Raw genomic sequence first — 60948 nt, 5'->3', positions numbered from 1 at the left:
CCACAGCCCTGAGCCAAAAGTCCCCAGCCCAACGCACACCTAGTAGGGGAGGAGATGCTGTCTAACTCTCGATCCTTGTAGCTTCTTGCCCCTCTTACCAGGGGGCAGAGGACGGCGGGTTTTCTCGGAAGGTGCGTTTCCAGGCCCAGGCATCACAAAAGGGAGAGGCTATTTTTTTTTTTTTTTTTTGTAAAGTTGCGCGAAAAAAGGGTGAAGCAGGGAGCGCGGGGAAGCTGAACCTGGGCGGACCTCGGCGCGGCGCAGAGAGCTCCAGGCGCAGCGGCTGCGGCTCCAGCTCAGAGCCTGCGGCGTCCAAGTGGCCAGAGCTGCGCTGGGAGGGAGGCGGCAGGAGGAGGGAGGGGAGCCGAGGTGGAGGGGGGGGAGGGAGCGGCTAGTCCGGTCCAGGTTTTGCCGGCAGCCCCCGGGCAGCGTTCAGAGCTCCTGCCCGGGCGGGCGCGCGGCGGCGGCGGCGGCGGCGGCAGAGGCGGCGAAGCCTGAGCGGGGATGTAGAGGCGGCGGCACTGGCGGCAGCAGAGGCGGCGGTGGCGGCGAAAGCAGGCGTTTGAGCTGAGCAAGAAGAGCAGCGAAGCCACATAACCCAATAGTCCGACCCTGCGTCCCAGCCCTGCCCAGCCCGCGCCCAGCATGCGCGCCGCCTGCTGAGTCCGGGCGCTGCACGCTGAGCCCTCCGCCCGCCGCGCCGCGCTCCGCTCCGGGGTGATTAGTTGCTTTTTGTTGTTTTTTAATTTGGGCCGCGGGGAGGGGGAGGAGGGGCAGGTGCTGCGGGCTCCCCCCCCTCCCCGCCTCGGGCCAGCCGCGGCGGCGCGACTTCGGCTCCGGACCCAGGCGCAGCGGGCGGCTGGAGCAGAGCGCACCGCGGCGGCAGTGCCCAGAGAGGAGCGCAGCTCCCCGCCCCGCCCCTCCCCCTCGGCCTCGCGGCGACGGCGGTGGTGGCGGCTCGGACGACTCGGAGAGCCGGTAGGTGTCGGGCCATGGCCCTCCCCCGACCCCCCCACAGACCGGCCCCCTCCCCTTCCCCGCCTACCTCCCTCTCCTCCCCCGGGGCTCGGTGCGCGGCCGGGGCCGGAGTTCGCTGGAAGTCGGCGGAAAGTTTGGCTGCGCGGGTTCCCCCGAAGTTCAGGTGCGGAAAGCTAGGGACGGGGAAGGAGGGGTCCGTGTTTGGGAGGGGCGGGGGGCTCCCGCAACCTGAGCCGCGGAGCCGCGAAGCCTGGGAGACCTAGCGCCGGTGATCGTTTGGTGGCCGCTTCTATACCCAAGCCTCCCCAAGCTGCAGTATGCTCGGTCGCAGATCACTGAGTTCAGACAAAAAGAGGGGTTTTAGGGTCGGGGACGGCGGGCTGGGCGCCGTGGAGTGGGGTTGGGGTTTTTCCTGAGAGGTGCCGTCCCCTTCCCAATCACTCCAGATCGTGGGCGCTGGGGTGGCGGACGCCCCGGGGTCCTCACCTCTTGGTGTTAGGCGGGCGCTCCGCCTGCGGGGGTGACGGCTTGGAGATCTCTGGCGTGCACTCCCCGCAGCAGACCCCACTCACAACCCTGTGTTTGGGGGCGATGGTAACTGCCCTGAGCGGCTTCGACCATGCGTGGCTGAGCCTCCCCCTCCTCTTGGAAGAGGCGGCGGCCACTTCTGCATTTCCCCTCCAGCTCCTCGCCCCCGCTGCCCGCGGGGTGCCTGGCGGGCTGATCAAGTTTGACCTTTTTTTTTTTTTTTTTTTTTTTAATCGGTGAAAGTATCACCCCCACTTCCACCGTGCCCCGCAGCCTCTCCCTCCCACCACAGCGATGGGGAGCCTTTCGGGCTGCCTCCCAAGCCCCGCGTGGGCTAAATAGCGTGCAAAGCCAAGGAGGGAGAATGGGGGTTTTCCCCTAGCTGCAGGGCTGTTGGAGGGGGATGCGTCCCAGGCTCCTGCCGTGCAGCTCTGGCTCCGAATTTACCCCTGAAGTTCTGCCCGAGCCCCCCTCCCCTTCGCTTCCCCGGAGCGAAGGGCTGAACCGCCGCGAGAGGAATGTGTTAATTTTCTGACTGGGGGAAGTTGTCCTCGCCCGGAATGGGCTGTTTTCCGGCGGGGAGCGCGGGGTGCGCCTGGCTTTGTTTATTTGTAGGATCGACAGAAAGTGAGTGACCCCAGTTTTTAAATGGGGGGTCCATCTCGGGACCTGTCAGAAGAGCTGAAGCATCCAATGAGAGAGCAAGACCTCTCTTTTTTTCCTCTTCCCCGAGAATCAGAAGGGGTACACGGAGTTTGGGTTAGTGCCATGGGCTGCAAGGAGGCACCAGTGGATTTGGGGGGGTTCTGTAGTGACTCATCCGGAAAGACCTGCTCCCTCTAGTCTCCTGCGACGAGGGTCTGAGATTCAGCAGTTTCACCCTCTTTGCCCCCAGGATCCTGGGTGGTCCAAGAGTCGCATCTTTGGATTGGGGGCTGCAGAAAGGGGGGTCGTCGGACCATCCTCCCGATCCCCGCCTTTCCCTGCGCCGCAGGCGCTGTTTGCAGCCCTCGGTTTTGTAGTGGGCCCAGCCCCACCCCGCTCCTGGCGTTTGCTCTGGAAGCTCTGGGGAGGGGGGCGTGTGTGATCCCTCGGTCCTCGCCCCCGCCGGAGCCGCCCCAGGGCCGCCGGCAAACAGAGTCCCTTTCAAGTTTTCCGCTGGGGCCGCCTGGCGGGGGCTGCAAACACAGTCGCTGCGGACTTGTTTGGAGCGCGATTTGAACGCCCGGCGCCACCTCAGCTGCCCCTGGCCGCTGGGGTGGGGGGTTCGGTCCCTGAAATTAGGAGCATTTAAATGAGATATTTTGGAAATTTTACTTGCCTAAGATTGATTTGTCCTCCTCCCGAAAGACCCCCCCTCCAACTGCTGCTAGGAACCCAGAAACTAGAACCTGAAGCACCTTCCAATCCCGTTTTTTGAGATCCGTGAGGGGAGACATAGGGCGCTACCTCCCCGTAGCGGCGCGGTGTTGATTTAGCAGTTTCCCTAGATGAGAATCAAGCTGGAGCTTGTTGGGGGGGGGGGGGAGGCCCGCTCTGCAGCTGTCACCCCCCTCCCAGAACAAAATTGTTCTCTCCTTGGGGAGGAGGGAGAGGGGGTTGACAGTCTGATTTCCCCCCCCCCCCCCCCCCGTGGAAAGGGGTGGGAACAGCTGAGGGAGGTTGGCCTCTGCATTTTCAGTCAGCCCTGGGAGCTTGGTTGATATAGCCCACCTCCCCATCTTGGGAAGCCCCTAGCCAGCCTTGAGCCTCCCTCTCCCCCATGCCACTTTCCTTTCCAAGGTGGAGGCAGAGAGGTTCCTGTGCAGAAGACAGAGCCTTGACTGGCTGGCTGGCTGGCTGACTGACTGTTGGTGGCTTATTTATGTGTGTTTGGGCTCAGTTGTTTTCCCGGCTCAGCAGGTGACCCTGGCCTGGGCCTCCTATCTCTCCTGCAACAGAGCCTGTTGACTTATCCGAGGACCAGCGGCCTCCTCTTTATCACGTGAGGCCTGGAATGTCCACCCAGCCTGACTGGGTTAGGCTACGTGGGGGAAGGGGAGGGAACTGTTGGGAAGGGTTCTGCATTCAGGGCCCAGGATGGCACAAGCCTGTGTCCATGTGCTCCACCATGACCCTAAACTTTTTGCCTTTTTTCAGCTTTTTGCCTGTCTTTTACCCATTTGGCATGTGCGAAACTGAGGCTCATAGGAGTCTGGGGGCAGGGTTGCATCTGGATAAAGAACCACATCTGGGAATTTAGGACCCCACCTCCTATTTCATGGGAGGGTAGAATGGAGATGGGGGTATCCCTCAGAAAGAAGCGAATGATATATGTTGGGCAGAGGTCAGTTTACTTTTTAGGGTACAGAATGGGGTAGAGGTCTGGGGGAATATAGGTGAGCCAGACTCAGGCCTACTTCTAGAGCCCCGTGGTGACCAGTCAGAACTAGTTACTAACTATAATGCTCTGGAGCATACTTTAACTGGCTAGGGATAGGGCAGGCTCACTTATTGTTATTATTGCTCTCTGCTTATATGTAGTTAATTTATTCATTCATTAGCCTAATATGTAAATGTTATACATACTATGTATTTCTGGGGGTGCAGAATCACTGCCCCAACTCTGTAGGCATGTTTTGGGCAGAAGCTCCACCCCCTTTCCCGCCTCCTGGGGCCCTGATTGGGGCTTTCCCTTTTATTTTTTTCCCCTTGGGGCTCTCCCAATCCTGCCCCCACCTACTGGTCCCATCCTGGCCCTGTGTGTGTGGTTGTGTGTGTGTGTGTGAAGTGTTCTTGATTAAGTGTATTAATAGTTAAACTCTCACTCATAGCTGGAACTCACCAGACCACAAAAAGCCTCCCCCGTTACTCACGCGCTACTGCCCAACAAGAATATCCCACTAAAGTTTTTTTTCTGCTTCCCTTACTTCCCCCTCACTCTCTCTGACTCCCCCCAGTGCTGAGCCCACCCATCCAGGCTGAAGGCAGTGAGAAAGGACTGCCCCCTCAAAGACCCAGGAATCTCCAATCCTCCACCTGCCTGCGAAAGCCAGAGGCAATGTCAGCTGACAGATGAGGCTGTGTGGTACTAGTCAGTTGGTCTGCATTGTGGGACTGGATGGCCTGTGTGCTTATGACTCAGGATATGTGTGTTTCTAAGTTGTGTGTGTATGTCTAGAAATTGGTGTGTTGAATGTATGTCTCAGGAGTCTGAGCATGCATGGATCTGTGGATGCGGGCTTGTGTAGCTGCATTATGCATGTAAACCCAATGTATGTTTCTGAGTCTGAAATTGTAAATTGGAAAATTGGATGTGTCTCTGTGGATCTAGGAATGTATATTTTCTCCACGTGTGTGCCTGAAAATTTCAGAGAGTCTGGTTGTGGTTGTGTGTATTTGTATGTTTTGTATATGCTTATAAATCTGGGAGTAAGCCTATCTAAGCTGTATGGGTTGTGGTCTGGGCCTTCAGTAGCTGGTAGCTATGTGTTCCTTTCTCTTTTAGTATCTCTCTCTGCCCCTCTGTCTCTTCCTTCCTGGTTGTTTGAGGCCCTGAGAGAGAGAGAGAGAGTGTGTGTGTGTGTGTGTGTGTGTGTAGCATCAAACCTCTTCTACCCGGCTCCCCCCCTCCCAGTAACTGGGCAGCTTCCCCGTCTGCCTGCCTGCTGGGAGTTTTGGAAGCCATGGAGGGAGACAGGCTGGGGCCGGGGTGACAGCGCGTATCCACGGTGATGGCAGCCTGTGATTACGGGAATAAAAGGATTTTAAGGTCATGGGTGTTTTTTATGTTCCCCCCCTTTGGTGGAGTCAGTGGCTGCAAAGGGCCACAGCTGTGTGTGTGCAGGTTGGAAAGTCTGCCCCTGTGAAAGTGAACATGGTTATGTGGAGCTTACCTGGGAGCATGAACACATGCATGAGCAGAATCTGTGAGAGTGAGTGTACCTTCTGCCTGCTCCTCGTGTGAAGAGTCTGGGGGCTGCCATTTGTAGTAAAAGTTGCTCCTGGGAATCACATGAACCTGGAATTCTGCAGTCTTCTATATGCTGAGGAAGGCACTCAGGCCCCACCCACTGCTCACCTGCACCCCCTCCCTGAGTCCAGTGTCTCTAGCTGGATACTGCCTGGGCCCAGTTACCTGGGCAAGGCCACATCTCAGGGTGTCAGTGCCCCTGGCCCAGCTCCAGCCCCTGTAATTGCATTCTGCCGCCTAATCCCCCGCCAGCTCAATTAGATCACAAATTCTTCTTCATTTCCTGCCTCTGATGCTGGCCTCCCTCTGGGCTAGCAGTGACTAGAAGAGAGGAGGGATCTTAACCCCCACCCTCTACCAGCACTAGATGCTGGAGGGGGGGTGGTAATAAATTCCTGGTACATGGACCCTGGAGTCCAGGTTATATTTGAGAGACCAAAATGATGGGGCTCCATTGGCCCTTTTTAGACCAGCTTCAGTATCCCCATTCTGGGGAAGAAGGCTCATGTTACCTAATATAGGGGCTCTGAGTAGACCAGACAGGTCACTCTAGTCAAGTCCCTAGGCTACATCCTTTCCTGGTTTCCAGTAGGCCCTGCCTACCTCCTGATCCCAGAGCAGTTGCTGGCCACCCCTAAGCACAGCAGTTGTGACCTTGTTTTTGACCTTTTCATGTTGTCCATTCTAGGAGCCAGTAGGACCACTGAGCTCCCCTCCTACTTAGTTCTTCTAATCCCCTCCCTTGGCCCCACCCAGATAAGTGTGTATGAGCAGTAGCTCTGAAGTCCTTCAGACCTGGCTCCAAATCCTGGCCACACCAATGTCTCAGTGGATGTATGATATATTGGCAAGTTGCGTTATCTCTACGAATCTGAGTTTCTTTATCTCTGAAACAGGGTAGTTAAGAATGGCTGCCTCACAAGACCATTTTTGGTGAGCATAGGGAAGTTTGCATAGGTGCATTCCCAGTCAACATTCAATAAAATTTGGCTTTTATAGTGATGAGTACTTCATATATTTCAGTGAATGGGAAGGAGAAAAAGCACTTGGCTCACACTTAGCATTTCTTCTCCATTTTGCTAATTACAGGTGTGTACCTTAGTTCTATCACTTTGCCTGAGTTTCTCTCCCCCATCTGTAAAATGGGACTGACAGAGGGCTGACCTTAGAGGTCACATGAGAGGATTAAATGCTTGGCCCCAGCAAGTTCTCTGCCCTTTCTTTCCTCACACCAAGCCTGGGGTGGATAGGACTAGTGAAGATACGGGCTCTGGGACCAGGGGCTGACCAAGGTCATGAGGCTGGTAATGAGGCCCAGGGATGACCTGCTGGCTCAGCTGAGCTGTGAGGCACAGCCTTCCTTCCCTGCAGGTCTCTGAAAATTGGTGGCTTGGCTGATTATTTTCTGGGAAGGGGAAGCTGAACGTCTGCCCCTCCTTTCCCAGGAGGCGCCCATGGCAGTGGCTGTGCTGACAGGCCTCCTGGCTTTCTTGCTAGGGTGGCTGGCAGCTCTGTGGAAGGCTGGCTGTGCCCAGATCAGCCCAAGGGAAGGGAACTGCAAAGGTCTCCCTCCCATCACTGACCCCTGCAGCCCCTCCCATCCTCAGCCTGTCTTCTCTCAATGGAAAGACAGCAAGGAGAACTCATAGCAGGAGAGCTGGGGAGACTGGCTGTGATGGAGGTGGCAGGGCAGCCTTCTGCCTCAGGGTCCCCTAGCACTCCCTGGCTGGTCTCCTGCTTTCTGTGACCTCTGTCACTCACTAGCCTGGGCTTTTTAATATTTCATGGCCCTTCAAACCAGCCCCCTGCCCCAGCCCACATGGCCCCCTTTGTCTGCCTGCTGTCCCCCACTGCGTCTGCCCCTGCTGCATTCCCTGCCTTTCTCTATCAGTCTGTACCTCCATCTCTCATAGGATTCTCTCCCCTTCCCTGACATCTCTGACTATCCCTCTGCCCCTTTCCTCCATTTTCCTCTTTTGTCGGCTGCCTCCTTCCCACTGGAACAGAAACCTCGGCAACTGGTCTGCCTGCTACTGGTCTGCCTGCTTGTTCGCCCCCTGGGTCTACCCCTTCCTGCCCCCTCCCCCCAGCTGTGCTGGCCGCCCTGTGAGAGCTGGTTTTATTTATTTTTCTGTTTGTTTGGGAAGAGGGCAGTGGCAACTCTGAGCCCTGGCTGCTGCTCTGCTTGGAGCAGTGAGCAGACGGCTGCACTGGCCTCCCAGGAATGTGGCTGGGACGTCCCGCGCTATATTTACTCCCTTCCAGCTGCTGTCCCCAACAGGGCAGAGCCAGGCCTGCCTGGTGGCCCCCAGGGAGCCCTGGGCCCGCCCTCCTCTGTCTGGCAGACCCCACATAGCCCTTGGGCCCACTTCTCCCCCCTTGCCTGTGACCTCCTCTGACCTCCGATTTGCCTGGCCTGCCATCAGAAACTCATGTGGCCCATCCTGGTATGGGTATACAGTGAGGGCATGGAGTCCTGGCACCCAGTACTACCCCCCCACACTCCTGTGCACCCCTACTCAGGTGCCTAACCTAGGTCTGTAATCTGATGGCCAGAATTATGCAAAACATCTTTCCAGGCTTCTCTTCACCAGGCCTGGTCCCTACTCTTGCCACAGTCCCCTCAACTCAGCTGCAATCACTGGGGAAGGGGGAGATCTTGAGTGGCTGTGTCCTTGTGTCACTGGTCCCCTTGGTTCCTCACACAAGCACACATGGGTGCGCAGCTGAGTGCTTGCACATACATATGCAGAAAGACTCCCTTTCCCATGGACACACATGTTGGGTTATTCCTTCCTTGGAGGCAGGTCCTTGCCTCCTGTCATTGATTCCCTCATTCATCAGATGCTTACAGGGATATTTTGAGCCCGCTTCTTGCCAGCCTTGCAATGGGATGTGGCAGTGATTCCTTCCTGTACCCTCAGTGCCTGGCACCAAGTAAGTGCTGAAGATATTTCGCTGCTGCTGTACTGAGCTGCAGCCCCCAACTATTATCACTGTTAGGATCGGATATTGTAACAATGGCAGTGACAATGGCTGGCCCATCCTAAGCTCTTGCAGGGGCAGCCTCTGTGTTTCTGACCTTTGCCTCCTTTAGTCCTCCCAGTAGTCCAGTGTGTTGGGTGCTGTTAACATCTGTTTAGAGAAAGGAGGAAACTGAGGCTGGGAGAGTTTGTGACTGACAAGTGGGATTGAGTTCTGACAGAGCCCTTGACAGGGTACGAACACTATGAAGACAGCCAGCGTTGGTCTATATATGTGGTGTTTCCAGCATCTCCCTGGTACCTGGTTACATGGAACAGACTCCCTAAGTGCTTGTGAACACAAGCCTTGCTCTGCTTCCCCCTTGTGGCTCCCTAACCCCTGGCAGTGGGCCTGACATGAGGCAAGGAGATGGGCTGATTGGCTAGTTGGGTGAATAAAGGAATGAATTGATGAATGAGCAGACAACTCAATGTGAGGATGAGTATTCTCAAGAAAAATGGGCATGTGGGATGTGCTGGTGAACAGACTGCTGTGTGGACACCCATTGGCCCATACAGGATTCTGGGAAGTGAAGTAGGGTCAGGGCTGAATGATACAGCTAGACACCAACAGTCTGCTGAGCCAGTGAGGGAGGACCTATCTTCTCCATGGACCTCAATTTTTCATCTGTCAAGTGGGCTTGGGAGCCTTTGTTCTGGCTGACTGCCAGCTGGCATGGGAGGTGAGGGGACTGTGGCTGGAAGGAGGAAGTAGTGGGTGGTGAAGACAGGAAGGTGAAGCGTGGAGCTTGGCTTGGAACCTGAGAAGCAGGGAGATCAGCCCTGACCTGACCCATAGAGTCCTCTCTCTGAGCCACAGGGTGGGATTGCAGGCTGTCAAGCCCCCCTGCCTCCCATTCCTGCTATGGTGCAGGCTTGTTTCCTGACATCAGCGACATCAGTGGTTTTGTGTGCCAGGAGGAGGTGGCTTGTCCCTTGGCCTAGTCCAGCTCCTCCCCAGACCCAGACTCTCCCCGCCCCTCTGCAGCTTCTTGTTAGTTCCTGTTGACTCCATGGGAGAAACCCTGCCCCTCTCCTGCCTGACCCACCTCCCCAAAAGCTAGATGAGCAATTGGTTGACTGGACCTACAGCAGTAGGAGGGGTAGACATGGTCCTCTTTCTTCCTGGGGCTGTCTGATCTTGGTGGTTTAGAATTTTTAGTGACAAGAGACTGGAATCATAAACTCCTTGTAATGGAAGGATTTTCAAGTCATGACTCTTGTCATATTGGGATTCTAGAATTACAGAACCATGGGTTTTCCTGTGGGAAGGAAGTATGAATGTTCTGTCATGTTTCAGTCTTCTGTTTGACGGTAGGGACAGTAATGCTCTGTAGGGAGGAGCTTCCCTAAGGTCATAGAGCCTGGAGCCCTCAGGTGACACAAGCCTGGGACAAAACCTGAGACAAAAATGCCAGTTTTGCCTGCAGGGGTGGACTATGGGCCATCAGGCAGTGAGGGGATTCAGGGACGGCCTGGCCTGCAGGCACAGGAGGGGTCTTCCTTGCGGCCGCCTGCTGCCCACGCTTCCCGAGGCATCAGTGTGAGGAGGAAATGCGGGCTGTTTCTCCCAGCGACAGCCGGCAGGGCCGGGCGACTTCCCAGCTCCCCCTCTGACTCATGGCTGCCTGCAGCTCCCCTTCCCTGGGGGCCTCAGCAGCCCCATCTGTGCAATGGGGAGAGGTTTTGTCCCACAGCCTAGCGTTTTAGAAACAATAAGACTAGGATTCTTTTCCAGGGCCACTTTTAGGCGGTAGAGAGTCTAAAGAGTGGTCCAGAAGAGCCACAGAGCATTTGGCCCTCGTATACTGAGAAGTCCTGCTTGGAGTCACCCTAGTGCCCCAAGAAACCTGGGAGGGTCAACCTGGTTCCCTGGGCAGAAATTATGGGAAGCAAATGATAGAGGACCTAAATCATTCTTTTAGGAAGATCCCAGAATGTGAGGCTTAGAGCTCTCAGCGATCTCCCCTGACTTCAGTATACCCATCTGCAAAATGGAGGATATTGTTCCACTAGGTCAGTCATTTAGTGGCTGCGCTGTACCTGGATATGTGCCGGATGCTGGGGAATGGGGAATCCTTGACTCCAGAAATGGGATGGGATGTGATTGGGTGGAAGGGGTGACAGGAGAGGTAAGAAGCTGGCCAACGAGGGAGTGTCCAGCGGAAAATCCCAGCTGTTCTCAGGAAGCGTTTCCTCCTCTGGTCTCCTGGGAGAGGGACTAGGCAAGCAGGACAGAGAGCAGTGGGAGGCCCCTCACGGTCCACGTGGAGACATCCCAGGCCTGGCAGCTGGGCGGGTGTGCCCTTCACACTGCCGAGGGCTGGAACACACCTCCCGTGCTGTGTGATGGGGGGCCAGGGCTGCCAGGAGGGACCCGGCCATAGTCCAGATTTTAAAGCTTTCCCCTGGGGCCTCGTGGTACCCTCCACCCTGTCCTGAGCTGCCACCGCGGGGGTGGCAGATGCTGTTTCTTCGGCCTAGGCGAGTGGGAGGCCTCCGGAAGATCCTCCTGGGAGGTTCCGGGGGGCAGCGGGGGCGTTGGCAGCTGCTGCCCAGCCAGGGTTGGCTCACAGTGGCCTCCCAGGTCCCTCAGGCCCCCAGGCTTGAGGTGGTGCTTTGGAGTTGAGGCTGGTCCCTCCACCCCTTGCTTCCCTGCTGCTGCCCACCAAGCTTCTTGTCTCTGGCCCCCTCCCATCCATGGCTGCGACTGCAGAGCCCCCCCGGGAAGGCAGGGGAGGAGGCACAGCGGGCTCAGAACAGCGGGTGCCCGCGCAGCCAAGTATTTGCGTGAGCTGTCAGAGACAGACAGGCATGTGGGGAATTTGGTGCATGTGGGGCTGGGGGAAGCAGCCGGGTGGGCAGGCAGGCAGGCAGGAGGAGGGAAGCTGGGGCTGCCTGCAGGCCTGTTGAACCCTGCAGAGATACTGTTTCTACCCAGTCCTTTAGGCATCTTCTCCTGCCTGTGCCAAGGCAGTGAGGAGAGTGGGGACTATCCTGACTGGGGTCTGATGGTGGTGCTAACACCCGAAGGGGGCACCTTGTCAAGGGCCCAGAGCTCTCTGGTGGAGTGTGGAGTCAGGCAAGAATCCGGGTTGTACCCAACTGTGGCCTCCAGGAAATAGCAGCTGTCCTCTCTGCCCCCACCCCACCCCAAGCCTGGCACAACTTGTTTCCTGGCCAGGGTCCGGCTGGGGCAGATTGGAGGAGCCTGGTATTGCCCGGCTGGGTAAGGAACAAGCAGGATGGAGGGGGTCATGTTTATAAGCCTAAAAGCAGTTGGAGTGCTGTGGAGAGAGGACCTAAGCCCTTGTTATCCTTATGCAAAGACCCCAACTTAGTTGCCTTTGTGGTCTATTCCCAATAGATCCTATTAAACAGGACAGGGGCCCAGAGCTGAGTAATACTTGATTTTTCACAGCTGAGAGCCCAGAGGTGAATATACTGCCCTGAGGTCAAACAGTGGACTCCTAACCTTCCTTCCACCCTCATGTGGGTGGGGCCAATGGAAAGAGGTGAACATTGGGGTTTGCTGGGGTGGGGGCTATATTTAGTATTGCAGAGCTGAGGGGCCCCTCTAGGAGCAGCTGTTGGGGGGTGCACACACACAGGCCTGGAGCTTCATTTAGTCTGGACAGAAATATCCTCCCCCCCACCCACCACCCACTGGCTGGGCGGCCAGGCTGCGGGTTTGTCCCCTGAGGGGCAGCTTGCCTGGGCCTGGCGGCCGGCGGGACAGGCAAGATGACCCGATAGGCTTTTCCCAGCTCAGGTTTCGATGAAACAGGAACCCGAGCCGCAGCCTGGACTGTGGGGGCCAGGGCAGCCAGGAGCCTGGGGGGCCAGGGCTGCCTCCCCCGCTTCTCCCTCCCTCTGCTCTGTGATGCAGCCTCCCCTTCGCAAAGGCCTGGGGAAGCAGCAGGTTATTTATCAAGCCAGCCTCCCTGCCGCGTCTGCCCGCGCCTCCCCCCTCAACTCTTGCGCTGGCGGCCATGAGCCCAGCAGAGCAGGGTGAGCTGGGCAGGCGGGTGGCGGGATTAGCTCAGGAGACGTGAGTCACCCCATCCCCAGCAGCCCTGCAAGGCCCTGCGGCCTGGCAGGCAGAACACGCACTCACGCACCCCCACATGTGGCACACTTAGGGCCACACAGGACAGACATGGTCATACAGAGCACACTTAATTCTACATGGTGTGGCACAGACTTGGTCACATATGTTGTGGGCCCTTCAGAAGCATACTCACTGTTACAACCCTGGCCCCTGGTGTGTGCGTAACTGGCACAGACCTAGGGAAGCAGACATTCATGGTTACACAGGGGTGGGCTCCTTGGGAGGAGGCCACACTTTCCCTTTCAGACCCTGCACCAATAAGGCAGCTGTATGTCTACTTCATCCTGTCACAGCTCGGGCTAGTGGTCCTGAGGTCATAGTTCATACCCAGGTGAGACCATAGGGTTAGTTCAGGAGAACTGACAGCAGATCCTGGTGCACACACCTATACATGTTCCCACCTGATGTGGTTAGGGCTCCATTCCCCCGTAAAGGCTCACACAAAAGAGGCCTGACCCTCAGCCATGATGTCATCTGATTCTGTAAGGTTTGGATAGGGGCTTTTCCCTATCACCAGGCTGGTGTGGCCCTACTAGGGGACCTACTTACCCTCCAGTGGGGAGCTCTGGCCTGAGCAGAGTAAGTGTAGACGGGGCAGAGAGCAGAGAAGCTGATTTCCCCAGGAGTGCCCAGTGGCCAGTTGCTCTTCCCATTCAAGGTGTGGTCTGTGAGAAATGGGGGGGGTGGTGCCAGGGATTGGGAAAGGAACAACAGCCCCTGATCCAGTGAACTGTGTCCCAGGAGACTGTCCTCCCTGCTTACTCCACTTGGTTTTCTCTGTCCCCTTGGTTCCCAGGGCACCGATTATCTAGTGCCCCTCATCCCCACTTTTCAACCAGCACCCTGAGTCTTAGACTACATCCCTGTTTCTTAGTCTGTAGCCTTGCAAATTGGTGTGGAGCTGCCCCGAATAGGAGGAGATCCTGGGCTGCTGGGCTGGAGAGATACCCTCAGTGGGTCTCTAAGCCTTTGTCCCACCACTGAGGCTGGGACATGTTTTCCTTGGCCTGGACAAAACTGAAGGCAGGCCCATTTTCCATATATTGGAAACTAAGAGAGTATTGAGTCTAATGGAATGGCTTCATGATTGTTAAGGGCTTTGGACACTGTTTCCTAATACCCAGACTACAGATCATTCTGGGCCCAGGAAAACTTCCACCTTCTGACTTTAGAGGTCTCCTCCCTAATGGTCAAGGAGAGAAGAGAACCCAGGCATCCAAAGGAAAACAAGACTGGATGCCATCCTGAGCCCTGGACCCTGAATTAGACAGGCCTGAGTGCCTGGCTGTGTAATTATAACCAGCCTGCCAACCTTTCTGACCTCACTTTTGTCACCTATAAAATAGATATAAACCTCATCTGACTTAAAGCTGTAGGACCTAAAATAAATGGTGAGGATTAGGGGTGTAGCTCAGTGGTAGAGTGCACGCTTAGTATTTGTGAGGTCCTAGGTTCAATCCCCATCACCACAGAAACAACAAAAGTAGATGACGGGGTATATTCTCATCAGTACTTACTTGTCACACCTTCCAGGGAGTCCAACACCCTGTGCCTGAAATTTTTCTTGGCTTACTTAGAATATCTTAGCTTTCTCTAAGACTGTTGTCTGATAGGAATGCTCCATGTGCCTGATTGAGTGAGGAGGCTAAGCTGGGTGGGCATGGGTTGGGCCCAGGATAGAGGAGCCTATCTCTTGGATAAATTCCTGGAGACTTCACAATATGGGAGAAAAGGGAAAGAGCCAACCTTAGTTTCAAGGCTTTTTCTGTTCTCTAACCTAGCACACACAACAAGGCCATAACAAGTTGGACTTGAGCAGAAACTTCCAGGTTGCAAATGGGGCCTTAGCAGAATGTGAGGCGCTTGGCACCTGCCCATGTGGCAGGGCTGTTGGGACTGGAAGATCTAAGAAGTGCTAACTAGAGCAGGCATGGGTTGGGGGGCTGGGGAGGTAGGAGGAAAGGAGGTATAGGTGGGTTCTTCCTGTGGCCAGAAGAGGAAGTACAGGTACAGGTCTGGCCAGCTGGTATGAATCTCCTTATATGAAACAGTCAGACCCTACCATATGCTCATCAGCTCCCCAAGGGCCTGCAGGGCAGAGGGCTGGGAGTCCTTTGTATTGGGGCTGGGGAAGTAGTCATGAGGGGATTGGCTTTGAGCTTAAATTTGAACAGGGCTGCCACCTAGGTCATCTAATGTTCCAGGCCTGAGCTGTCCTTGACACTCATGCTGGCAGATGATGACAATAAAAATAACAACACAGCTGAGAACCTACTGCATGCGAGCCCAGAATCAAGAGTTTCGCATGTGTCTTCTCCAGGGCTTTGATGGGTTGGGACTGACATCTGCATTTCACTGCACAAGACATGAGTTCAGCAAGGTTCAGCAACTTGTCTGCAGTCACCTAGGCTGAAGACTGCAGAGCAAGGAAGGGAACCCTGACTCTTGGAGTCCAGATGGATCCTTCCATGGCTTCAGCCTGTGCCTCTGAGAAGAGGGGCTCCCCACCATGCGTGATCACACATGCTGAGTCATATTCATAGTTGGGCCAGCCCTTTTCCTTCCCCCGTTTTAACTGTCCTAGGACTCTCTGCTGTCTACTGGAGGTACTCCCTAAGTTGAACCCAAGGACTTTGGGACTGCTGGGGCCTTTAGTCCTTGGAAGGGTGAGCCCCTTTGGCTATGGCTTCAGCATGGGAAATGTCTCACTTGGGGGCTGAGGGTAGGGAATGCCCCTGAGAGCTGCTTCTTGCCCCTTGAGGTTGCAAGGATCTGCAAACAAGTTCTGGGAAACTCCATTGCTAGGCTTAGGAGAGCCACCTAGGGGTTTGCTCAGGGTCACACACCTCCCCCATCCCCACCTTGCTGGGGGCTCCTTGCTTCTCTTTGGGAAACCCTGCAGGCAGTTGTTGAGAAAGTTCCCTTCAGTGTATACTTCCTCTTCAGTACACAGGAGCAACCTGTGGATCCCCTCCACCCCCAAATCTTGTTGCTTAGCCAAAGATCGCCAGGCTCCATGTGGCCCTGGGGGACCCACTAAAGGTCCCCAAGCCAGGTTGACTTTGTAGGTTACTCCTCACCTCAGTCAGATCACTTCCCCTTTTTGGTCTCAGTCTCTTCATCTGTGAAATGACTGCGTCCACCCTACACATGCTCAGAGGCAGGGGTAAGTTCATTTCCCACTCACAGACCCATGACTGGCATTCACTCCCCAGGTCCCCCCAGGTCCTGAGCTTCTACTGTGGCACAGGAATATGGGAGCAGGGTGGACACTAGAGTTGGGCAACCTGCATTTCAGGCTCACCTTCATTGTCTACAACTTGGGTGTGACCTCAGCCAGTCACTGCCGCACTCAGTCTGAGCCTCAGCATCCTCATCTGTGAAATGGTGCCTACCTCTTTGGACTGCTCTGAGGGTGGAGCAAGATGGCCAGGACAGAGCACCTAGCCAGAGAGTGACAGTGGGGGCCCCTCCCCCACCCAGTTCTCCAGCTTCCTGTCCCTCCAGCCTTGGTCTTGAGAATTCTGGGAAGGAGACGGTGCCAGTCTGCTGGCTCAGCCGACTTGGCCACTGACCTTCAGAGCACCCAGGCTGTCAAGGCCGCCTGACTGCCTGCTGGGCGGGCAGGGGGGAGCGCCAGCCAGCTCTTCTGAAGCTGCCCGCCCCTGCTCCCCCTCTCCTCTCCCTCTCTGCGCCTGTGTGTGAGCTAATTAATCTCAGCCCCTTTGGGAAATTAGAACGCCGCAGCCGCGGCCTCCTCAGCCTCGCAATGCCTGTACTGCTACTGGGCCATGCCAAAATCCGTTGTGGTTTAGGGGCACTGGGGTGGAGGATGGGGGCAGCAGGATGAGCTGGGAAGGCCACAGGTCTCTGAGTCCCTCACCTTCTGGCTCACTGGCTGAGGGCTCTGTCCTCTTGACCCCCTCCCCATAAGGAAGCCAAGTAAACACACTGCCACAATGAAACCAAATCCCCGGTGGCCTCTCTAACCTGGTCCCAGTGCTAGCGTGGACACCCCTCATTCCATGTTCTACCTCATGTGGGGTCCTCTTGCCTGCCCAGCTTGGGCTGATGGAGACACATGTAATTATGGAATTTTGCTTGGGAAATTAATTTGAAAAAAGTTAATTAATTGGTGGTTCCGGAGGTGGCGGGCTCCACGCCCGGCTGGTCTTGTTGACGTCAGTGCTGACCCACAGGAGACATGTGGCTTCCTGGGCAGGCTGGGGAGGGGGACCCCAGTGACCCAGCTGGGCAGCCCTGAGACAGGTAGATGGACAGTGAGGAGCAAAGAGCAGACCAGTGTCCTGGCCCAGAGTGGGCACACAGACAGGGTTTATTGACTAGACTCACTGAAGGTGAATCTCAGCCACTTGTTTGTGTGTCCGGCAAGCCATTGTCAGCTTCCACTGTACGTGGATCCCAGTGTCTCAAGTACCCCCAGCCAACATAGACCAATGAATGTTTTGTCCATTTTTTTTCAAACTTTTTTCAAGAAAAACTGCTAAGCCTATTCTTAAAGCTTTTTGCAAAGGACCGGAAGGACACTACCGTGCCCATTATGTAAATGCCCAGGTTGTTGTACCTGTCCTCTAGCAGCATCAGGTAGGAGGGGCATGAAGCTTAGTCTTCTTCCCAAGGGATGAACACCCCAGCTCTTTGGAACCCATAAGTAGCCCCCTTCAAAGAGTGGGTGATAGAGCCCTTAAAATTCACTGTTCCCTAAGGAGGGGGTCATGGAACATAGCCAGCCCCCTCCAACCCATCACCCCAGCAGTATTTATTTTGTATCCTCCTCCCACTGTCCTCCCACACCAACATATTTGTTGTCCTTTGTGTATACAGGTAGGGGCTTCCCACACCCAATCCTCAGCAAGACCCAGCTGGGATGAGACTGGAGGCAACATACCTCAAGGGTTTGGGGTACATGTGGACCCCCACTTCCTCTGGACTCCCCACAGGACCATTGACCACAAGCTTCAGCTGAACCAAGTCCCTATTTCTGGAGGAGTGTGGGCAGACCTTCTCCAGGTAGGGGAAGGGCTGGGACAAGAGGTAGGCAGGCCTGGGACAGGTCAGGGTCCTAAATCCCTAGGAGGCCACCTAGGTGAGAAACAAGGGGTTCTCCAGATTGTTGGTCCGGGTTCCCCAAGCTGTGTGACCTTGGGCAGTTCCTTTCATTGAGGCTCATTTCTTCATCTAAGAAGTAGAGGTGATCACATAGCCATTCAGAAGCCATGGTGGGGTACAGGGAGGCATAACCACTTGAAGTGTTTGGCCCTGGCACCAGGCTTTTTCACTGCGTGGTGGAGGTGGGCTGGGTGGGAGAGCAGGGAGCCAACCATGTGGGACCGAGCTGTCAATGGGGCCTGAGAGGCCAGTGGGTTTGGGAGGGGAACTCAATGGGTGGGGTTGGGACCAAGGAACTGAAGAATCTGAGAGGAGGTGATGTTTGCGAAGCATCCAAGAACAAACAACTAGCAGGCCTAGGTGGAGGGTGTCAGTTATCTAGCATCCACCCTCAGGGGAAAAAAGTACCCTTTAGGGGCAGGCAGATCTGGGAACTTCATATCTCACATCTGTCTGGTGTGTCCATAGTTCTGGGTTTCTTCAAGGCCTGACCCCAATCTTTGTGGCCATACCCACACCCTGACCATCCTGTGTGGGCCGAGTATGGGGTAATAGGGAAATTCCTTTGCTCACTTCGCCTCCTCCAAGAAGCTCTCCCTTCTATGTCCCCATCCTTCCCCATCCCGTTAGTTCCCGGGCTGAATATTCAAGGTTCTCTGCACAAATTGTTAAATTCTTCTGTGTATGTCCCTGAGGTGAGTTCCATGAAATTTCTTCTCTGTCTCTGTGCCCAGCACAGGGTTAGCACTTGACAGACCCATTGGTCATAGGACTTCTGTGTGTTTCCATCTTACATATGGGTCACATGAAGACATTGTTCAGCCAAGGTCATGCAGCCTATTTGAGGGGCAGAGCTAAGTTGGCTTAGGTGGTTGCAGGGCCACTTGGTGCCCTCTGGGCCTTCCCTGAAGAAATAATTACATTCCTAGATTTCCTGGGGGCCCTGGCCCACCTCACAGGCTATGTTCCTAATACCAGACTTTCATCCTGTGTCCCTGACCTTGGGGAGTGAGGAATTCTGACATCAGGCAGGGGTCAAAGGGCAGAACTTGGGCTGGGGTTGTGGCTCAGTGATAGGGTGCTCTCCCTGCTCGCCTAGCACAGGTGAGGCACGGGGTTTGATGCTCAGCATCACATAAAAATAAAGGTAATTGTGTCCATTACAACTAAAAAATATTTTTTAAAGGCGGGAGTGGGGGGGGACCTTAAATCTTTCTGAGCCTGAGTTTCTTCATCTGTAAAACAGGGATTTAAGTACCTCTTCGTTTGTGCTGGGAGGTGGGGGACTGAAGAGATAATGCCTATGTTCTTAGCTGGTGCCTGGACCTAGTAAAAGCTCTGAGTGTTTGCCACCGTTATTATTACTTCCGACGTTATTTTGTTGTCATTGCGTTATTGTTCATGTTCCCAGGGCCCAGCAGCTGTGGTAGCTGGTCCTGGGCACAGCTCTTGGTCTGCAGAGAAGTTGCAGTGTCTAATTAGCTGTAAAAAGGCCTGGGTTTTTATTTTTGCTGCAGGGTCCCACCTGCCCAAGGCTTCCCCAGTCCCTCTCATCCACTGGGCTGGAGCCATGCCCCTCCCCAACCAGGTAGGGGGGCTGGCCCCAGGCGAAATCCTCCCCAAATTTCCCCTGCCACTCCCTCCGCCTCCCAGACCTCCGGGGCCATGAATCATTTATGAGGCAAAAATGAAACCAATTAAGGACAAACTTTGAAAGCCTCTAATTGCTGCGCCTGGTGGCACCGGAGAGTGAGGGGAGGCAGGCCTGCGCGCTGCGGAATCTCCTTGGCCCAGGCCTTCCCAGGCCGCCTGCCCCGCCGCGTCTCAGGGCGCCACAGCCTCCCGGCTCCCGCCGCCTCCCGGCCGGCCGCGGACGTGCCTATGCGGCTCGGCCGCAGCGTCTGCTGCCCGGCGCCCGCCGGGTCCCAGGCCGACTAATTAGGCCCAGCTCCCTCCCCGCGCCGCCCGCTGCCCGCTCCAGGCCTGAGGTGATGGCGGCTGTTCCTGCCCTTCTGGGGCCTGTGCCCCAGAGCTGGCCGCCTTTCTCGGGCAGGAGCCAGCTCTGCTTGCCTGGCTTAACCCAGATGAGCCCAGGACGCCCTGTGTCTGAACTGGAGCCTGGGATCCAGCACACCCCCCACGGTGGAGCACAGCTCCTGAGGTGCTGGGGTGCACGGGTCCCCTTCAGAGTCAGGGAGAGATGCTTATCAGCAGCCAGAGCAGAAGGGGCTGCGGGTGGCTGATGAGAAGGAAGCTGGGCCACAGGAGAAGGGCAGTGCTGAGCTCTTGGGTATTGCATTGGTCCATGGCATCCACTGCCTGCTCAGCTTTGCCTCAATCCGTGACCTTATTCAGATTCCTTAGTCTCAGTTTCCCCATTTGTAAACTATCAAGACCCACCAGTTTCCTCCTGGATTTGGGACTTGGGGAGCTGGGCTTTATATGTCACCCCAGCCACTTTCCTCTCCTCTCTGGAGGTGCTGAGGTGTGGAGGTCAGAATCTGGACCCAACAGGGCCTGCCTCCCTGCTGTGAGCCCTGGATACCAATGACAGCCTGCTAGCTATATGGGGGGCCAGGCAGGCCCTGGACATTCAGGCCCGTTGTTTGCTGAAACCGAATTTCAGTGCTAGTGTTTTTCCATAATTATATTAGCAGGTGGGATTTTTCCTCGGGGAAGCAGTTGAGGGGGAGCGCCATGGCTGTGTCCCCGCCCGTTCCAAGCGTGAGCTCACACTCGGCTCTGCCCGCCTGCCTTCCGTAATGATTTTTTAATTATGCAGCCAGTGCTCGGAATTGCTAATCCACCTCCAGCCCAGCATCCCTTCCTGCAGCTCACACCCTGGCCCCTTGCTGTCATCCCCAGAGTGGCGTGCCCAGCCCTGTGCCTGTTACTGAGTGTGGACACATCTACCACAGTGGGAGAGAGGGTAGGCTAGGAAGGGTGGTAGGGTACCTCTCCTCCATCTGCAAATGACAGGACTTGGGGGCTGTTATGGCTCTCTTTGTCCTCCCCCCACCCCTAGCACAAGTGTGGTTTGCACCCTCCAGGACAGCTATAGCTCTGGAAGGGGGTGGGGTAGTGATCACTGACCACCCCTGAGTGATGTGTCCACACCCACTTTAGGAACATTAGCCTGTCCCTCTAGTTCTGTGTGACCCCAAGGACAGATGCACACAGCACAATCTTTGTCTCTGTCACATCCACACTCACACTTTGCTTCCCTTCTCCACACGTACTTGGCAGCACAGCCAAGCTACACAAGCACAATGACAAGCTCTGTGGGTTTCTCACACACACAGCCACACCTGAGGGCTAGGGCACCCTCGGGAGACCTCATTCCCGCCTCACTATTGCCTCCAGACCCTCTCTCTCCCTCTCCACCTGGCTTCTGGGAGGCACACTGAGGTCTCCTTGCTCACGCCTGGTAGGGAGCTGCCAGTGGCTGGCCTGCCTGAGCCTCCATCGACCCTGGCCTAGGGGAGGTGGGGGGGTCTGCTGTACAGTGGCGGCGGGTGGCGGCAGCTCCTCTCCAGGCGCCCAGCTGTGGCATCTGTCAAGGTCAGATAGCGACTCCGGAACCAGCCGGCTCGGCCCCATGGCCCCTCTCGCCTCATTATTTTTGTGTTCCGGGGCTGCAGCGACACCTCCCTCCCTCCCTCCCTCTTTTCCTCCCCTTCTTGCTGCCTCCCCCATGCCTCTGCAGGGACAGCCTGCGGTCTGGGGGCTTTGTTTTCCAGTTTTTTTTTTTTTTTTTTTTCCTGTGCTCAGACCAGAGCTGTTGGACCTTGAACAGCAGACAAGACAGGTGCCTCCCTCATGGCCCAGACAGGTTCTCTGCTAGTAGAACCATGGGTTTCTCACAGGGACAGACTGAACCTGGGTAGAGCCCAGCCCCCACCACAGCACAGGTGCACCTGTGGGCAGCTTCCTGTTTCCATAGGGGCCCTAGCAGCTGACACTAGTTCCTGTCCTTACCATCCTCATCCCAGTCAGGCTGCAGCCTCACATCTGTCCCAGTGCCCCTGACAGCTCAGTGTGCACACACTGGTGTTCCCGTGGTGCAGGCAGGTTGATCTGCACAGACATCCTCCTGCCATATAAACTGATCTACTTGTACACTACACAATTCTGCACACATTCACAGGTGTGGACAGTACACACCTCTATCTTACACACAGGGAGGTCACACAGACACCTCCACCTGTGCTGGCATGTAAAACTTGTGAGAACAGCAGTGCACTCCAGTCCACCAAGGGTGACATCTGAAACTACACATTCACCTGGGCACAGCCACAGTCCACCAAACACACACATAGCATGCAGTTGTCTGGCATATCTTCCAGTACACGTTTAAATATACTCATTCCGGGCATGGTGGCACATACCTGGAATCCCAGCGGCTCAGGAGGCTGAGGCAGGAGGATCATGAGTTCCAAGCCAGCCTTAGCAACTTAGCAAGACCCTAAACAACTCAGCGAGACCCTGTCTCTAAATAAAATAGAAAAGAGGGCTCAGTGGTTAAGCCCTATGGTACCGGTTCAATCCCTAGTGCCAAATAAATACAGACAGACACACCATACACTCATACACACATACATAGTGCTGCTTCTCACAATACACACTCTGCCCCTGTGCCCTTGTTTCTTATGCAGTTATATACACAAGGGATTTTTATCTCCTGAAATTTGGGACATGAACTTGAGGACTCTGCTTGATGTGCCTCTGTGTCCTGAAAGTGGGAAATGGTGGCGGGACAGATGTACATCCCCCTGCACCTGGCCAGTCTCTTCATGTGCACTGCTCTGACCCAAGAGCAGTGGGATGGAGGGGTGGGTCCAAGTGGGTCATGATGGGTTTGGTGGCTGCCACCAGGTTCAGGGGGGTGACTGCTTGGGTCCTATCACCCCCGATTAAGATATGTGAATGTTGGGGAAATGGGATGTGGGCAGACCCCAGGTCCCCAAGGTCTCTGGGCAGCCCTGTCCATCCACTCACTTCCTCCTCCAGCTGTGGACTGCTGTGACTGCCCCCAAGAGGGGGAGGTAGCTGGAGGCTTAGTGGTGGCTGGGCCCCCACCCCCCAGGAAACTCAAAACCCTGGGCCAGCCGCTGGTGGCGGGTTGGGGCAGGCACAAAGAGGGCCTCTGTGCAGCCGGCTGGGCTGCCCACAGGATTGTGGGGGAGGCGGCAGGAGCCGGTTTCCGTCCCGTTCTGCTTCCTGCGGAGGCCGCCGGAATGCCCGGAGCTCTGGCCCAGCCTGGCCTGTCCGGCCCACCCAGAGCCCCTTCCCCTGTCTTCCTGGGCCTTGAGGTACAGCTGAGGACTTTGCCGCAACAGTGCCCTAAGGTGATTTGCCCAAAGCCTGAGAACCACCCCGAAGACCCATGGGGAACTTCGGGGTAACCCCAGGCTGAGAGCTGAACTGGGCCTCATATTCCAGCTGACATCCCTCTCACCATTTTCCTTGGAGTCCTTGGAGAGCCAGGCCCTGGAACAACACAGACCTGGGTTTAAGTCCTGGCTCTGCCACCTATTGACCTCGTGACCTTAAGTAACTTTATCTCCCTAAGCCTCAGTTGCCTCATCTATAAAATGAGAATGATGACAGTCAAATAAAGGGATATAGAGAGAATCCAGTGGTAAAATGCATAGGACCTGGCAGAGAGTGAGTGCTCATTCTTAGCGGACCTGCCATTGTCATGTCCTTTGGAGAAGCACTTACTTGCCCCAGTAAGCTATGCATCATCTGGGACTTATTCTAAACCATGTGACTTGCTCAAAACCCTTCTCTTCAGGTCTGCCTCCCTACCTGCAAGTCATATCATTGATTCAGGCCTTCTGAGACTCGGAGGGTAGATGGGGAGTCACTAATTGGAATCTTTCTCCCGGCCCGCCCCGTATCTCTCTCCTTCCCCATGGGACCCTGTGGGGTCATGATTCCTGCAGTTTGGGCTGAGGAACAAGAACCATTCTACCAGGTTTGGTGACACAAGCTTGGGAGGCTGAGGCAGGAGGATGGTGAGTTCAAACCCAACCTCGGCAACAGCAAGGAGCTAAGCAACTCAGTGAGACCGTGTCTCTAATAAAACACAAAATAGGGCTAGGGATGTGGCTCAGTGGTTGAGTGCCCCTTAGTTCAATCCCCTTTATCCCTACCCCCACCCCGGGCCCAGGAAAGAACCATTTTTCATATTTTTCAGATAAGAAAGGGCAGGGCCACAAACCCACACCTCTCCAGTTCCTACCCACTCCTGTTGAAAGGTGCCACCCACCCTGCAGACAAACATACACCTCACACAGGAACTCCAAAGGACAGAGCACTCCCCAAGATCCAGGGGTCACCAGTAGGCAGGGTAGCATTTTATGTACATCACAACTGCTCATCAAATTGCCTGCCCTAAACAGGGCAGTCCACTTCTTCCTTCAGAGGGTGGGTGTGAGGTAAAGCATACATGATGTCTGGCACAGAGGAAGGAGTGTGTTAGTTGTGACCCTTGTGGTCCTATGTGACATGGGGAAACAGGGTTCAAAGGTGTATGCCAAAGTCACAAAATAAGGCAAGACTTGCCCGATCCTTTAAAGCCTTCAGAATCCGGCCTGAAGGAGGTGTTAGTTGAGGAGAGTTCTGTCTTTCAGAGGCATCCTAGGCTCCTCATCGTCCCACTCCCTAGAACCCAGGTCAGAGCACATCTGCTGCCTGGGGCTTTAGGGTGCTACTCCATGAATAGGCTGAGCCTCTCCGCCCACTGTTTTGGGGAGCTCTAGAAGAACAGAGACCCACGTGGTCCTGTGGTTTTTCTGGAAACTTGTGTCTCAGCCTGTTTCAGCCTAAGTAAGGGGTGGCACCTGCCCTAGGAGAAGGGGTTTAAGAGGAAGGCCAGATGTCAGGGTAGAGTCCAGGAAGTGCGACCACAGTGCCCTTTCTGTCCTTGACGGTTGGTCTTGGGGTACTAGTTCTGGGGAGTCCCTAGTGGTGTGGAAGACATGCCTCATCCCAGGCCACCTGCTTGGTGCTCACACTGGCTGGTGTGTCTGAATATGTCTGTCCTTCTGTAGCTGGATGTGAGCCCTATGGTATCAACTGGGGCTGTGTTTCTTTCTCCAAGATCACTGTCACAGGGTGTTTCTCCTGGGCTTGAGTGGGACTTTTTCCCCTCTGGAAACTCCCCAGACTGAATCATGGAGATCAGAGTGAGAGCGCGTGCGCGCGCACACACACACACACACACACACCATTGCTTAGTTCACCCACCGTAGCCTGTGGTCTGCACTTCCTGCCACCACAGGTCTGAATGCCATCTGTCTGTCCATCTTGCCTTGGAGACCAAGGAGACCACTTCACCAAAGAGGGTGGAGGGCTGTGATGGGGCTCTCAGCAACTGTAGAAATGGACTTGTGCCAGGGCGTGTGGGTTTGCAGAGCCCACCTACTATCATCCAGGTGGCCAGTGCCTTGGGGTCCCCAGATGCAGTCTCCTCCAGAAAGCCTTTCATCTGCAGGCAGGAAAGACCTGGAAGACTGGTACAGCTAGCAAGGAATCAAGGAGGGTAGGTGTCTTGGACAAACCCTGTACTTGAAAGGGGTGACTATTGCACAGTAAAAAGTGTCCTCAAAATCATATTTATAAGGGTGTATTGAATTATACCCTTAAAAATGGGCAGATTTTAAAGTATGTAAGCTACACTGGAATAAAGCTGTTTTTAAAAATCATGCCCTTGGTCTCAAGGCCCTGTTCAGTTGAGACCCATTCAAGCTCATGACCACACCTCACACCTGCCTCCCTGCTTCTTAGTGATGCTTTCAGGCGGCATCCTCTCTGGTAACCTCTGTGGCAGCCCCTTCCTCCAGGAAGGCCTCCTGCCCTTCTCTGTCCCATTCCAGCTCTTGCTTCCCACTGGCTCATGTGGCCACCAGTCCAACTCCCGTGCACTCCTGGGGGCAAGACCGGAGTCTGTGTTCTTTTGTCCCTCAAGTATCACAGGGCAAGGGCTGCCACTGGAACAGGTAGGTGGTAGAGGGTCTGTGTGCAGCCAAGCATCTGGAACATCCAGCTGTGGACCACCTGTGTACATGTATGTCTGGGCACACAGTGCCATCCCATCCCATCTCAGGATATGACCTCCTCCCCCGCGCTGCCCAGCCTGTAGGGTTCAGAACCCAGCCCTACAGGAGTAAAGGGAAGCTCTTCTGGGGCTGAGGGTGGAGCGAGGGTACCACTACTACCTCCAGTGACCTCATTGCCTGCTGGCATTATGACGTCACTGGTCTAGCATTCTGAGTTCCTACCTGTGCATCTCCAAGCCCCCAGGTGGGGGCACTCCCCTGGGGTCTGTGACAGCTCGCCCCTGACCACAGAGAGGTGACAGGCATGGTAACAGTTCTGGGGTGGGGGGGTGTTGGGTAACTGGGTCACCTTGCCCTGGGCCATTCTTGTTAATTGCCCAAATAGAACAAAGGCAGTCACAAAGCAGGGTGACTAATACTTGGGCTCCAGGCTCAAGCTCTGCCCCTACTGGGCACCAGCTCTTTGACCTTGAGCAGACTGCTTGAACTTCAGTGAGCCTTAGTTTTCTCATCTCTGAAATTGGTTAATAGTTCTCTCCTTGGGTTCCATTAACATGTGAAGCATAAGAACACTGGGACACAGTAGGTCCTCAATAAATGCAAGCTGATAGGATTAGTTAAGCGAACCAGAGTGTCAACTTTGGTTGACACTGGATCTGGGAGTAGAGGGTCTGTGCCTTCTAGGGTAGAGGCAGGGAGTGGTCCCCTGTAGCAGGGTGACCCTATTCAGACTTTCTCCTCCCAGTGTAGCCACAAAAGGTGTTGGCCCCATGGCCAGGTCCTGTGGCCAAGAACTTACTGCCCTCTATCCTCCTCTCTCCTTCTCTTCTCCCCAAGCCTTGTGGATCTCAGCTGGTCTCCTTCTGCAGACTTGTCCAACTGCTTCTCTTGGTCCTTGTGCCCCTGGGGTCTAGGAATCTCAGGGCTGTGGATCTCTCAGACCCTCAAGACCTGAGCCCAGACTGGGTACCTTGGGGGTCCCTAGATCTCTCTGAGCCCCATCACCCCAGTTTCTGGTCCCCTATCTGCCCTTTGTCCTCTAACTTTGACCCTTGCCCCCTCCTTACCAGGTCCCTTGTTCTCAAACCTACCTCTGTCTCCATTCTCTATCCCTACCACCTGTCTCTGTTCTTCTGCCGCTATGTCCTCCTGTGTTCCCATCTCTCCATGACTTGTTCCCCTGCCCCCTAGGCTCTGTCCCCACCCGTCAGCCCCTGGTCCCAGCTCTCGCCCGCCCGGCTCCTGCATGGACAAAGGGGTCCTTTGTGGGCTGACCGCGGCTGGCGGGGCGGCGGGGCGCTGGCTCCGCATTGCTGATGAAACGGAGCCCTTTGTTGTCCCTCCTCAGGCGCAGTATTTCTTTTTGGGGGCTGGATGCGTTCCTGGCAGGGCCGATGATGGATGCGCCCGCCGCCGCCCGCCTGCCCGCCAGCTTTCCCTCCCGCTCATTCCCGCTCCGCTTCAACGCAGCCCCAGCTCCTCCCCTGCTTGCCTGGGCACTGCCAGGCCCTTCCTGGCCTGGGAGAGGTTGCTGTGTGCCCTGTAGTAGAAGGCTGGGTCCTAAGAGAATGTCGCTTCCATGTCCTCCCCTTCTGTGAGTAGGGCAGATGGGGTCTGTGATCAGGGGTCCACTGGGACCAGGGCATCAGCTTTTCCCAAGGTCTGAAGGAGATGAGCAGGTTCAGGGGCAAATTTGGAACAAGCTTAAGGAAGAGGCCATGAAAACTAAATGCAGTTGTCTGCCCTTTTTGGGGTTTTGAGGACAATTAACCCCCTGGGGCCAGTCCCCCTTGTGTATCCTCCCCTACCTTCAGCTTCTGGAGCTAGCTGACACACCAATGTTCTTCCTGCAGCACCTGTTTAGTAACATCACATTCTCTGTCCCAAGCTCATGATCATGTTCCAGGAACTGGGGAGCTAGGGCCAGGTGGTCCCTGAGGAAGGACAGTAAAGTAGAGAGTCAGAGAAATTCTAAGAGGGGGCCAGCAATGAACAGAATGGGAGGTTTGTACCCACCAAGAGAGACTCAGGATGGAGACAAAAGCAGGGGCTCAGCCAGAGCGCCAGCCCTGAACCAACGTGGGCCGGCTGTTGGAGGGAGCTGACTTCTAATTGACCTGCCCGCCCTGCACGCAGAGCCAGATTCTGGAGCTGCGAGGAGGGAGGGAGCCGACGAGCAGAGCAAGAGCAGCGTTAATGCAGCTATTGATTTCTGCCACCAGCCAGCAGGCCACAGAAGTGGGGGACGCACGCAGGGGCCGGGGTGCAGAATGCTCCCCGCCCTACCTCTATAGCATGAAGACCCTGCCTTCTCCTGCCTTTTCCCTTCCGCTGTATCTGGAGCTGCTGGGGTGTGGTCCAGGGCATGTTGGCCTTTCAGATAAGCAGGAGCTAGGAGAAGTGACTCGGTGGTGACCACCCTCATCTCCACTAGCCCTGGTCTGCTACCCCTAACCAGGGTCTCTGATGCCTGAAGGCTCACCAGTCTTTGAGCTGAAAAATTGATCCTTGGACATAATGTGGTCCTTTTGCTCTCACTGCATCTCTGACCTCTGACCCCTTAGCCCCTCCAGAACACTGCCAGGCCCTCCTGGGTCTGTCTTGGACTCTGCCAGCTTGCCAGGCTCTTCCTCCTCAGGCATCTGCCTTCACTAGGGAGGAGTCTTGGTGGGCTCATGTCGCTAGGGAGGGCCAGGGAACTTGCGGCTCTTGATGCCAGCGTTGCCTCACCCTGGAGCTTTTTCCTTGACCATGTTCGCCCCTCTTTGTGGTCACTTGTTGGCAGTCTTGGGGCAGGCTCTGCCTGCTCAGGGTCTCCATTTCCCTCTCTATAATGCCAAGGACTAGATGATCTTCTGGGACAGGCTGAGTGTCGGGGGCAGCTGGACTGGGGGATGATAGGGTTGTCTGGGGACAAAGATCCAATGTGTTCCCTCCTTCAAGCCCAGGGCAGGACGGGGTTCACCAGATGTGTGCCTCCCCCCTGAGCCACCAGCTGCTGGGCCCTGTCCTCCCACCCCTCTTCTGACAGGTGGTGACTTAGAAGCAGGCAGAGAAGGGACACTAGAGAGCCAGAACTGATGAGGAAACTGCCACCCTGCTCCATGTGGGCCAGTTCCTTCCAGCTGTGGAGGCTGGCTGCTCAGATGCCTTAGCCTTGAAGCCCGCATACAGAGGCCTTCTCTTGGGAAGGGGCACATGTGGAAGCGGCTGAAGGACACGCTTTTACATGGCTTCACTTCTCTAGGGTCACAGCTGCCCTTGGTTCCTGCCTGCCCCAGCCAGGGGCCCCTCCTGCCTGCAGTCCATCCCTGGGTTCTCATGTGGACCTCACCCAGGCCAGACTCTTGACAGATCTTGTGAGGCCTCTGCCCCTAGCGTATCTGGGAGCCAGGCCAGAGCACAGCAGAGGCCCAAGTAGACATGAGAATAGGGTCTGAGATGATAATGACTGTGGTTTGGGAGTTGAGGAAGAAGTATATGCATAGGCATGTTGTCCCCCTCTCGGGAAGGCTTGTCCTCTGGTCCAGTGCTGTCTGCTCTCTAGTAGGAAGTTAGATGTTCCTTGAAATAAGGATTCTAAACCTGGCCTATGTCCTCCCACCAACTTAGGAGGCTGAGGCAGGAGGATTGCAAGTTCAAGGCCAATCTTAGCACCTTAGCAAGACCCTTAACAACTTTGTAAGACCCTGTCTCGAATGAAAATAAAAAGTGGCCGGGTACAGTGGCTCATGCCTTATAGTCCCAGCAGCTTAGGAGACTGAGGCAGGAGGACAACAAGTTCAAAACCAATCTCAGCAATTTACCAAGACCTTGTCTCAAAATTTTAAAAAAAATAGAAAAGGGTTGGGGATATGGCTCAGTGGTTAAGCACCCTTGGGTTCAATCCCTGTTACCTAAAAATAAAAAAGTGCTGAGGATGTAGCTCAGTGTAGAACACTCGTGATTTCACACGCGTGCGCCACACATGAAGGAAGGAAAGAAAAGGAAGGTTTCTATACTCTGTTGGCAGACTCTGGGGACTCTGGTTTATACATAGCAACCAGGTTTCTTTTCCTCTAGTACTTGTCAGAGCCTTGAAATAGCAGATGTATATTAGAAATCTCCAAATGAAAATCCAAGAGCAGCTTCCCAGACTTTTTGGTATATACCTTTAAGGACTCCTCTCCCTAGGAAGGTCCAGGGAAGGAAGGTTAGAAAGTAGAAGTGACCCTGATCCTCCAAGGTTAATAAGTATCTCCAGCTCTTTTCCACCCCAGCAAGGAAGGAGTGCCTGTCTCTACGAGGTCTTCTAAAACAAAGTAGGACAAATCCATGTCTTGGAGCTGTGGTCTGAGCCTGCACTGTGCCACCTGAGACCCATGTGTCCATGGGCTAGTAATTTCTTTTTTTCTTTTTTTATTTTTCCTTTTTCAGCGCTAGGGATGGAGCCCAGGGTCCCATGCATGCTAGGCAAGCACTCTGCCATTGAGCCCCATCCGTAGCCTGGGCTAGTAATACTCTTAGACCTTGTTTTCCGCATCTGTGAAATAGAGGATTACCAGCCACTACTTTGCAGGGTTCTTCTGAGTCTTAACTGAGGTAGTACAAATAAAAAATTCCCTAACCAAGGTGGGCTTGGCACTTAATAAATGCCTCATCAGTCTGGTGGTTGTTACCGTGGTGATGGTGGGGAAGTTGAAGGAGGAGGGATTTGCTGCTGTTCTTACCCTGTATCCTCTTGTCCCAACAGAGTAAAGACTCTTCCACGGGGACACTTGACCATGTGCCGGCCCTGAGCAGCAAGGCCCACCAGGCACCTCCTTTGTGGGCAGCAGGGCCGAACACTTGCCTCTGAACCCCAGCAGTTGGCAGCCTCCCTCTGCAGCAGGGTCCGGGCCTTGGCCCCACCATGTCGAGCCTCAGCGGTGGCTCCCAAGAGGCCGGCGGCAGTAGCAGCAGCAGTAGCAGCAGCAGCAACAACAGTACCACCACCACCAGCAGCAGCAGTGGCAGCAGTGGTAGTGGCCCAAAGGCAGGAGCAACTGAAAAGGGTGCAGCAGTGGCAACTGCTGCGTCAGCCTCAGTGGCAGATGACACACCACCCCCAGAGCGTCGGAACAAGAGTGGCATCATCAGCGAACCCCTAAACAAGAGTCTGCGACGTTCCCGCCCCCTCTCCCACTACTCTTCCTTTGGTGGCAGTGGTGGCAGTGGCAGCCTGATGGGCGGGGAGTCTGCTGACAAGGCAGCGGCGGCTGCGGCCGCGGCCTCCCTCTTGGCCAATGGTCACGACCTGGCGGCAGCCATGGCGGTGGACAAAAGCAACCCTACCTCAAAGCACAAAAGTGGTGCTGTGGCCAGCCTGCTGAGCAAGGCAGAGCGGGCCTCGGAGCTGGCAGCTGAGGGACAGCTGACGCTGCAGCAGTTCGCGCAGTCCACGGAGATGCTGAAGCGCGTGGTGCAGGAGCACCTACCACTGATGAGCGAGGCGGGCGCTGGCCTGCCCGACATGGAGGCCGTGGCAGGCGCCGAGGCCCTCAATGGCCAGTCCGACTTCCCCTACCTGGGCGCTTTCCCCATCAACCCGGGCCTCTTCATCATGACCCCCGCAGGTGTGTTCCTGGCCGAGAGCGCGCTGCACATGGCCGGCCTGGCCGAGTACCCCATGCAGGGAGAGCTAGCCTCTGCCATCAGCTCGGGCAAGAAGAAGCGGAAACGCTGCGGCATGTGTGCGCCCTGCCGGCGGCGCATCAACTGTGAGCAGTGCAGCAGTTGTAGGAACCGAAAGACTGGCCATCAGATTTGCAAATTCAGAAAATGTGAGGAACTCAAAAAGAAGCCTTCCGCTGCTCTGGAGGTAACGGCTCCTTAGAGGGAGGTGTGTGGGCTCTTGATCCGTCTGGCAGTCCAAACCCATCCCCCAATCCCGGAGCCCAAATTTCCTACCTGGGCGAGTGTCTGGGGGAAGGCCTGGCCAGTCCTGGGGCCTGGGGGTCTGGCTTCAAGACACCAACCAGTTCACTGCCCTAAAAGTCAGAGCCACATCCTGAAACCTGAACAGGCTGTAGTTTGCAAGGCACTGGGATGCCGATGCCCCACCTGGGCTCTGGGTCAAGGATTGAGATTACCATATAGGTCCTACAGCATCCAGTCCGTGATCTGAGATTCTGGAACTGTCCCCTGTCCCATGTACCCATAGAGCTCAGCCTTTCCCCCAAGGTCTCCCAAGGGTAGAGCAACTCCAGTCTAGTCTGCCCTACGCTGAGGCCTGGAAGATTCCTGAATCTGCACCTAGTTCACGGATTTGGGGGCCTGGGCTGGGGTGGCCATGAGCCTGGATACAGTACAGGCAAGTCAGCAAAGGCCTGTCTACCATGGGGTGGATTTAGAGAAGGCATAGAAGTTCCCATGCTGCTTTCTCTCCACCCTGTGGCAGGGCCTGTCTCTGTGCCCCCAGACGTGACAACCTAGCTGGAGTGCCAGGCCTGGGTACAAAGCATCTTTTCAGCTTGCTCTGTCCCCTGCCCCTGGCACCGCCCCTCTACCAGTGGGCTTGACGCAAATCTCCAGAATGGTTGGAAAACAACAATGGTATCCTGGCCATGGCCCCTGGCCACCCTCTCCAGCCCCAGACCTCATGGGTGTGTTTGCCTATGTGCAAACAAAGGCACCCACTTTCCTCCGGTGTAGAGAAGCACGCACACCTGCCTGGTCCTCATATCTCATTATAGACACAGCTGCTTGTTGACCACCAGTTACCCTCCTTCCCCACACCGCTCCACGCGCACCGCACAGTCTAGCAGAGTGCGACAGACACCCCCTGTACATAGCCAGTGCACATGCTGATTTGACAGAAACATGGACACAGCCCCCAGATTTCGGCATGGCCACCGGGTGCTCTGTGCCTTTGGGCCAGGGGAAGGGGTTTTCCTATGGAAAGAGGGTTCCTGGGCACAGTGGCTCTGGAGGCCTCAGGGTGCTCTGGGCCCTCCAGCGGTCACAGCTCCTTCTCTGGCCTGGCCTGGCCAGGATAGCAGGAACTCTGCGGGGTGGCTGCCTTTACTCCAGGCCCACCCCTCCGCCATGAGGCCGTCCACGGGGAGCATCTTGCGCCTGGCCCACCTGGACCCTGACTGAACTCTCTCCTTGTTTTTGTCTCCCGCCCCGCCAGAAGGTGATGCTTCCGACGGGAGCCGCCTTCCGGTGGTTTCAGTGACGGCGGCGGGAACCCAAAGCTGCCCTCTCCGTGCAATGTCACTGCTCGCGTGGTCTCCGGCAAGGGATTCGGGCGAAGACAAACGGATGCACCCGTCTTTAGAACCAAAAATATTCTCTCACAGATTTCATTCCTGTTTTTATATATATATTTTTTGTTGTCGTTTTAACATCTCCACGTCCCTAGTATAAAAAAGAAAAAAAAAAAAGAAAAGAAAAAAAATTTAACTGCTTTTTTGGAAGAACAACAGCAACAACAAAGAGGTAAAGACGAATCTATAAAGTACCGAGACTTCCTGGGCAAAGAATGGACAATCAGTCTCCTTCCTGTGTCGATGTCGATGTTGTCTGTGCAGGAGATGCCGTTTTTGTGTAGAGAATGTAAATTTTCTGTAACCTTTTGAAATCTAGTTACTAATAAGCACTACTGTAATTTAGCACAGTTTAACTCCACCCTCATTTAAACTTCCTTTGATTCTTTCCGATCATGAAATAGTGCATAGTTTGCCTGGAGAATCCACTCACGTTTATAAAGAGATTGTTGATGGCGCGCCGTGTAGAAGCCCCTTCTGTATCCATCCACGTGTGCAGAGCTGTCGGTGGGAGCTCGCTGTGGGGAGGGGGCACCCCCCACCCCCAGGCCCAGGCCAGCCATGCTACACCCACTGTCCCTGACCGGGATCCCCCCACCCCAACCGTGATGATTTTGGAAAGATGAAAGTTCTGTATATCCACTGAGATCTGGGGGGGCCGTGTTTTGATATTTCCAATCCTGGCTACTTTCCCTTAGAGAAAATAAGTCCTTTTTTCAGCTTCGCTAATAGCAGCAGAAGAAAGGGCTTCTTTGCGTGGTCCCCTGCCGGTGGGGGTGGGTGCCTAGGGGGCCCCCTGCGGCCTGGGGCCCCCTGCCCATGGCCAGCTTCCTGCTGATGAACATGCTGTTTGTATTGTTTTAGGAAACCAGGCTGTTTTGTGAATAAAACGAATGCATGTTTGTGTCACTGAAGCACCACTGGCTTCTTGCTCTCTGGTTTTGGGGGACTGGTTTGGGGCTTTCTGGGACCATCTTGAGGGGGGAGAAGGGTGGCCCAAGGAGATTTAGAGCGGGGTCTCTTGGTAAGAGAGGCCTTCTGGATCCATCAAGGAGCAGCCTGGAGAGAGGATAGAAATGGCCTCCACTTGGAAAGGGCTTATACTGAAGCGCCCCACCTGCCTGCTCACACCCCGGAACCTCAGAACCTGGGCTGCCAGGATCCGCCCTCACCTGGAGCCATGTTCTCTTTTCCCCTGGATGAATCAGGCCTCATGGTGCAAAGCAACCTGCAGTCTTGGGGAGGGGTCTGGGCAGCCTCTTGGGATCTCATTCCTTTCTTGTGCCATGGCAGGGATCTAGTACTTCCCCAGCCACTGTTCTGTTCCCCATGGAGCAGCCTGAGCCCCGGTTCAAGATGGCCAGGTTGTATCCAAGCACACAGAGACCCCTCCCTCCATTCTTCAGGCCTCAGAGTTGCTAGACTTGACTTCTGGGGAAGTCATCACACACAGCCACAGGGTCTAGGAAGCCACATGCTCTAGCCTGAACAGGAAGGAGTGGCAGTTGTGCCCCTCTCTACATATCACAGAGGCCAGCCTGAAAGATATTTCCTACCCATCTACTGGGGGAAGCATTATTTTCACCCAGCTGCTTTTGAGCCTGGCAGAGATGGAGGCTAGACTTAAGGAAGGACTTCCTGACAATGTTAAAACCCTGCTTCAGGTGGGTGAGGGATTTCAGAACAAAGGAAGGGGCAACTTCTAAAGCTGAGTGGGTGGTGAGGTGGGGGAAATGGGCTGTCTCTGCCATTGTTCCGGGAAGGAGAAAGCAGGGGGGTGGGGTGCTGACCCCCAACCCTTTCCCGGGTGTCGCAGGCTCCCTTGGAGCACCAGGGGCTCAGCAGCCTGGCCTGGCACAGCGGGGGCAGGCGGGGGCGGGGAGGCAGCTTTCAACTGCATCTCTGCCTGGGAAAATTCCCTTTCATGTGGCTGCCTGTGATCTCTCCAGGCGGCTCTGCCTAAGGGGGGTGTCCAGCAGGGAGTAGGGGGAGGTGTTGGCAGCTGGGGGGCACCCTCACCCCTAGCACAGGCAGACTGCAGCACCTCCAGAATCTCAAGGGGGTGGGGAGGACCCCCGGGGCTGTGGGAGGGGGAGCCCGGCCAGCAGGGGGCACCGGGCTGGCTGGAGGCCCCGCCTGCCTCCACCAGGGCTGGCAGCACACTGGCTGCAGATGGCCTCGGCTGGCCCTCATTGGCACGCCTGCAGGTGTGGGGTGGATGGCTCTGGTGCCAGTCCCGATGGGGGGGGTGCTGTGACTCAGCCGGCCTTGCTTTTAGTGTGCCAGCCCATGGCCCAGTTGAGTCGCATGGACCCACCTCCCAGCCCGGTCACCCCAAGTTCAAAGTCCCTCACCTCTCCCACCTCTTGCCTCCTGGGTCTGGAGGAAGCCAGGGGGAGGACATAGCTGTGAGGCTGAACATGTGATGAGGACTCATTTACCTCATCCGGGAAAGGGGACAATAATCATCTCTCCCACAGAAAGTGGCCTGAGGGGAAACTGAGATCACTGAACCACTCGAACCACTCAGAACTCAGGCAATGGCAGCTGCTCATACTACTTAAACCTCTCCGAAAATGTCTCCCACTTCTGCCCAGACTCTGCATCCCTGCCGCCCTAGCCAGCCAGGCCGCCCACCTCCATGGTGTGGCCAGCAGCAAGCCTTTCCTCCCCAGCCCCAGCCCCAGCCCGCCGAGCTCGCCTTACTTCCTTTGCCTCTGTCTCTGGCTGGCTGTCTGCAGCTCCAACTTGATGGTCTCTGGCTCCATGTGTCATGAGTATCTTCATCTTTTGACACCTCTGACCTCTGTGTGGCACTCATCTCTCCTGGCTCCACACCTCTCTATAGCTGGCAATTCCGTCCCCATCTTGCAGGCCTACAAACCCCACCGGCTGCTCTCCTGCCTCACAAGGCACTTAGAGGCAGACTTCCCTGGGGGTAGTGTGCCCTTTTCCATCCCCTCCAGGGTTCCTCAACACCCCTTTGCTGCAGCTGGGAGCCTGAACTCCTAGTGACCTTTTTCTTTTCTTTTTTTTTTTTTTTTTTTTTGGGGGGGGGGGGTCTGGGACACTAGAGCATGTCACATCCCCAGGCCTATTTTTGTATTTTATTCAGAGACAGGGTCTCAATGAGTTGCTTAGCAGCTCACATTGCTGAGGTTGGCTTTGAACTCACAATACTCCTACTCCTGTCTTAGCCTCCCCAGCTGCTGGGTCCACAGGCATGCACCACCGTGCCCAGCAAAATGGGGGTTTGAGAGGCTGGATGTATGGATGTTCTGAACCCAAGTCCAGCTCCTGCGAGGACCCTGTGTGTGTGTAAGAGATGGAGACATACTACGAAGCCCTGAAAAGCCCCTGAGGTCTTACACAGCAACGTGGCTATACTTGGCATCAAGTGTGATGTGAAAATGGGTGTGTGACTGTGTGGAAGACTATGATATGGGACCTCCTGTGACCACAGGTTAGTATATGACACCAGTGGCCACATTTTGGGATGTTCTGTGACATTGCTTGTGTGATCCTTTGACGCAATCCTATAAGAGACCCAGTGTGTTACCGGGGTGGACAACTAAATGTGTGACATTGATTACAGCATTATTGTTGTATGGCGTTGTGTGGCCCTGTGACAAAACTGGGTGATTATATGAATGTGTAACACTGTGTCCGTAAGACCATTCATGGATGTGGCCCTGAAACTGACATGGATTCTCTGTGTCAGTGTGACCTCAGTTTGACCATGTGATACTACCTAAATAATGCTGGGTGTGTGCCATGACACCATGTCAGTGTGCACCTGTGATCCTCAGTGATGGGGACACTGTTGCCATGTCTTGGCTTCCTTGTCTTTCCTGGGTCTCTGCCCTGACAGCCTGCAACTCTAGAGGGAGAGCAGGGCTCTGGCGGTCTCTCTTATCCCCAGCCTGCCCCCTCGCCTGGTCCTGAGGCGCAGTCTACATGGGGGAGCTGGCGTGGGGGCAGCAGGCACAGTTCCCACGGCTGCTGCGGCCCCTCTCCCAGACCCATCACCGCCTGCTTCAGCTACACAGAATCCTGGCAACCCCAACCTCTTTGTTCTCTGTGAACGCCAAAGGCCTCTCTCAACCTGGCCTGCCCATCGCCTGGCAGCACCCCCTCCCCATTACCCCACCACAGCAGCCAGGCCTGGCCTGACCTAGTCTCTAGTCACCCTTATCAGAGACCTCTGGGGCCTGATTCAGGATTCCAGACAGGGCCTTTGGACCTCTGCTCTGAGCTTGCTATGGTTGATCTCTGCAGGAAAAAGGAAGCAGGACAGCTTCTGTGGCTGCACTGGGTAATTGTGGGCTCTGAACTGGGCTCTTTGTCAGGGTACTTCCCCTTGGCCCAAGGCTTGTTGGAGGCACAGACTTTAGTCTGGGACAGTTTCAGTTTACTAAATAAATTTACTTCATTGATTCCAAGAAGTCATCAGTACCGGGATTATTACCCATTTTATAGATGAGAAACTGAAGTCCAAGAAATTAAGTGACTGGCCCATAAGCAAGATGGTGTCAGAGACCTAATTAGAACCCAGGCTCCCGGCTCCTAGGGGAGGAGGAGCAGCTCCCTCCAGGAGAATGCAGAGGGGGCATGGGAGTCTGGACATGGGTTCCCCCTCATTTCTTGGTCATCGTGTCAACACTGCATTTGTGCATGTGTGTTTGGTGTGTGTGTCTTTGCTGGATGATCTTGGCCAAATGCCCTTGCCTCTGTGTTCTCAGGAAAGAGGGACAACATAGCCAGGGGGTGTAGAAGAGAGCCCTTGCCAGCATGTTTTGCAGAGCAACAAGATCACCTCAGTTAGTGCGAAGACCCACATCTTTCCCAGCAGGGACATGAGGCTGGTGGGCCTGGGGGACCGTGGTTTGAGGGTCCAGTCTCCATTCCTAGATTCAGCGCAGCTCACATTGCCACAAAGGAGATGGTGATGGCCACGGCTTGAATGTAGTCAAGTCCATTTGCATCTGACTCGATTGTAGCCCCAGCTTCCCACCCCTCAAGGTGCCAGAGATGGATAGATGGAGGTCACTGCACAGCCCCCCACCCCAGCCCCTCATTGCCCGCCCACAGCCCTGGGCTGACAAGCCACTGCTGGCGGCAGCCAAGGTTGGGGGAGGAACAGGCAGCCACCAGCATGGTGATAATACAGACCTTGACCCAAATGCCCTGCAGACAGGGAATCAGTGGGGCACAGAGAGAACTTGCTGTCCCCCAAGGTCACACAGCCTCGCAGCGAGTCCTGTCCCTGGAGGCCCACACCTGCCTTGAGGGTTCTTCTTGCTGGGGAGGATAGTGGGGGCATAAGAGGGTCCCCTGAGGCTGGCCAGGCTGCCAGAGCGGACACTTTCATCTCTCTCCGCCTGTCGACCTGCCATCTCTGAGCGGCATTAAATTCCGCTCCTGCCGGAGAACAAGGGCTGCCTCAGATTCCAGGCAGCAGGGCGTGAAGACGAGGCGGCCCAGGGGAGGTGAGCCAGGTCCTCCAGGGCTCAAGCCTGGGTGCAAAGCCACTGGGCCGGTGGGACCTCATCTGGGGGCTCAGGTGGCCATTACCCCAGCCTCCAATGCTCAATGAGATGCACGTCTGTTTCCTGTCCCCATCTCGTCCTTATGGATGCCTTCCTCCCACTTCAGGTAGCACGGAGAGACCTTCCTAACCCCTGCTGTGTCAGGTTTCCCTGAACCCCCCTTGCCATCACAGGGCTGACCATCGAGGGCACCACCTTGGTAACCCATGGTCCTGCGGCTCAGTAAAGGAAGTGTTGGCAGCTCACACACAGAAGGGGTGGAAAGCCTCTGTCGGCTAAATAAACATCGTCTCCTCTTTCTGGGCCTTTTCCCCCCTGTGCATTTCTGACTCTAATTGGGGTGCTGATGACAGGTGAGAGAAACTTAGTAAATAGAGACTCCTTGGGCTGAGGCTTGGGCTCTGTGGTAGAGCACTTGGTAGCATGAGTAGGGCTCCTTGCTTGTTCCCCAGCCCCCCCAACAAGCCTCCCTTCCCAACCCATGGAACCTCCAGGAGTGCTTGGTTAGAGGAGCTGATCATATCCTGCCTCCCAGGGCGTAGAACTTATGGCTGTGGGCCAAAAATGGGGTTAATCTGTTGAGTTCACACATGCCCAACAACCTTGTGAGGAGGGCATTGATCAGTTATGCCCATTTTATAGATGAGACAGTTGAGGCTCAGAGGTAGAGAGACCCATGCAAGGTCACTTAGCTAGGATCCTCTGCTTTTCAAAGCTAGCCTTTAACACCGAGTTATGCTTTGGGGGTGGGCTGCAGGGACTCCCCCACCCCACCTGACATGCTACCTATGTCCCTGCCCTTACACTTTTCTGCATTTTCTGAATTTTGGGGTCTCCCCCTTTTCTTGTATATTGTTTTTCAAATCAGAATGCTCAATAAATTTTTTTTTTTTTTTTGCAGTCAGTCCTGGGAATTAATTGAACCCAGGGGCACTACTCATGAATTGTCCCCAGACACCTTCATTTTGAGACAGGGTCTCACTAAATTGCATAGTCTGGCCTCGAATTTGTAATCCTGAGTCCCTGGGATTACAGGCATGCGGCCACCAGGCTTGGCCCCAATAAATTCTTTAAGCAAACGTTCTCTAGTCCAGAAAGGTCTGGAAACAAAGAGCACTGTGTGGCAGAAGGGTAGGAGATGAGGAAGTAGACAGGGTTTGAGTATTCTGGGGGCCCGCGGTGAGCGCAGCCTACGTCTACACAAGCTCCTGCCCTTCCACCTCCCTGGAGCCCCGCACGCTGGCTCACAACCCCTCACCCAGCCTGCCCGGAGCTGCAGCCCTGGGGCTGAGGTTTGGCTCTGCAGCAGTAGGATCCACAAGCAGCTGCTGGGGCCCTGGGGGAGTGGCTGCGAGGGCGAGGGCAAGTGCAGTGCCCGCTGCGCGTTGGTAAGGTGACGGAGCCCTCAGGAACAGGGACGCAGTGAAGCCATGGAAACATGGCTGAGGTGTGAAGCTGGCTCAGCCACTTCCCCCAGGTGGCCACCTCCCAAGCCTGGCAGGGGGCCCAGCAAGACAAGTCCAGCCACTGGCCGTCTGACTCTGCCCTCCTGGGAGCTAGGCTAGCAGCTGGGCAGGCTTAGTGTCATCCCAGGGCCAGGCTGAGGTCAGCCTTTGGGTCTGAGTAGGGAGGACAGAGAACAGGCAGGGGTGCCCCCCAAAGTCCCCTTAACCCATTCAGTTCCTCCCCTTCTACCATTCCCTCCTTCCTTATAAATATGTGTGTATTATTTACCTTAAGCGTTTTGATAAATCATAATAGCAGAGACATCTGCTGTCAAAACTGCAAACTGCATTTGGGGCTCAGCTGGTGGACTACCAGAGCTGGAGGCCAGGGGTGCAAGGGTTCTGATGGTTTGAGGGGGGTAATATGGATGCCCCCCACCTCTCCTCTAGGGCTGGACCTTAAAAGAGACCCAGGTCCCACCCTTTGGGACCCCTCTTCACCAGCTGCTGATAACAAAACCTTCCCAAGGAACCTACTCACCGCCACCCCCCAACCACGTTCCCTCCTTCCTGCCTCCCTCTGCCTCAGAATTAATGCAGCAGTGACAGCGGCTGAGAAGTCCCCCGAGCGGAGATTAACTCCTGGGGCAGTGCGGGCGGGGTTGGCCATGGGAGGCTGAGGGGGTGCTGTCGCGCAGCCCTCACAAGATTAATCGCCCTGCAGTCGGCCTCATCACGAGGGCGCCCAGGGCTCAACACCCCCATCCCCAGGAGGGGCTCTGGGTCCCGTGTCAGGAACCTGCCCTGCTCCCATGGCCCCCAGTCTAACTCGTGGGAGGAATTTGGGGGCCCAGACAGAGTTTCTTTCTCATTTTCTCTTCCCTTCCTGGTGGCCCTGAGGGACCCTAAGGAGCAAGCAGCAATCCTGTGGTTTCTTTCCCTCCCCCTGTTCCAATCTGGCTTAACAGCCCTGGGAGGGGGAGGGCCTGACCCTGGCCTGCCTGCCAACATTTTGAGGACCCTGGTGGCCCTGGGTCTCCCATGGCTCTACTGGCCCCAAAGCAGAGCTAGGGCTGGGGGCTGCTGCAGGAAACCTTCTGGATCCAAAGTGTTTATATGGGGGGGCTCAGAGAGGCATAATGGACCTGATGGTTTTGCTGTTCCGCTAGCCCCCTCTGCCCATCCTGGGGGCCCTGGGGAAATAATAGAGAGAGGGGGTTCTGGGCAGAAATAGTGAGGGTGCTGGCTGCTACAGCCACGGGGTCCAGGGCCTGGAGACAAGCCTTTCTCGGCCACTTATCCCCTTATAAGTCTTTATGGGTTGTAGCAAGTGGGATGGAGGACAAGGCAGACAGGACCTAAGGGAGGCGGAGTCTGTCTTGATGGTAAATCTGGGCCTACAGGCCTTCTGTGTACCCAGTGCCCTAGGGGCCCCCTCACAGCCCTGTTGGAACCCCACTGGGTGAACTCATCTGTTTGCTTGCTGACTTCCCAGCCAGGAGGACTGGGGGAAGGGACCTGCCTGGCTGGCAAGCGTCAGGTGCTCAACCATGTTGAATAAGTAGATGCACAGAGGGAGGAGGCCAGCGCCTGTTGCACTGGAGAAAGAACTGTTCCTTCTGAGCTTGAGGATCTGAGGAACAGTGCCACAGGCCGGAGCTTCCAAGTGGAAGTCGAGGGGGTGCCCCAAGAAGGGTCAGAAGAAAAGAGGGTCTAGAGCCAGGCATCACTCACCAGTTATATGAACTTCTGCAAGAGGCTGCCCTCCCCCGCAGTCAGTTCACTCATAGGTCAGTGATGTCACTTCTCAGAGACACAATGAGGCTGGAACAAGAGGTCCTGTGTGAAAGATCTTGTGAACTCTCTAGGCTCTTACTCCATGGTAAGTAAGCAAGAGACTGACTGGGTGGGAAGACCCAAGGAGCTTCCTAGAGGAGGAAGGACCATGCCACTTTCCTAGAAAGCTTGGGGACTGGTACTTCTGAGGCAGTGACACCACACTGGAGAAAGCTCAGAGGACCACAGGCCTCAATGTCAAGGTCTAGGATAAGTGGGTGTATTTTATCTTGGGGACAGTGGAAACCAATGATGGTTCTCAAACTGGACAGCTTTGGAGGGGCTAAAATTTGGAAGGAAGCCTTGTCAACCAGGGTTGTGGGGCAACTTCCCAATCCCACTCTGGGCCCCTGGGGCTGAAGTGGGGAGTCAGCCAGAGGCCATGACCCAAGCCATATCTCTTTGGAGGGGAACCAAAACATTCCGGAAGTTGGGGACTAGACTTAACAGGAAATGACCTGTCTGTTTGGGGGCCTTGACCACTCATTATAGGATGGGGAATCCAAGTTACAGAATGCCCAGGCTGGTTGGAGGACTTCAGGACCCTTTCAGTTCCTGGAGGTGGAGATGAGGGTCTAGGAGCTTGAACTAGAAGAAGAAGAATATGGGCTGGAAGGCAGGGGAACTAGGATTTCCATTTTCTAGAAGTCCTTGGAATTCTCTGGTCCTTGGTTTCCTTTTTGTATAATAAGGGAGCTACATGGAAGAGGGGAAGCTGAGAAAGATGGGGAGAACCCAGCTGCTCCATCTCTAAGCCCCACCCCTAGCTGGCTTCATGAGCTCATGACCAAAAGCATAGCCAGCCCTTCCGCGCCCAGCTTTCCTAATCAGGGCCTGCAGTACCTTGTAGCATCAATCAGGCGCGGTTCTAGGACTCTCCTGGGGGTTCATGCCTCAGGAGGGGGCTATCATTTAGGGGTCCTTCATTCTAGCTCTTCCTCCACCCTCATGCTGGGCCACCTCTCTTTTCCTGCTCCTCCACCCACACCCCCTCACCCCTGACCTAGTGGCCAGAAGCCTCTGCTGCTGTCATCCGTTGTCATGGGAACCTTGCAGCTCTGACCTGGTGCAGAGGAGAGCTGGCCTGGAGCTCCTAGCAGGGAAGCTGATGGTAGCCAGGCAGATGGGAGCGCCTGTTTCTGCCAGTTTGGATTCCCCCTCGGGAAGGGGCCATTGGAAGGATGACCTAAATGGGGTGGGCTAGGGTGCAAGGGGTCAGGGCCTGCCAGTCCCCAGTCCCTAGGGTCCCTTTCCATTTCCAGGCCCACTCTCTCTCAACCCAGCTACAGGCTGATGGGGGGAGGGAGAGTGGTGGGGACCTTCCCATTTCCCTCACTGCTGATGGGAGCTTAGAGCCCTGAGCTCAGCTCATTCTAAAAATACCAGGGAGGCGGTGGCAGCAGCTCTCCCGACACCCTGCCTACCACCACCCCCCAAGCAACAGACACACACACACATACACACACATGCCCAGGCTCACACTGGACCAGACTGCGCCACTTAACCTCACAATGCTTTGGTCTATGGAGGTTCCCAAAGTTCCTCTTCTATGTCACTTTAAGAGATCTAGGCTCCACTTTCACCTTTGACCCCGGTTTGCTGTGTGCTCTTGGGGTAGTCCTTTGACTTCTCTGGTCCTTTGTTTCCTTTTTGTATAATAAAGAAGGTACAGGAAAGAGGGGAGACTGAGGAAGATTAAGAATCCAGAATCCTGCTACCCCATCACCTTTCATTATCACATCAGTGTGACCGCTCCTTGAGTCAGAATCTCCTTTTTCCAGATGAGCACAATGAGGCTGGAGAGAAAGGTAAGGGGGCTCAAGGGATGATAATCCAAGCCTTTGGGTTCCACGGAGGCCCTCTGGCCCAGAAGAGGTTTCCTATTTCTGAAACCTCTAAGCATTTGTTGAAAAGTAGATTTGTGTGGACTGGGTTTGTGGCTCAGCGGCAGAGCGCCCGCCTAGCATGTGCGAGGCCCTGGGTTCGATCCTCAGCACCACATAAAAATAAATAAAATAAAGATATTATGTCTAAATAAAAAAAAAAAGAAAGAAAAAAAGAAAAGTAGATTTGTGTCAATAGTGGGAGAGGGGCCTAGTTGATGACATCTCAGTTGAGTTCTGGGTTCTGCCAGCATGACTGAGAATGTGGTGGGGAGTCCACGGTGACTTCTACCAGGGTCTGGTTGAGGCTCATCCACTCTTCCTATCTGCCAGGGGCTTTGCCTAGGCCCAGGTGAAGGTTCACAGTCCCACTTCATCAGGGAGTCTGAGGCTCACCGTCCATTTAGGCAAGGCTTGGCCAAGGCACAGAATGAATATCTGTATTGCCCAACTGCCTGGGCTGGACCAAGGCTGGGGTGCCTGTGCATTCTGCCTGTCTGCCTGGTCCTGGCTGAGGTTGGGTTGAGGGTTCACCCTGTGCCTTTGGAGCTGTGGTCAAGGGGAATCTACACTATTGCCCTGGGTCTAAGCCTTTTTACTACCAGCCCTGGGCTCAGGATTTCAGTTTGGATTTCAAATCCTCTCTTCCTTCTTGGAAAGCTGTTCATTGTCTCTGCTTTAAAGGAGACCTAGCTTCATTTTGGTGACAGTGGAGGAAAGCTGGAGCACACACAACTTCTGGGACTCTCCTGGGAGTACCAGGGAAAATCTACCATGGAAGTCACATTGGTCACTGGGAATATGGAAGTCTGGGGAGCTACCACTGTGGAACCCTAGTCACTGGGTTCCTATACTTCTTTCTACCAGCCCAGGGACATCTTGACATCTTTTTTTTTTTTTTTTTTTTTTTTTTTTTACTAGGGATTGAACTCAGGGGTACAATATCACTAAGCTATATCTCCAGCTCCCTGCCCCCCACCCCCCGCCTTTTTTGAGATAGGGTCTCACTAAGTAGTTTAGGTTCTCACTAAATTGCTGAGGCTGGCCTCCAATTTGCAATCTTCTTGCCTCAGCCTCCCAGGTCACCTGGATTACAGTATGTGCCACCATGCCCATAGATATCTTTTTCTTTTCCCTAGACATCTTGAAAACCACAGGGCACCCTTGTTCACAGACCCAATGTCTCAAAGTTTGGATTTGGTACTGGCAAGACCAGTATGTGGACTTTCTGAAGAGGTTACTCAATCCTGCAGGACAGATTGGGCTTTGAGTCATACTCCCTAGTCACATCTATGAAACAGGTGTTTAATAGTATTTGTCAGGCTGGGAATGTAGCTCAGTGTACAGAAGTTGCCTAGCATGTTTGAGGTCCTAGTTCAATTACCAGCACTTAGGGGGGAAATACCTGTCTCTAGGGATAGGTTCTAGAATAGGTATAAGAAGTGAACGTGATATTCCCATAAAATGTCTGGCAGGGTAATCGTTATTTCTGAAGGCTGGCAGGAAAGAAGCATTCTCTGAGAGAATTCTGGAACATTTGTTTATTAATTATTATAGTGCTGAGAACTGTGTTGGCTGCTGGATTTAGGGGCCTGAGACTCCAGATGGGGTCCCCTACTCTGAACTAGGGGCCTCCAAAAATGTTCATTAGTTTTGTGAACATATTTTCAGTCCATTAATGGATGGTCTTAGGTAAAACATTAATAAACTGCATCACATTGGTGGGGAAAATTAAATGTAAATTAGATAATTAAAAATGAAGCTGATGCCCGCTGCTTGGTGCTATTACCTCGTATTAAAAGTTATGAGACCTGGGCGCGGTGGTGCAGACCTGTAATCCCAGTGACTCGGGAGGCTGAGGTGGAAGATCGTGAGTTCAAAGCCAGCCTCAGCAAAAGCAAGGCTTTATGCAACTCAGTGAGACCCTGTCTCTAAATAAAATACAAAATAGGGCTGGGGATGTGGCTCAGTGATCAAGTGCCCCTGAGTTCAATTCCTGGTACCACTCCCTGCAAAAAAAAACCTTATGAGAGGTGGCCCTGGGTGGAGGCTGCATGAAGGACTTTTGGTGAGGGTGAGGGCTGCAACCGGCTGCCCACTGGAGCCCAGTTTTGTCTGCTGGGTGTGGATGTAGCATTCTGGAGTGAGACAGATCAACAGAAGGGATGCTCCTGTATGGGCACTGGAGAGCTGGGGGGAGACAGTGGGGAGATCAGTGTGGGCATAAATTCTGCCTCTTGTGGGGTTCCCTGGGATAGCACCTTTCTCTTCTTTTTTTTTTTTTTTTTTTGGTACCCAGGGGCACCTAACCTCTGAGCCACATGCCCAGCCCTTTTTATTTTATGATTTTTTAAATTGTTTTTTAGTTATAGAAGGACACAATGCCTTACTTTGTTTATTTATTTTTATGTGGTGCTGAGGGTTGAACCCAGTGCCTCCCACGTACTAGGTAAGTGCTGTACACTGAACCACAATTCCAACCCTATTTTATTATTTTTTAAAATATTTTTTTTTAGGGCTAGGGATGTAGCTCAGTTGGTAGAGTGCTTGCCTCACATGCACAAGGCCCTGGGTTTGATTCCCAGCACCACCACCAAAATAAAAAAAATAAACAAACAAACAAATAAATAAATAAATAAGTAAATTTAGTTGTAGATGGACACAATACTTTTATTTTATCTATTTTTATGTTCTGAGGATTGAACCCAGCGCCTCACACATGTTTGCCAAGCACTCTACCACTGAGGTACAACTCTAACCCCCCCTTTTATTTTTTATTTAGAGACAGGATCTCTCACTAAATTGCTTAGGACCTCACTAAATTGCTGAGCCTAGCTTTAAACTTGTGATCCTCTTGCCTCAGCCTCCAGAGCTGCTGGGATTATAGGCATGTGCCCCAGTTCCTGGTTCCCAGCCCTTTTTATTTTCTGTTTTTTTTTTTTTTTTTAATTTTGAGGTCAGGTCTTGCTGAGTTGCCCAAGCTGACCTCTAACTGGTGAACCCCCTGCCTCAGATTCTAGAGTAGTATCTGGGATTACAGGTGAGTGCCACCATGCCCAGTTGCCTCTATGTTTCTTCATCTTTAAGAGGGATCATAGCAGAACCTATCTCATAGGACTGGGGTAGGAATTAGATGAGATAATGTCTAGAAAGCACCCAGCCAGGGGCATGACACATAGTAGGTATTCATTAAACAGCCAAGATTACTATTAATATTATAACCACCTTCATCCAGTTGAATCACTGAAAGCAGAAGGCTCTGAGTTTAGAACTGTGTAGACAGAGATCCCTGCAGAGGCTGTCCATGTTAACACGTGGGTGGGTCCTGTCTTCTCATTCTGTGGGATGAGGAAAGCAAGGTCGGACTTGGACTATAAGGGTCCAAGGTCACAGGCCCTGTGAGGTGGCATTCCTTTATTATTCAAAGAGGAAGAGCTCTGGGAACAGCAGTCCCCCACAAAGCTCTGCTTCCTAACCAGACTCCCTTCTCCCCTACCCCACCGGCCCTCTGCTGGGTGTGGATGTAGCATTCTGGAGTGAGACAGATCAACAGTTAAGTCCCAAAGGGGAGATTTTTGTTGTTGTTTGGTACTGGGGATTGAATCCAGGTGTACTTTATGAGGGAGCTTCATCCCTACCCACTTCCGCGCCCCCCCCCCCTGGCCTTTTCTGACTGGGTCTGTTTTTTAAATTTTGAGACAGGGTCTCGCTAAATTGCCCAGGCTGGCCTCGAACCTAGGATCCTCCTGCCTCAGTCTCTGGCTTCGCAGGGATTATAGTCGTGAGCCCCCCCAACCGGTTCCTAAGGAGTGTTCTAATCAGAGCGAGTCCAGAGAATAGACAGGCCTGTAGTGGTGGTGGGGGTGGGGGCGCGTGTCTCAGGACTCCCCCTGTGCACCTCCTGTGCAATCTGGCTCAGTATTCGAAGACGCTGGGAGAATGGAGGATGGGCAAGGAAGGTAGCAGGGCGAGCAGAAGCAAAGGCAGAGAGGCTGGGAAGCCCCGGCCAGGCCTGTGGTGGGCTGTGGAGGGTGCACGACAAGGGGGTGGGAACACGGAGCGGGTGAGTCACCGTTTCTGGGCCAGGCAGGCGGCGGCTGCGGAGCGGGGGGCGCATTCCTGGCTGGCAGGGCGGCCGGCACTAATGTCTTTCCCACATGGCCCCGAATTCCCTGCTCGGCACGATCACACCGGCAAGACGCTCCCGCGGCCACCCCCGCCCCAGCTGCCTCCTTCCCACAGAGCAGGGAAGGCGGTGGGGTGGGGAAGAGTCGGGGAGGCGGGCGAACGGGGCCCTCGGGGGCAAGCCGAGGGTCCTCGCACCGGCTAGGGCCGCGCCCACGGGGCCGGGCACACGGTCAGTTCTGCACCCGGCAGTAAATAAGAGCAGGGTCCGCGTGTGAAGCGGGAGAAGGAAGAAGGCCCGGGACGGCCATGGATCCCTGGCCACATCTCTGCTTCTTTGATCTCTCTTCATCTGCCCCCGCCCAGGGCTTCGCGCAGGGTTAGCAGGAGCAGCCAGGGCCGATGGGCGGCGGGATCACCGGCAACCGAGGCCTCCTTGGATCCAAGACAGTTTGCCTCCTCCCCTCCTTTGAGATGCCTGGGCCCTGGGTGGGGCGGGGGACTATCTGAGACTGTGGTGCATCCGGTGGGGGCCTGGGGAGGGTGGTTCCTGGAAGAGGCCACACCCTGTCCCTCATTCCATGGGGTGGAGGACAGCCCTTGCTAAGGCCTAGGGGACTGAGTGCTCCTCTCCCACGCAGCCCCTGTCCCTGGGCCAGGCCCCTAGGGGGAAACTGAGGCTTCCAGGCCGGCCCACCCAGAGCTCCCTGTCTGCTGGGGGAAGTTGGCAGTTGTCCCTCCAGCTGGGCTCAGAGGCGCTAATGAGAGTTAAATGTAGGGCGTGAGTCACCTCAGAGAGCGGGCTGGGACCACCCCCAGATGTGGAGGGTGGAAGGGAGGTTTGTCCAGACTGTTCAGCTTTTCCCCACTCCCCTGCACCTCACTCCTCCCCTTGGCCATGTTGTCACCCTGGGCCAACCTCCCCCAAATGTCTGGCTGCCTCAGGGCGGGGGACTGAGGGACCACAAGGGGACTCCAGATTCTCAGAATGGGGCCCAGAGTACCCTGAGGACTTGGAGACTAACACCTGAGATCTCTAGGGCTGTGAGCTCTGGGGTATGCCATGTGTCTTGGGGTGTGGGGGCTGGGCAAAGGCTCAGGCCACCCCGAAGATCTCTCTACCGCCTACTGCCTATCTGGCCTTGCTTAGGCCACCAGGCTCTGACCACACAGGGTGCCTGTCCCACTTCCCCAACTCTCATCCTCTCTGACCTCCAGCCAGTACAGGACTTCAGTATGCAGTCCTCATGACGGGGCAGGCAGTGTGTGTGTGTGTGTGTGTGTGTGTGCGCGCGCGCGCGCTTGCAAGTGCACACTCTGCACACACATACTCCTGTGACTGGGTATGTTTGTCTCACTTTGTGTATTTATGACTGATTGTGCACTTGTGTGTGTTACGTGTGACCTGCTGTCTCTGAGTGGGTCTTAGTGTTACAGGCCGCTTGGGAGGGCATGTGTTTCTTCATGTTTATATCTGTTTGTTGTTCTTATGTCTCTCTGTGGGTCTTTCTGTGTGACTGTGAGTGCCTGTGTTGGCCTTGCCCTGTCCACGGGGTCCTTGGCTCCTCCTTGAGCACCTACTGTCACCTGGAGCCTCCCATTTAGGGAAGTGAGTCTGGGAGGGGGAGTAGAGGGAAGAAGAGCTTCTTTCCCCAAATGGAATAAATAGAATGGCCTGGCTGGGTGGGCAACACCAGGGGGTGGGCGTGGGCAGCCACAGGAGAGAAAAAGTGGCGGGGCCAGGAAGGAGGCCCTGCTCTGCAGTCCCCTCCCTGCTCCCTCTGCTCCCAGCCCAGCGCCTCCTGGCAAGAGCTTATTTGCATGGTATTTACATTTCATTTGCATCGCGTTCAATTAAAAACCTGACCAGCTCCCGCCTGCCTGGCGCTGCCTGCCCAGCCTGGTGAAAATGTTGGTTGGGCACTGCCGCCTTCCTACCCCCTACCCCCCCATGGACTGACCCACGTGGGAGGGGTCCTCCCCTCAGTGAAATCATCCAAGTCACCCACTCTAGGAGTGAGAGGGCTGGAAGTTCAAATGGAGAAACTGAGGTCCAGAAAGGATTGACTTGAGCCCCATACAAAGGGCCAATCTTAGAGCTAGAAGAATATTAGTAGTAAAACAGCTGTCCCTTTATGGAAGAGTCACTGTGCCAAGAGTGTGGCCAGCACCTGGTTTGCAATATCTCATGGGAACATTACTACCCTTCAAGGTCAGGACTTCCCTGCATTTTTTCCCAGTTTACAGATGAGAAAACCAAGGCTGGAGAGGGCAAGCCTTAAGTTTAGCCACCTGACCTAGAACTCAGATCTCTGTCAATATGACTACCAAGTTCATGCTCCAAACCCCAGAGGAAAGGCCATTGCCTCTCCCCTCCTGGTGAAGTGAGCTTATTACCTCCAAGGTCACTAGTTGCAGGATACACTGCACCAACTCTCACCCTGATTTGGCAGCTGGGCCTAATAGTAACTGTTCTCTTGCTTCATAAGACTGACAGCTATACCTTTTCCTGTCTAGAGGGTGGGATGTTCTCCTTGTGAAAGTCCTTCCTGGCACCAGGCCATAGTCTTTCCTGTTGCAAGACTGCCCTTCTTGGGCTCCAATCAAAGCTTGCAACTTTATAAAAGGTAAGTAAAGATGCTGATACTCTAGGGGAAACAGCCAAGCTAAGGGTGAAGAGTGGGTGGAGAGGAGATCAGACAGGTCCATGGAGACAACCAAGGCATCCGAGCCAACTGGGCAGAAGAAACCCTCAAGACACCTCCTGTCCTGGATTGGGAGCCTTACTGGACCTCCCCCTTCAGCTAGCAAGAGCTGAGCTGCAGGATATCATCAGCACAGGTGGGAAATATGACAAGTGCAGAATGAGTAGAGGTCCTTAGGTTGCCCATGGAAAGATCACCCAGGGTCCAGAATCCAGTCCTGGGACTAGGGCACCCAGTCCCCACTGCCTTTTGGAAGGACTACTTTCCCCTCCTCCCCAGCCTTAGGGATATAGGGGGTCTCCTCCCACTACCTCTAGTTTGGATGGAGGGAAAACCTGGCCAATCAGCAGACCCAGCCTCCCTGACCACTCTGATTGTTAAGAGAATTTCAGGCATGTGATTTAGGCCTGACCAAACAGGCTGAATCCTAAGGGTTTGGTTATTGAGAAGAAGCAAGTGATGTCTGATCTTGTAGTATGGGAATTTGGGGCCCCTATCTTCTGAGGAGAGCGTCCCATGAAGCCAACAAAGGGAAATTGATCTCCTTGTACTTGAAGCCAAGCACTCTTTTTTTTTTTTTTTTTTTTTTTTGTATCAGGGATTGAACTCAAGGGCACTGGACCACTGAGCCAATCCCCAGCCCCATTTTGTATTTGATTTAGAGACAGGGTCTCAGTGAGTTACCTAGCACCTTGCTGTTGCTGAGGCTGGCTTTGAACTCAGATCCGATCCTCTTGTCTCAGCCTCCTGATCCACTGGAAGCCAAACACTCTTGTATTCTTGAGCCTCAGAATAAGTCAGTAGGTTCCACTTTTGCTTAAGCCTTTGTGGCTTCTGTCCCAGGCCTTGCCCACTTCTGTCTGCAAGCTTGTGGCCATGCACTGCTCCTCTGCCTTCCTATTGTCCTCTACTCACCAGCAGTGCCTGTTTAGAGGCCCAGCTCATTTCACCCCCTCCAGAAGGCTTTCTCCTTCTCTCCTCCCTCCATTCTCCAGAGAGTTACCTGGAACTTCTGACCCCCCAGCTTGGGGCTTAGTGTCTATGCCTACAACTGCTGTGTTAATTTTCCGGGCTTGCTTCTCAGAGCCCTAGGGTGGACTGTAAATTCCTAAATAGTATGAGCTGAGTCCCCTCCTATAAAAAAGAATGATCCATGTATGTAATCCCAGCAATTTGGGAGGCTAAGGCAGGAGGATTGCAAGTTCAAGGCCAGCCTCAGTAATTGAGCTGAGGCCTTAAGCAATTTAGCAAGACCCTGTCTCAAAATAAAAAATAAAAAAGGGCTGCAGATGTGGTTCTGGGGAAAAGCACCTCTGGGTTCAATCCCTAGTATAAAAAAAAAAAAAAAAAAAGAAGAATAAGAATGGTGGTTAGAAGTTTGGCCTCTATTGGCATCAGGCAACCTCAGTTCAAATTCTAGCCCATCTGTGTGACTGATCTTTGAACCAGTCCCTCCTCCTCTGAGTTTCCCCTTCTTTAAAATTGGGAGGGTACAGCCAGGCGCATTATGGCATACACATAAGAGTGGTAGCTACTCAGGAGGATGAGGTGGGGAGATCCCTTGAGCCCAATTGTTCAAGACCAGTTGGGCAACTTTGCAAGACTCTATCTCTAATTAAAAAAAAAAAAAAAAGTTTCCATGTATAAAATAGGGATATTAGGGCTGGGGCTGTAGCTCAGTGGCAGAGCGCTTCCCTCACATGTGTGAGGCACTGGTTTGAATCCTTAGAACCACATTAAAAAAAAAAAGAAAGGAAGAAAAGAAACAAATAAAGACATTCTCTCTGTCTACAACTAACAAAAAAATTAAAAAATTAAAAAAAATAGGGATATTAACCAGGTGATGGTGCATCTGTAGCCTCAAACACTCAGGAGGATCACTTGAGTTCAAGACCAGCCTGGTCAACAGAGTGAGACCTGTCTCAAAACAGAGACTGGGGCTGTAGCTCAGTGGCAGAGCGCTTGCCTCTGAAGCACTGGGTTTGATCCTCAGCACCATATAAAAATAAATAAATAAAGATATTGTGTCCATCTACAACTAAAAAAATAATAATAATAGGGGTTGTGTTTGTGGTTCCGCGGTAGAGCACATGCCCAGCATGCATAAGGCATTGTGCATGAGGCTCTGGGTTCAATCCCCACCATTGCATTAAAAAAAAAGAAAAAAAAAAGAAAAAAAGACTCAGTAAATGGTGATGTTGTAAAGACTGATGATTAAATGAGTCTGTATGAAAGTACTTAGCACAGATATTTATTGGGCAGCTACCCTGGAACTGAGGTTTCAGCTCTGAAGTGTCCACAGCCATGGTCCCAGCCCTGGAAGAAGCTGAAGGTGGAAACTGGGGCAGTGTGGCCCCACCTTGGAGCAGCAGATCAGGAGAGTAGGGGTGGCTCTCCCCAGCTTTCCGAGCTGTTTGAGGTCAGGGGTCCCCTTTGGTTCCCCTTCCTTCCAAGATACTGGGGACTCTTGGTGGGGGAAGGTCCAGTCGGTCATTCCCTCCCCCTTCTTCCCTTCCCTTGTTGTCCCTTCCAGCCGGCGCCGCTCTGAGTTAATCTCCTCGCCCGTCAGGGGGTGACAGGAGGTGTCTGTCATTCGGAGCTGAGGCCGGCAGCCTCGCCAGCTAATTGGGGCACAGGCGCCGGGAGCACGGGAAATGGCCGGAGGGAAGGAGCAGGAAGGAGAGAAGAGAAGCCACCCTCACCATCTTCTCTTCCTGCCTGCTTTGGGCTGATCCACATGGCTCCTCAGGGGAGGAGGAAGACCAACTGGAAGAGGAGTAGGGCTGTGGGATGGGACTCTGGGGCCATGGACAAATTGCTATTCCTTTCTGGACTTCATATTATTCATAATGATAACAGCAAGCCTTTATTGAGCAATTACTGTGTAAATCCTCCAATGGTTTTCTATGACTTCTCCCAAGGACCAGAGGCCCCTAGCCTCTGCCTGCCGGTCTTGCTCCATTCACTCCAGCCTCCTGAAGAGCAAGCTCTTCCTGCCTCAAGGGCTTTGCACTTGCCATTTCTGCTCCTTGGAAAACCTTCCTCTACTACTTAACATGGTTGACTCCCCCTCGTTCTTCAGGTCTCTGCTTCAAGGACACCTCAGAGACAGGTTTCTGACCATTTTATCCAAAATTCCTCTCTCTCACCTCCAGTTACCCTGTTATGTCACACTGTCAGATTATCCTATTTATACTTTCACAGTGTTTGTCATGATGTGAAATTTTAATTTACATATTTGTGGCTGGTCATGATGGCATACACCTATAAGCCCAGCTACTCTGAGAGGCTAAGGCAGGAAGGATCACAAGTTCAAGGCCACCCTAGGCAACTTAGTGGGACCCTGTCTCAAAATAAAAAATAAAAAAAAACTAGGGGTGAAGTTCCATGGTAAAATATTCCTGAGTTCGATACCCAGGATGTATGTATGCATGTGTATATATCTCTCTATATAGATATTTCACATACCCATACAAATTTACATATTTGTGACTTATATTGATTTTCCTCTTCTCAGATTGGAAACTCCTGAGAACAAGAAACTTTGCTGTGACTTATTGCTGAAACCTCAGTGCCTCAATCAATGCTAGGCACCTAGGCACGTACATGTGTGAGGCACTGGTTTGAATCCTTAGAACCACATTAAAAAAAGAAAGAAAGAAAGAAAAGAAACAAATAAAATAAAGACATTCTCTCTGTCTACAACTAACAAAAAAAATTAAAAATTAAAAAAATAGGGATATTAACCAGGTGATGGTACAATAAATAGAGAATGAATAAATAAATTAAATGCAGTCATTCTATTAAGTACTTCATCCAACCCAGTTCTCACAAGAAACTTGGTATATGTCTATTTTGAGGAGAAGAAACCAAGGCTCTAGGAGAATATGTGACTGTAAGTTCTGGTAACTGGAAGAGCCTCCAGATTGTGGCACCCTAGAGGTATAAGGGATCTGAAGTTTATTGCGAAGGCTGCTTCCAGCCTGGCCATTCAGCTGCACAGAGGTGACAGGGGAATATATGAAGAGGAGAGGCCAGAGGCCAGGGGATCCATGCTGGGGTGGAAGTTTTCTTGAGAGCTCAGCAGCCTCAGGAGCTTCTGCTGGGTTTGGGGTGGAACCTGTGCTGGAGTGGTGGATGGAGTGGACGGTGTCCAGGGCAGGGTAAGGATGGGGAGGAAGGCAGGAGGATCTAAGAGCCTCTTCCTTCAGTCTGCATCTGTCTTTCACGTCCCTCATGCCTGTCAAAAATGCAGCCTCCTGGGCCTGGAATTCAAGGTTTGACACGATCCAGTCCTTGCTGCCTTTCTCTTCTCCTCTTCCCTTGCTTTCCTTGATGCCCTGGAGAAGTCCATGCCTGCCCACTGCATCTTTAGTCACATTTCACCACTTTTTCTACCCATTTTTTGAAGCTCAGCACCTGTGCTGCCTCCTCCAGAAAGGGCTTCCAGTGTTTGTGCAGTGCTTGTCTGCAGGTGTGAGGATCCCCTGGAGCTGCTGGTACCCTGTGTTGCCCTCCATGCCCATTGTATGGCTAGAACAAAAACAATAAGTATCCTGCTGCCTCCCATCCATCTATGGGCTAGTTCAACTCACTAGTCTGAGTTCCTGGATCTCTGGTTCTTCCTTGGGCACCTACTAAATGCTTTCAAGTCTGAAATTTCAACCTACAGTGAGGAAGGGGAATGGGTTGGCTGCAAGATACCTCTACCAATCCCAGTCCTCAACCGCTGACATCTCATGGTCAATCAGACTTTAAGACTCTCATTACAATGATGGTTGGGTCCAGTCAGGACAGGCTTTTGGTCTTTGTTAACTCACATGGGTTGCTCCTCATTAGCCAATCACAAGATCTCCCTCCTCCTTCCTTCTCACATAGGATGTATTAGTTAGCTTTCCATCTCTGGGACAATATACCTGAGAAAATCAATCTAGAGAAGGAAAGATTTATTTTGGCTTATGTTTGCAGAGGTTTCAGTCCATAGTCATTTGGCTCTGCTGCTTTGGGCCAGTGATGAGGCAGTCCATCATGGTAGAAGGATGCAAGAAACAAAGCTACTTACCTCCTGGCGACCACGAAGCAAAGAGAGAGCAAGAGGAAGTATCCAGGGACAAAATAAACCCTTCAAAGTCATGCCCCCAGGGACCCTCTTCCTCCTAATATCTCATTCAGCTATTCACTGACGAGGTTAGAACCCTCATAATCTAATCACTTCCAAAAGCCTCACCTCTGAACATTGCTGCATTGGGGACCAAGACTTCAACACATGAGCCACTGGGAGACATTCTAGATCCAAACCATAACACAACATCTCTTAGGAGGCCCTGACCCAGTTAAAGGTCCAGGCTAAGGCCAGTCTATGCCCAGACTCTCCCCCTTTTCCCCAAGATCACAGAGCAGTTTCTTTCTTTCGAGTCTTTGCTACCATTCCATTACTGTATCTCCATTCCTTCCTGCCCCATCCTTCTTTGGACTGCTCAAGCTGCGCCAACAGAAGGGTGCATAGCTTGGAGGTCTGGCACTGTGTAAGGACAGGCAGCTCAGCCATCCCTCAGCAGCCACAGCAACCATAGCTGTGCACATAACATCAAAGTGCACAGAGGCCCAGCACCCTATCCTATTCCCTGTCCTTGTCTTGGCCTCACCACCCACCCACCCACCCAAAGCAGGGGTGGGGATTCTTGTAACTAGTCTAAGCTTGTCTACTTGCAATGTCATGTCGTGGAGGGGAGAAATGAGAAGGCTCCTGCCTGCCTTCATCTCTGTCCCTCCTTCCTCTCTATCTATCCCTATCTGGGAGGCCTAGTGGGTCAGCCAGAAGAGCCAATAAACAGAGGCCAGTGTGCACACTTGAAATAATGCACACACGGGGCTGGGGATGTGGCTCAAGCGGTAGCGCGCTGGCCTGGCATGCGTGCGGCCCAGGTTCGATCCTCAGCACCACGTACAAAGATGCTGTGTCCACCGAGAACTAAAAAATAAATATTAAAAAAAAAAAAAAGAAAAGAAATAATGCACACACATAAACACAGTAGTGCACAAGAAAATGTCTGGGGTCTGAGTACCTGCCGCCCCACAATGAAGGTTAAGGAAAAAGAATAAGAGGTATTCTTAAGTGTGTGCACACTGGCATCTGTTTACTGGCTCTTCTGCTTGACCCACTAGGCCCCCCAGGCAAGGATGGATGGAGAGGAAGGAGGGACAGAGATGAAGGCATGAAGGCGGCAGGAGCCTTCTCATTTCTCTCCCCCACAACACTGGAAGTAGACAAGCTTAGACTAGTTGCAAGAATCCCCACCCCCTGCTCTGGGTGGGTGGGTGGTGAGGCCAAGACAAGGATAGGGTATAGGATAGGGTGCTGGGCCTCTGTGCATTTTGATGTTATGTGCACAGCATGCAAAGCAGATGCAAATATTATGCAAAGTAGAACTTTCTTTTTCTAGTCAACAACTCCAAGGTGCTCTGAAATGGGCTATAGTGGGGCCTGGTACCCAAGGGGAGATATGGAGGTGAGAGTAGGCATCATGGCTGTTTGTAGAGAGAATGCCACATTCAAATCCTACCTACTGTGTACCTGGCTCCAGGTGGGGCTCCTGAGGATTTAGATGAAAACCCTGTCCTTGAGGATTCAGGCACACAGAGAAGTCGAGGCAAGAAGGGCAGATCCATCTCCACAGGGCTTTGCTTGAGGATCTTTCAGAGGCATCTGGGTATTAAACAACACGTAGGACCATATCACAGAATGGTTGAATTCTCCTGTCCTGGCCTCAGCCAAACCCAGCACCACTATTTGATTGCTGTGTGACCTTGGGCAAGGCCTTTGCCCCCAGAAGTTTCTGTTTATTTGTTCATAAATTAAGAACAATAATTGTATTTCTCTCATGGGATGGTTAAAGAACTCAATAACAGGTACAGCATGGATGGACCAGTGCAAGGTGACTGGCTCTAGGTACAAACTCCACAGATGGCAACTGTAATGACAGTAACTACTTTCCCAAGGTTGCCCCCACCCCTCCAACCTCTTGTGACTGGCTAGGAGGACCCAGAGAACAAAACACATGGCTATACCGGCTGTAATTGAAAGGACCAGGCATGAACCTAAGGGAAGAGCCTGGGTTTTCTTCTTTCTTCCCCTACTACAGTGCTGCTTGAGGGAGGGTATCTCAACTGACTAGATGAATGATAACTAAATGCTCTTACCTTTTCTGACAGTTGGGGAGGGAGCGCTCCCATGGAGATCACTGAGTGACTCTTGGAGAATTTCATTTCAGACAGCTCAGTGAACTAACTAGGTGAACTGGGTGGGTTCCTTCCCAATGACTCCCATCCCCCAAACTGCCCTCCAAACAAAGGTGGGGGTTAATGGGAGGAGTTCCTTCTCTCTGCAAATGAAAACAGGGCCAAAGGTGGGGTGGAAAGGTCAGGCAGTGTGTTGGGGAAAGTTCTGGTGCAGAGAAGCATGTGTGTGGAGGTAGGTGGAATAGCAGCAACACCCACAATAATAGGCAACATTGGTGAGTATCTATTCTTTTGTTTTCTATTTACTTATTGCCATACTGGGGACTGAACCCAGGACCTTGCACTTGCTAGGCAAGTGCTCTGCCACTGAGATACATGCCCAGTTCTTTTAAATTTTTTAAATTTTGGGCTTGGGATGTAGCTCAGTGGTACAGCACTGCTTGGCAAGATGTTGCGTTTAATCCCCCATCAAAAAAATTTTTAATTAAAAATTATATATATATATATGTAAATTTATATATATATATAAATTAAACTCAGGGGCACTGGACCACTGAGCCAGCCCTTTTTTGTATTTTATTTAGAGACAAGTTCTCTTGGGGCTGAGGTTGTGGCTCAGCGGCAGAGTGCTTGCCTGGCATGTTGCAAAGCCTTGGGTTCGATCCTTAGCACCACATAAAAATGAATAAATAAAATAAAGGTATTGTGTCCAACTACAAAAAAAAAAAATATTTAGAGACAGGGTCTTACTGAGTTGCCTAGTGTCTCGCTAAGTTGCTGAGGCTGGTTTTGAACTCGTAATCCTCCTGCCTCAGCCTCCTGAGCCGCTGGGATTACAGGTGTGTGTCAGGCCCAGCTATATGTAAATTTTGAGAAAGGGTCTCACTATCTTGCCTAAGCTGGTTTCAATTTTTTTTTTTTTTAAATTGAACCCAGGGGTGCTTAACCACTGAACCACATTCCCAGCCCCATTTTGTATTTTATTTAGAGACAGGGTCTCACTGAGTTGCTTAGTGCCTTGCTAAGTTGCTGAGGCTGGTTTTGAACTTTGTGGTCCTTCTGTCTCCAGCCGCTGTGATGTTTACAGGCTTGTGCCACCATACCCTGCCCCCCAGCCCCTTTTTATATTTTACTTAGAGAAAGGGTCTAAGTTGCTTAGATTGGGTTCAATCTTTCAATCATCCTGCCTCAAGCCCCCAGAGGCTCGTGATTATAGGCATGCACCACCTTGCCAGGCTGGTTTCAAACTTTTGACCATCCTTCCTCAACCTTCTGTGTAGATCACTGGCCCATCTATAGCCCACGCTCTGTGCCAAACACTTCAAATTATCTCATGTTCAAACTTCACAGGCCAATCTCTGTGGTCATCCAACTCCTTTTCATTTTAAATGCTTAAGGAAACTGATTGAGATGCTTGCCCAAGGATACTCAGCTAGTGAATATCAGCATCAGTATTTGAACCCTGGCATTCTTGTTCCTTAGCTTTACCCTTAACCTCCAAGCAGCTTCTCCATATCCCAAAGGGAAGTCTGGGTTCAAGCCACTGTCCCTCACCACCTCACCTATGCCTCCAATTTATCTGCCAAAATATATTACTAAGCCACCTCCTTTTGCTTCTCCACCCAGTACCCTCCCTCTCCCCACTGCTCGAAACTTTTGCCTTCCTCTGGTCTACATGGTAGCCAGAAAGATCTTTAAAAAAAATTTAAGTCAGACCTTATTATGTCCAGCTTCACCCTTCTCCCTCCAAAGTTTCCTGTTGCACTTTGCACAAATCATGACCTTTCATGTGGCCTGCAAGGCCCTCCCCTATCTGAATCCCCTTTGGGTCTATGGTCATGCCCACAAAGGCCTTTCCCTACCTTCAACAAGGTAGGAACTATTGTCTTGGAGACCTTACTTTAGCTGTGCTGCTCCTCATTTCCTTGCTCTACTCCTTCTTTGCTTAGCTGGTTCTTCCTGGTCTTGGCTCAGATGTCACCTCCTCAGAGAGGCTTTCCCTGATTACAACAGCTAATATGGTTCCATCCCTGAATTCAGTCTCACATGACCTATTTTACTGTCTTCTTGGCTCCTTAGACTCTACAGTGATCTTGTTCAACTATTTGTTTACTTAACTATGGGCTGCCTCCCTGAGCTAGAATGTAACTTCTGTGAGGCTGAGAACAAGATTATTTGTTCTCTGGTGTCCCCATAGTTTAACATAGGGCCTGGCACTTAGTAGGCACTCAATAAATATCTGAAACAACGTGTGCTTGGTGTGTCCGAGATCAAGAGGTCCCAATCTCCCTCTGCCTCAGTTTCCTTTTTGTTGGCCTTTGCTCTTCCTTGCTTCCCAGAGAAGCTCTGGATGAGATCAGAGATGGCAAAACGTTCCCTCTGGGGGAGGGAGGGCATGATGCCCAACTGGGGATGAGGTCACTGCAGGAGGCAAGCAGAGCCATAAAGATCATCTTAGCCATGCCCCTGCCTGAGCACGGGATCCCAGGCCCACAGGGCAGAGCGTGAGACCCCTTCCTCGGGTGGGAAGCAACTCCCGGAGGGGCCTCTTCTCCCCCTTCCCCGGGGAGGCAGGTGGAGCTGCGTCCTCATCTTTGTTCCCATCTGGAGCGCGTTTGGCGCGGCGTGGCGGGGGCGGAGCTGCGCCCCCGCGGTGCCCAGAGAGACGGGCCCGCCCGCTTATCTGATCTGCGGCTAATTGAAACTCCCTGCTCGCGAAGGTCAGCTCGGTCCCCTGACAGCTGCCGAGCCGAGCCGGGCCGGATGGAAAACCCGGGCTGTGCAGGGCCCGGCGGGGCGCGGGGGGAGGGGTTGTGGGGGGCTGTCTCTGCGGCAAAGTAGACAAAGGCGGCCCCTCCCTCCTCGTGCGCGCTGCTGGGGGTCGCCAGAGGTAGCAGCCTTCGCCCTCACTCTGCAGGGCGCTCCAGCCAGGGTCACACGGCCTAAGGCTGCAGAGGAGGTGGGCGCCCTTAATCCCTATGCACCGCCCACCCTGCTCCCACGCCGAGGCCCCGTCTGGGGTCTCTGGGAGAGTCACCCCCAACTTCCTGCCCCCACCCCGCCTCCACGCCCCGGCTCTGAGACTTCCT

The 60948-nt window shown here is 53.7% G+C and overlaps 1 protein-coding gene and 1 non-coding gene across 3 annotated transcripts; both read left to right on the top strand.

Moving 5' to 3' along the window:
- The first annotated feature begins 447 nt into the window (after window positions 1-447).
- Cxxc5 (CXXC finger protein 5) lies at window positions 448-33991 on the top strand. Of its 2 annotated transcripts, none has more exons than XM_076855979.2 (3): window positions 448-978; window positions 30521-31627; window positions 32942-33991. In XM_076855979.2, the coding sequence occupies exons 2-3, from the start codon at window positions 30680-30682 to the stop codon at window positions 32984-32986; spliced, it is 993 nt and encodes a 330-aa protein (XP_076712094.1). In that variant the 5' UTR covers window positions 448-978; window positions 30521-30679; the 3' UTR covers window positions 32987-33991. The 2 variants fall into 2 exon arrangements, with proteins under 2 accessions (XP_076712094.1, XP_076712095.1); XM_076855980.2 differs by lacking the exon at window positions 448-978 and adding an exon at window positions 1083-1141.
- A 12320-nt stretch (window positions 33992-46311) lies between these two features.
- On the top strand, window positions 46312-46383 carry Trnav-cac (transfer RNA valine (anticodon CAC)). The gene has a single exon. It is a non-coding gene; the product is annotated as a tRNA-Val (tRNA).
- Window positions 46384-60948: the final 14565 nt, after the last annotated feature.

This window comes from Callospermophilus lateralis, chromosome 5, assembly GCF_048772815.1.
Source record: "Callospermophilus lateralis isolate mCalLat2 chromosome 5, mCalLat2.hap1, whole genome shotgun sequence".
Lineage (NCBI taxonomy): Eukaryota > Metazoa > Chordata > Mammalia > Rodentia > Sciuridae > Callospermophilus > Callospermophilus lateralis.
The sequence above is the reverse complement of the archived record's forward strand: the minus strand, read 5'-3'. Positions and strand labels throughout refer to the sequence as shown.

Excerpts from the sequence above, each read along its gene's own strand:
- Cxxc5 (XM_076855979.2), top strand. The coding sequence starts at position 30,680 with ATGTCGAGCCTCAGCGGTGGCTCCCAAGAGGCCGGCGGCAGTAGCAGC. Across the intron at positions 31,628-32,941 it reads AGCCTTCCGCTGCTCTGGAG|AAGGTGATGCTTCCGACGGG; the intron begins GTAACGGCTCCT and ends CCGCCCCGCCAG.